This window comes from Cynocephalus volans, chromosome 3 (genome assembly GCF_027409185.1).
Source record: "Cynocephalus volans isolate mCynVol1 chromosome 3, mCynVol1.pri, whole genome shotgun sequence".
Taxonomy (NCBI): domain Eukaryota; kingdom Metazoa; phylum Chordata; class Mammalia; order Dermoptera; family Cynocephalidae; genus Cynocephalus; species Cynocephalus volans.
In genome coordinates this window covers 2837925-2898872 of record NC_084462.1, presented here as the reverse complement: position 1 = coordinate 2898872, position 60948 = coordinate 2837925, and the positions used below count along the sequence as shown (strand labels likewise).

Sequence of the window (60948 nt, the reverse complement as noted above, 5' to 3'; positions counted from 1 at the left end):
GGACCCAGGCGTCCATTTGCAGGGACTGCAGGAAGATTAGGGAGGCGGAATTATAATGTGGGGGCTCGTCACTACCCCCATCACCTCCCTCTCCCTGACCCCCCACCAAGATTTTGCAGAGAGAAATGGCTTTTGTACCAGGTCATTCTTTATAATTAAACTCACAGTATCCACCCCCTCGAGCTGGCCCCGCCTCCTTCCTGGGGAGGCAACGTCCCCTTTCCTGCGGGGTTCGGGTGGGTCGCCCGAGGCAGCCGGGCGGTGCGCAAGCGCAGCCGGGCCCGCCCCCCACGCGTCAGTCCTCCTCGGTCGACTCCGCCCCCAGAGCCTCGAGCATGCGCCGCCGGACCTGGGAGCGCCGCAGGTGCAGGCGGTAATCGCCCAGCAGCAGTTCGTCGTGCCGCACCAGCCGGTGCAGGAGCCCACGGGGGCGGATCCCGGAGCGCAGCAGGCGCGAGCGAGTCTGGAAGTCCGTCACCGTGATGAGCCACCTGCGAAGGGCGGAGCGGTAGGGATCTCGCTGATGGTCTCGGCCCCACCTTCGATTGCCGAAGGGTCGCTACCTCGTTCCTGTTTACCAACTACTGTCCTCCGTCCCTAAACTCCACTCCAGCCCTGCCCTTTCGCCGAGGTCAACCTGTACCCTGACCTTCACCGGGGGTCATTCTAGGCTCGGTCTTGACAGCCTTGTTATGCTTCCGAATCACAGTCCGGCGAGGCTCCATCGTCTCAAACCGCCTCTCCAAGGCCCGAACCTCACCTAGGCTCTCCAGGTCCCATCCACACCCGATTACTCCTGGCCCTGCCTCTACTGCGTGCTCAGTCCCCTCCGCCCCCTCATAGCTGCCTTTCCAGGCTCAGACCCCACACCTCGGTCTTGCGTATCAATGTCACCATCTGGCTCACTCCGAATCCGGTTCCCCATTCACTTCGAATCCCGCCTTCTCTTTAAGTTCAGCGGGCCCCGCCCCTTCTTACGATGCCGTCGTCCCGCCCCTCAGCGCTATTACACCAACCATATTCATATCTAGTGGCTCCAGGCCCCGCCCCCTCACTGCCCTAACTCCGACTCCGCCCCGAACCCACTCACCCTAGACCCCGCCCCCTCGCTGCCTTGACTCTAGGCTCCGCCCCTGCGCCGCGCTCGCCTGTCCCGGCGGCCCGCAGTCCCACAGATGACGTTCATGTTCTCAAAGCGGATGCTGCTCACGCGCCCGCTCTCCATGGCCCCGGGCAACTCTGCCTCCAGCGCCTCCAGCACCTCCAGGTGGGTAAAATCCTCCTCGGCCTGGGGGAGACGGAGAGAGAGCCTCAGCCCGTGACGCCTGGGTTCAGTCCAGGTTCAGAAGTCACCACCTGCGAGAGTCCCAGGTGGCATCTGAGGGGCAGAGATCACCCTCGACCCCAGGGTCTTGTCGCTCTTGACAAAGGGAAGACGACAGGTATCTCTCAGTGGAAAAGCATCTACTGTCATTCTAGGTTATTCTCCAAAAAATAAATTCTCACCAGGCCGATTTGCCAAAAGGTGATGAACAGTTGGCTTGAATGAGTCACCAATTTAGCCAGTTTTACCAATCTACCGAAAACTTTTCCAGCCATCTGCAATGGATGGTGCTAAAAGCTATTGAAGATTTCTGCAAGGATTTAAGTTATACACTTTTCCTTTTGTATTCATATCAGTATTTTAAGGAACGTTCAGTTGTCAAAAGGTAAGGGTCATAGGGGGTTTTGACGTCTTGTCAATCTATTAACATTCAGAAACATAGATTGATTACTAAACACATTTTCAGCACAAGATTATCATGTTGAAGGTGATATGCAGCATCTAAAATTGCTGAGGAATTAAAATGAAATCATGAAATTGGCCACCTCCAGAAAGGCAAGCCTTGGTTGAGGGGGGATGGGAGGCTGGAGGATCTCTTGCTCAAAGGCACAAAGGAGAGTGATGGGGTGGGGATTGGTCTCTAAAACAAAGCTGGCATAAAGTCACACAGATTAGCTAAGGGGGCTCCTCAGAGGCTTGTGCCCAGTATACAGTAAGCACCCTAGTAACGTCAGCTCTTCTCATATAATTATCGAGTGACTGGTCCCCTAATAGATACATCCTCTGATTGAGGGCAAGGATTGCCAAAGGATTCGTACACTGAATGACTAGTTTGCTGAATGTGTCAAAAACATGGGCTTCTTGAAATGAGTTTTTGTTATGTTTGTAAACTTTACAGAATTTCTTAGTGGATGGATTAGTAAGACTTTCTTTGTCCTCAGTCTCCCCATCTCTATTTCTCAGTCTCCCCTTCTCTCTGCGCCTCGGTCTTCCCTCTGGGATGAGTAGTGATAAATTTGATGACTACCCCTTTGACAAATTCACAGTCAGTTTTCAGCAAACTGTCCTGGTGGCCAGGTGGTCAACCACAGAGCCTGGATTTAAACCCTGGCCACCTGGTTTCTGAGCCTGTGTCCTTTCTACCACCCCACCCAAACTGTACAGAAACCAAGGGCCTGGGGTCACAGGAGCAGGGGGCCACTCACCGAGGACTCCATGCAGAGACAGAGGGGCTGGGCAGCAGGCGGTGTGGGGAACTTCCGGATGCACGGGAGCTCTCGGTCCAGGGCCTCATATTCTGCAATGACCTGCTGCAGGTACTGCTTCCTGGGGAGAGAGCGAGCAAGCAGAAACCCCAACGTCAGAGGTCGCTGCCATCACATTTGGGGAGCTGAGGTCAGAGGTCATGAGGCCAGAGGCCACTCACGAGGACTTGACAGGCCTGCCCAGGCTCCGAGCCTGCGTCTCCTCAGGGGTCTCCAGGTCCGCAAGGAGGGGTCCTAGGGAGGGAGAACCCAATGTCAGCTGCCCTGAGCCTTCCGCAGCTATGCTTCAGCTTAAATGAGCATCACTGTCCCTGCCAGCACTAGAATAGCTCCTACACCAGTGCTGAGCTGTTTACTGTCTCTCGGCTCCAAACTCCAGCCTTCTACACTGGCTCTGTGATGCCTGGGCTGGGACGCTATAATCACCTTTCTGCTTCAACAGCTGGGTTCCTTTAAGCTCAGCTTAAAGGGGGCTCCAGAGGAGACTGCAAAGCAGGAGGAAGCTGAACAAACTTACTCCTTTTTGCTTCTTCCAATCACCCCAGCCACGCTTCTTCACAGCAGCCGCGTCACTTCATTCCACTCATAACATTCGAATCCAGTTTGCAGTTCTTCCAACACTCTCAGAACTAGCCTCTTGATGGGAACTTGACAGATAACAGTTCTCAAATCTGGCCCCTTGTCAACCCCACTATCAGCTAACTGGTCTCTCTCTTATGGCTGACTGCTAGTTATACTATGTAATCCATTTTCCCCTCCCTGTACAACCCTAGAGTCTTATGCAGCACATGGCTACCCAGCTAGAGACAACAGTTCCAAACCTCCCTTGCAGCTAGATGTGGTCACATGACCAAGTTCTCACCAATGGAGTGTTGTGTTAGTGGGAGTGAAGGGTGCAATTTAGGAGTCATTTGCTTAAAAGAAAATTGCTTGTCTTAGGCTTTTCACCCCTTCCCTTGGACTGGAATGTGGATGTAGCAATAACCCAGCTTCAGCCAAGCTAGTATATGGTGAACAACAGTACAGGAATACAATGCTGCATCCCTGAATCATCTTGTGGAGCCAAGATGTCACACCAACCTGGACTACCTACCTCCCATTACACAGGAGAGAAATAAACTTCTGTCTTTTTTATGCTATTGTGTTTTGGGGTCTCTTTGTTACAGCAACTGAAAGAGAGAAAAGCAGCCCTGACAGCCAGGCCCTGGTGCTCTCCTGCTGGGAACAAACAATTTCCCAAAACACCAACATCAAGCAGGGGCACTGTGACCTTCATAGACTGAAACAAAAGCAAGGCCACTTCCAAATCATGTCTCAGCACAACAAAACACAAACATTGTCCAAACCACAAAAATGACCAGACACCTCTTCCTTGCTCAGAGTTGACAGCTGCTTAACTAACCATTGCATTTGCTCCATTTACTCCTCTTTCCTCTGGATAAGATAAAGACACCCAGACATGGACTTAGCCCTGCTTCCTGCCTGCATCCAATCCAGAGCAAAGCCCCACTTCTCTGAACCCTCCCTAAAGTCACCTGATGCAGTTGAACTCCTGCAGTAAGTCCTTGCTGACAACCTTGTACCGAGATGTTGTATGTGTGCAGTATTCCTCATTACAAGTCAATAACGTCACCTTTGTTTAACTATAGGCAGTGGTGTGCTGGCATATGTTTAACAACAGGCTCTCACTCTCTTGCTGTCTCACACACACACGTGCACACACAATTACACACTTGGAGCATTTGCCAATTTTTATGGTGTCTATACTCTCACTATGGCCAATTTCTTGCTATCAACAGTTTCAACGACTAACTTGCAAAATTCAAGAATCAGTTCATGAGGCTGACTCTAGCACACCACTGCCACAGGTATGCTCCTGGTGGTTTTTGACTTCAGGATGTCAACACAGCTTAGTCTCTACCATAGTTAAGTACATCTCTCTGTTCCCTGATCTCCTGCCTCCCATCAGTTTCCCCAGGGCAGCTGGGGTGAGCTCTTCACTTCAGTACCCGATGCTTACAAGCCACCAGAAGCTTCCACTCGCCTTCAGGATAAAGTCCTTACTGTGGTGGACACTGGCTCTTCAATGTACGATCTGGGGACATTTGTCTGAAGTGCAGCATTTCAGAGCTCACCCTAGACCTACAGAATTAGAATCTGCATATTAACAAAATCCCCTTTGAGAAGCATCTACTCTGCCTGTGGTTACCCCTGTTAACCCCAGTTCACCCCTAATTATTTTCTTCCAGCCATACTGGCCTCCTATCCCTCAAACCCTGTAGTCTCTTTCTCAAATATGTCTACTTAATAATAACAACAATTACGTGCTATGCTACGGTCCCTTCTTTGTGCCAAGTACTTTTAAAAGTACTCTTCATTGCATCCTCACCACAACCTTCTGAGGTAGTCATTTAAAAAACGTTGAAACAGAAGCACAGAGAGGTTAAGTGACTTGCCTGAGGTCACACAGCCCAAATTGATAGAATCCGTATAAAAATCTAAGCATCTGATCCAGAGGGCATGTTCTCAGTCTTTCCTAGCTGCTTCCTCTCACCCCACTCTTGTCTAGACAGCAGCCTCCTGACTCCTCTCCCTGTTCAGTTACCCCATTATGGTAGCATTTTGCAATGTAGATCTGATTGTATGGCCCCTTTCCTCAAAACCCTTCCAGGACTTCTGATTGTTCTTGGGATAAGTGAAGTCCAAAGTCCTCCCTGTGGCCCACAAGACCTCACATGATCAGATCCTGCCGATGCCCTAAGCCTCATCAGGCACCATCGTCCTCCTTGTTACATTCCAGAAACACTGTTTTTCTGTGACTTGAACTATATATGATCTCTCCTATCACAGGACCTTGGCACATGCTGTAGCTCCATGTGGAACTCTCTTCCTCCTCACTTAGCTAATCGAGTCTCCCTGAGTGTCTACTGAAGAGTTCCCTGTTATGGACATGATCATAGCACCATGTATTTCCTCTCATCACGGTTGCAACTTTACCTTTATTTACATGATTCCTCAATTACAATCCCTCTCCGCCCCATCTTGTGAGCAGGATGAGGGCAGGGGCTTCTCTTTTTGCCCTAGCATCTAGCAAAGCTTTAGGCACATAGCTGGTCTGTAGTATTTATTGAATAAACCCTGCAGGGAAATAGCTATCAAATGCAATGTGTAAACCTTGTTTGGGTCCTAATTCAAACAAAGCAACTGTGAAAAATAAATTTTTGAGATAATGTAAATATGTACTAGGTATGAAGCAATATTCAAGAATAATTGTTAATTGTTAGGGATAATTATGGCACAGTAGTGTGTATTTTTTTTAAATCCCCAGCAATTAGAGAGATGATACTGAGGTAGAAGTGCAATTGTGTCTACAAATTTCTTTTTTTTTTTTTTTCTGACCGGTAAGGGGATCGCAACCCTCAACATGGTGTGGTCCGCACCACGCTCAGCCAGTGAGTGCACTGGCCATCCCTATATAGGATCCGAACCCGCGGCCTCGGCGCTCCCAGCGCCGCACTCTCCCGAGTGAGCCATGGAGCCAGCCCTACAAATTTCTTTAAAACAAATTTTTCCTATAGAATGTTCCCTCCAAAAGTCGGGGAAGTAAGGGGGGGAGGTAGGCACTACCCTCCCCCCCACAAACTATCAATAGTTATTGAAACTAGGCATTGTGACACGTGGGTTCATTACACCATTGTCTCTATTTTTGTGTATGTTTGAAAATTTCAATTAAAAAAATCCTTTACATTTCTATCACAAATAACTTAGAAATAAAAATTTATACCCTGGAAAAGTGTGTTAAATGACTCAAAAAGTGACTCTAGCAACATTGTCAAAGATGCATGTGAAAAAATGTGAATACAACAGTTTCTCTTGAAATATGACATTAGAAATAACATTTCTAAATTAAAACAATGAGGGCCAGCCCGTGGCTCACTCAAGGGTTAAGATTTCCTTACCGGTCATCTTATCTAAATAATTGATTGATTAATTAATTAATTAAAACAATTATTTTAATTGTTTAAATGTATATGTGAAACTGCTAATAAAAGTATAAATTTAAAATTAAGTACTTATTGAATAATTGAGTAAACACAACACAACAATTTCAAACTTTAACAGGCATCTTGGAGTCCTCCTGTGTTCCTTGGAGGAAGCTGGGGTTGGAGAGATGAATGAGACTCAGCCCTGCCCTTCAAGAACTCCCACTCTGGTGTGACAGGCAGTCATTGTAAAAGGCAATATGTGCTTCAGTGGAGGAGTAACAAAGTAGAAGGAAAGCCCAGTCTGGGGGCAATCAGGGAAGGCTCTCTAGAGGATGTGTTGTCCACAGTGAGACCTAAGGGGTAAGAACGAGTTTGACATATAAAGAGATCGCAGGGAGACAGATGTTTTATGCAGAAGGGCCAGCATGAGCCAAGGCCTCTAAGCAAAAGAGAACAAGGTTATCTGCAGGAACTTCCCAGAATTCTCCTCTGCCTGACGACTAAGGAGTGTTTATTGCAACTATAGATTATTAATTATTTGTGGGATGGCATGTTTTTTGTCTGCCCTCCCTGCATGAGAACAGGCTGGGTCATTTCATCCATTAGGCACTACAGGCAAAATGCTTGGGACCCATGGGCTTTCTAATGGCCTATGCTCAAGTTTGCAACCTTATAAACTAAAATGGTATTGGTTCCAAAACACCACAAAGAAAACAGCAAAATCAAAATGAACAAATGTTGGTCTACAAACCAGACAACTGGTGGACTCAATTCCACTCAAATTTCTGGAGGGCTGGCTTGTAAACCCACTTTTCTGGAGATATACATAAATTATATTTATCATGTGGGTAACTCAGCCTAGGTGAGAGATGGTATGGGGTGGGGGTTACCAAAGGAAAGATGCCTTCAAAGACACCAAAAGAGACCTGATGGCAGAGAAACAATGCCTGTTTTGCCACCAGGGAATTTGCTTTAACTTGCATAGCACCTGGCACAAAGCAAGTGCTTATAGCAGACACCCAGAGAGAAGACCCCCGTACCCAGTCCCATCCTTCTTCCCCTATTTGGGGAAGGTCCATTCCTCACCTACGTGACTCAGGGGAGGCTGACTCATCCCCTGTTCCCTCAGGTATACCCATCCAGTTTAATGCCTCCCAACTCTTGCTGTTCAGCAGAACCACCTGGCAAGTATTCAAAAAATACAGATGCGAGGGTCCCAATCCCAGAGTCTTGTTAAATGGGATCTGAGGTGGAATTAGGTATGGGTTGTTTTGTTTGTTTGTTTGTTTGTTTGTTTGTTTACTTTAAACGCTTCCACCTGATGTGCAGCCAGAGTTGAGGACACCTGACTAAAATAATCATGACAATTCCATTCCTCTTGCCAGGTAGAGGTGGGCAGATGACAGTGCTGGTCAATAAGATGTGAGGAGAGGTCACTTGGTGGGGGGCAGGGGAGGGTCTAAGAATGAAGACCTCTGGAAGTGATGCCTGGAATTGCGGCAGCCACCTTGTGACCATGAGGCAAGCAGCTGGTGTACGAAGGTAACATATTGCAGACCAAAAAGCTGGGAGATACAAACTGGGTACTCAATGACATCTACCTACTCAATGACTACTGTCTCAACCAAACCCACCATCCCACCCCCACACTTCTGGGTTACTTTTGGTGTGAAATAATGACATTCCTATTCTTTACACTACACCAAGTCCAGTTTTCTATTACCTGCAGCCACGTGCATCCTCACTGAGATATTTCTCAACAAACAGTGAATGAGTGAATGAATGAATGCATGAACTGTACTAAAGCACAGAGAGCAAGCAGGGACTCCTGGTATAGGAGCCTGAAGTCAGCAAGAGGCAGACCACACAGGGTCTAGAAAGCCAGGCTGAGGTGCTGGGACTATACTGGGGGTGATGGGAAGTCAGGGAGGCTGTGAGCGACGGTCAGCCAAGGTCAGCACCAGATGTCAGAAAGACCCCTCTGGAGCCATGTGGGGGATGGACTGGGTGGGAGAAAGTGGAGACCAAGGAGGAAGTGAGAAGAGGGTTCACGTGGAAGAGAACAGGACCTAAGCCCGGGCTGTGGGGATAGAGAGGAAAGGGCCGGGCAGAGAGAGTGAGAGAGTCAAAGGGCAGGAAGATGGGGACTAGTGGGCCATGGGAATGAATGGGGTGTGTGGGAAGAGATGGCACCGAGTGTCTAGCCCAGTGGCTGGGTTGATGGTGCGGCCATTTGAAAATGGAACTGGGGAGGGAAAAAGCAGCTTTAGGGGAAGATGCTCAGTTCAGTGTGGGAGACCAGGAGAGCAAGGGTGTCTAAGTGATAATGGCCACAGAGGAGTTAGGGCCCCAGAGGTACATGGGAAAAGTAGTTCTGGGTCAGAGTATTGGCCAGGGAACTGCAGAGGCTCGTGGGAAGTGTAGTTTGTGGTCCAAAGGATCACTCTCCAGGAATCTGGTGAATCTGAGAGTCTGGGGTGGCTCTCACTTTAGAGTGCCAGAGACTCACTTAAGGTCACACTGCAAGCCAGGGCTACCACACAATGCCTGGAGGAAGGAAATCCGTGCCCCGACCCCCACCGAAACACACGCACACACAACAGCTCAGTACCTGCCTCCTTGTGCAAGGGGTTGCCCATGGTCGGGGAGCACAGGGGCTCCACCTCTTGCTGCATCCTGGGAAGGCAGGTGGGGGACGTCTCAGGAGGGTGGCAAGAAAGGTTCTGACTGGGCCACCCACCCCAGCCCCTTCTCCCGGCTGCTGCCTCCTCCTCCTCTTTGAAGCGCCCGGAAAAAAATACAGAACTGGAAGGCTGAGACCACATGGTGATCCGGGTTCCCCTAATCTCAGGGGCTCCCTGTGGGCCCCAGTTAGTTTTGTCCCCTTTCCCTGTTTCTCCCCTGATCTCTCGCTGTCTCCTTGAGTTTCTTGCCCCACACCTCTCTCTCCCTCTCCCTTCCTCATTCTCTCCCCATCTCTCTGCCCCTCTCCCTCCCTCCCTCTCTCCCCATCTCTCCTCCACGCTTTCTCTTGGTTTCTCTGCCCTTTTCTTCCCCGCTTCTCTCCTCCCTCGCACTGTCTCCTCAGTCTCCTCCATCAGTTTCCCCAGCATCTCCCCAGCCCCCCTTCCCTCCCTCTCTTCCTAGTTTTCTGCCTCTCTCTAACCCTATCACCCTCTCTCAGTTTCCCTACCTCTCTCCCCATCCCTCCCCAGTCTTCTTTCTCCATCTCTCTCCTCTCATAGCTGCCTCTGCTGCCCTCCTGGGCTCCTGTCCCTTCTGTCATCCCCTGTCTGTTCCCACTTGCCCTCCGCTCATCCCTATCTCACATAGGAACTGGTTAGATACAGGCAAGATTCAAACAGAAACCGGATTCTCTATGGGGGAGGGGAAGGTGGGCAGGGGGCCTGGTTGCCATGGTACTTCCAGAGGGAGGGGGAGGGACTGGGGGCCTGGAGTCCTGGGTCTGGGGGCTTCTGGATCTCAAGTGCTAGAGGGAAGGGGTCTGGCCACATAGGTGTCCATTAGACCTCCCTTTCTCTGTGTCTGCAGAGCTCTCAGCAGGAACTGTGGAGAGGAGGCTGGTCTTCTCCTTAGTTTTTCCATCTGTCCTCCTAGTCTCTGTCTCTGCTACTTGTATCTCTGTTTCACTCCCTTTCTCTTTACTTCCGGATGGTCTCTGCCTCGACTATCTATTGTTCCCGTTTGCTAAGCATCAGTTTCCTGCTTTCTAGGTAGTAGCACCTTGATTTCCTCAGTAATTTGTTCAGGGACAAGCTTAAGAGTCCATCTAGGCTACAGAGTCAACCCTCGAACTTTTACTGTTAGAAAAGAGGATCTTTCTCTTTCCACTGAGGTTGCTAGGCTGGCCAGAGCTGAGCCATGGTTGGAGCTGCTGGGGGACACCATGTCACCAGGCAGAGAGAGAGCTTCCCTAAGAGCAATGACCCCAAAAAACAGAACCCCCAAAACACAGTCAGATTCCTGGTGATGATGGGACACCCAGACGTAGATGTACCTGTAGCCTCATCCATCCACCCAATAAATTCCTTCTTATGCTTCAGTCAATTCTATTTGAGTTTCTGTTACTGGCAATTAAAACAGTCCAGCCTTGCATAGTCTCACGCAGTTCTGTGGCCCTGACTCTCTTTAGGCATCTTCACATCTCTTTCTCTCCCAACAATCTGTCCTTCTCCTCTTTGAGTTGCCAATTCCATCTCTGCAGGATGGGAGACATCTTTGATTCCCATGACCTCAGTCACACCTAACCCTCACAGCCCATCAGTCCCCAAGCTCTATCCTTTCTGCCTCTCACTTCTTTCTTCTCCTTCCTCTTCATGCCCATATCCCTGGCACACACTCAGGCTTCATCCTCTCCTGCCTGGACCCTTGTCCCAGCCTCCGTCTTGTCCTCTCATCCTCCAGTCTCTTCCCCTCATTCCTTTCCCACAGGCAAGGCTCCGGAGGGGCCTTTCTGCACCCAGAGCTGACTCTGTCTCTTCCCTGCTTGCAGCCCTCCCATGGCTCCCCAGTGCTCTTGGACAATGTTTTAGCCCCTTAGCTGGGCATTTAAGATCTGCCTGATCTAGTTCCACCTCACCCCTTCAAACATTCTCCAGCCACTCTTTATTATTTTATTTAATTAATCCCTCCCACATATCTCACCACATTCCTACCTCCACTCTTTCCACACACTGCCCCTTCTGCCTGGAATGCTCTTCCAACCACCCCTTTTCCCCATGCCCCAGATGCCCTCATCCTTTAATAAGAAGCTAAAATGCCCCCTTCTAGGGCTGGCCCGTGGCTCACTTGGGAGAGTGCGGTGCTGACAACACCAAGGCCACGGGTTCGGATCCCTATATAGGGACGGCCAGTTAGTTCACTGAGTGAGCGTGGTGTTGACAACACCAAGTCAAGGGTTAAGATCCCCTCACCGGTCATCTTTTAAAAAAATAAAATGCCCCCTTGTCCAGGAAGTCTTCTCTGACTCCTCCTCCTACCCCTTGTGCTTTCTGTCTCCTCCCTCTGCCTATTCTTTATCTGCTCCTTTTCCAGGCCTCTGAGCACTGTCCCCATATCCATCTTGTTCAGGGATTTGCTTCTTGACTCATCTCTCCAGCATTGCTCCACACAGGGCCAGGCCTCAGGGAAGGTCAGGACATGTGAGTTAAATGAATAAAGGAGTGACTGTTTCCTTCTATCTCTGTGACCCACACTCAGAAGCCACCAACCCTCAGTGCCCTGTTCATCCTGGTCCTCATGAGGCAGCATAGGGTGAAGAAGAGCTTTGGAGTGAAACAGACCAGCCTCAAATGCCATGCCCAGACTGCGACCTGAGGTAAATGTCTTTCCCTCTCTGAGCCTCAGTTTCCTCATCTCTTACCAATAATGTTATCTTCAAGGGCTGCTGGTGCTTAAATGAGCATCTTTCTAAGTCTCCATCTCTCACCCTCTGCGTCTCTATACCTTTCTGTGTGTCTCTGTATCTTCATCTCCCTCTTCCTCTCCCTCTCTTTCTCTCTCGTGCCTGTCCCACTTCCTGGCCTGGCACCCAACCTGGGACACAAATCCCTGACTCAGCATTTTCCTCCAATTCCAGAAATGATGTCAGTGCTGCAGTGGGAGTAGGGCCGGTTGCAGCCCTGGTTGGAGGGTTTGCATTCCCCCGTCCCTGTCCACACAGCCCCTGCCAGCTTGACCTACTTCAGTGTTTTCTCTCTCCAGGGAGAGCAGTAGAAGAGGTGAATCTGTGTTTGCACACGTGTGCATGTCCCTGGCTGTGTGTGTCTGCATCTATTTTCTGGCACATTTGTGTGTGAATCTGCAGGTATTTGTGCAAACTCATTTATTCACTCATCCATCCGTCTATCCCTTTATCTATTTCTCCAGCATCCATCCATTCATCCAACCATCCACTCATTCAGCCATCCATCCCCTCATTGGTCTCTCCAGCATCTACCCATCCATCCATCCCTTCATCTATTCTTCCAACATCCATCCATCCATCTATCCATCCATCATCCAACTTCCGTTGACTCATCCAGCAATACATCCATACCTTCCTGCACTTATCCATCCGCTTGTTCATTCATTCAACCAACAAATATTTATTGAATACCTACTCTGTGCCAAGCACTGTGTCAGGCAGCAAGAACACAGCAGTGAACAAAACAAAGTGTTACCCCCATGGAGCTTGTATACTCAGCAGTTCTCAATGTACCAAAATCCCCCCTGCCCTCAGGCCTTATACAGGCTGTTCCTTTTCCCTGGAGCATTCCCCCCTCTTCATCTGGCCTATGCCTACACACCTTTCTCAGCTCAGCTCAGAGGTCACTTACTCAGAGAAGAAGCCTTCCCTGACCTCTTTCTCAAATGCACAGAACCCTGGACTTTCCTTCATAGCATTAATCCTAGTATGAGGATACCAGTGTGCATCGTTATTTTATTATTATCTGTCTCCTCGAGTAGACCATGAGCTTTCTCAAGGCTGGAATTTTTGTCTTTTCTTTTTTTCCCCCCACCAGCTGAATTCCTGGTGCCTAGCAAAATGCCCCCCACACAGTAGGTGCTCAAATAGTATTTATCAAATGACTGCATGAATTAAGTTCAATGAATGTGGAGGACTTCCTCTGTCTCTGTTCCCTGTCCAGTACTCTTGACACCATTGTACACTCCCAGTGACAATGACATGCAAGGTCCTCAAACACCCTAAAAGCAAATAACATAGTGGCTAAAGACAAGGGCTCTAGATTCAGATCCGCATGGTTTTTAATCTCAACTCTGACACTTCCCTGTTTGACCTTGGACAGGTCACTTCTCTCCAAGCCTCAATCTCTTCTCTTGTCAAATGCAGTTAATGATTAAAGGAGCCAATGCACGTAATTACTAGTTATAACACTAAACACTACCCATTTTTTCTAAGCACCTCTTCTAAGCCCCAAAATAACTCAATGAAATAGAATCAAAATTTTTAAATTATTATTATCCTCATTTACACAGATGGAAACTGAGGCATAGAGAATGTAAGTAATCCATCCAAGGTTGCAGTGAGAGAGAGCAGAGCTGGGATTTGAACCCAGGTGTTCTGCCTGCAAAGCCGCACAGACAACCATTGCACTACAGCCACCTCTCAATGTGTGGGCAGCCTCAGAATCTGAGCAATCTCTTTGGAAAAGTGTCATGGGAGTCTGGCAAGCCCATCTGTGTACTCCTTTCTGAACGTGGCAATCACTGCATGTCTTTCCCTGTGGGACGGGGCTGCCTGTGGATCCTCGGCAGGCCACTGCTGGGTGTCACACTGTGAGAGTGGGCATCGGGACCTGCATGCACCAGTGGTAGGTGTACACCCATGCAAGCTTCCCTGGGTGAAAATGCAGATGCATCAGGGAGAATGCAAGAAGCCATGAGGATGGGTCTGTGGATGAGCCTGGGAGGCATTTCTGGGAGATTCTGTGACTACAAAATGTATACATATGTAGCAATTGGAGGTGGGGGGAGGAGGGAGGGTAATCTAGTTAGAGGGAAGGCTTAGGAGACTTGTATTAAGTAGCATTTGCAGAAGAAGCAAGAGAATTTTCACTCCGAGATTATATTTATTTGGGTGTCAGCTCTGAGGGACATTGGGAGGCTTCCAAGCCACATCTCTGGGCTTCAGCTGTGACTATGTAGATCTGGGCCTTACCCGATGGATTTAACCTCCAGGGGTCTAGGTTGTCTCGTCTGTGAAATAGGAATAACATAATTGCACCCATCTCACAGGCCCAAACTGAAGATTAAATGAGAAAACGCTTTCCAAGCACTTAGCACATTGCCACTTATGGAAGCAAGTGGCAATTATCATTAACTGCTATTAATATACCAGAAACTGTTACTTGCTGCTATTGAGAAAAATTCATTAAGCACCTACCTGGTGGGTCTTTCAAACTCTAGATCTTTTAGGAATAAGTTTACTGTCTATATTGCTGATGAGTAAATGGGTTCAGAGCAAGGAGCCTAGGATCGCAGGCAGGAGGCAGCCCAGGCAGGATTCAAACGTAGGTCTCTGCCTGGTATCTCTTCTTCCTGGCTGTGACTCTCTGTGCCTGTGACTCTGAATCTCGGCCTCGCCTCCCGCCACCAGCCCTCAGAACTGCTGAGGTTGGAGGACCTGAAGTCCTGGGTACTGGTAAAGAGGGGGCTGGGATTCCGACTTCTGTGTCTGAGAGACAAGGGGTGGAGGACCGAGCGGGCCCCCTGGACCCTTGGGGAGCAGCAGGTCACGCTCGCAGATCTCTGGATACCCAATGTGGAAGCGCACTTGGTCTCTGACGCCTTGGTCTCGGGAAATCTCTCTCCTTCCCAGCTGCAGCCTCGCGATTTCGGGTTTCGGGCCGCAGGTTCGAAGGGGAGGAAGGAGGGGGTGTAGGGGAGGAGCCGCGGACCTGCGACAGGGGAGCGGGGAGGAGCGGAGCGGGCACCGCGGCTGGCGCGCGGAGCTGCTGCGGCGGCGGCACCGGCGGCTCCGGGTGAGTCCGCTCCTCCCCCCTGCCCCTGCCACAGCCCCCGCCCCAGACCGATCCCGAGGGTCGGCCCCGCGCATGGGGGCGGGGGTGTGTGCAGAGGCGCGTGGGTCTCGGGTAGGGGAGTGGGAGTGCTGCGGCGCTTGCTGCCTGCCCCGGGGGAGGGGCACGTGGCCTGAAAGGGAGGGTCCCGAAACATCTGGGTGTACCCCCCCTCGCCCACCGATCCCCAGGGCGAGTGGATCATATACCCATTCGATGGCCCCTACGGACTTAAAACTCCGCGACCTCTCCAGGTGTGGACAGGGTTCCCCTACCCTGCAGCGTCTTGGGACCCTGGCATCTTAACAAACCCCCACACCTCCAAAAAAAAAAAACACCCTATCCTCTCTGCAGCCGGGAGAGGCATTAAGGACTTCAACTCCCAGCAGCCCCTGCAGCGCCGGGTCTATGAAGCCGCAGCACCGCGGGCGCAATGCCTGCCGGGAATTGTAGTCTCTAGGCCCTTAACGGGAGCTGAGGCGTTCTGGAGGCGGGAGGGGGTGGCTGAACCCCCCGGGAGTCTCCTGGGGTAGGACAGCTGGCCCGAGTAGGGCGAAAAGTGAGGCTTGGACTGAGCTTTTTCTCCCTGCCTCGGCCCCCAGACTAGGCACTCTCTTTTACCACAGGGCGCGTGGGGACTGCTCCACAGTCCCTTGTCCGCCCTACAACCCCCATGGGCTGCCGCCCGCCACCGCCTCCTCGGCTGCCACCCAGGCCACGGCAGAGATAAAAGCAGGTGAGTCTGACCATGGCTGTCTCGGAGTCTCGGCCTTCCGCAGCACCTCCACGACACCTGTCCATCTGTGAGCCCTGATTGGTTTGTCCTTAATTTCCCCTGCATCCCCCTTTCAACCCATCTCTGATGTCTGGCTTCAAGCCGTGTGTCCTAATTCCCCCACTCCCCACATCCACCTGTCTCTCCTGGCCCCCTCTCATTTATGCCCCCCACCCCCCCACCCTCAATCCAACCTTCCCTTCTGGACCCATGTCTGTCTGTCTGCCCAGCCTTCCTCTCTGTCCTTTTGTCTGACTGTGATCTCCAGCCATTATCTGTCCATCTGTCCTTTATTTCTGCACCACATCTATCTTCCTGTCCCACTCTTTCTCCCTCAAAGATATTTCTGCTCACACTCCTGCCTGTTCCTCATCACTGCCCCTCTGTCCACCCATCTCTTGAGTTCCCGTGAATTACACACCAGCTTATTCTTCATTGCTGTCCATCTCAAATCTCAGTCTTTGACTTCCCTTTCTACTGTCTGTCTATCTCTTCCTCTCTTACGGGCCCCTTCTCTCGCCTCATCTCTTCCACCCTCAACTTGGTCCCCATCTCTGCATCGCCATCCCTCCCAGCTACCACTACACATGTCAACCTCTTATCTCTCTACCTGCATCCATTCCTCTCTCCTGGTCCTCTACTCCAGTCTGGCCTCCTTCTCATTCTTTGGACCTTCTAAGTGCTTTCCCACCCTAAGCCTCTGCTTATGCTGTTCCTGCCGCCTAAAATGCCTTTCTCCACCCCAGCCTCACTGCCCACTGCCCATGGCTGGCTCTATCTTGTTTTTAAGGTCCCAGAGAAGCCTCCCTGGCTGCCCTCCTCCCAGTTCCTTTGTGGCACTTCCTCCAGCTATTTCTCTCTGAGCATGTGAGAGTGTCTCGTTTGTTTATGTGTGTTTGTTCACTTGTTTACTCTTTGTCTCCTCTCATTGGACTGTGACACCAGTGAGTCAGGGAACCCCAGTACTTTGTTCTCTGCTGGATCTGCAGCAGCCAGCACAGTACCTGGTGTGTAGTTGGTGTTCAGTGAATATTCGTTGAATAAATGAATGAATGATGAATGGCTGTCACCTTGTCTGTCCATCTCAAAATTCTGTTACTTCATCTGTGCACCCCTAATCTTTGTCTCCTTGTCTGTCCATCCCTTTATTGTGCATCCTGACTCTGTGCCCCTTGACTGGCCTTCCTAGTCTCTTCCTCCTTGTCCGTTTGTCCCTTTTCTCTTTTCTCTGGTCCATTCACTCCAATCTGTGTCTCCTTGGTTTGTCCAACTTCTATTACTGTCTTCCTGCCTGTCCACCCAGAATTTCTGTCCTCTTGTCTATCTGCTCCTAATTTTTTTTCCTCATTCATCCCTCCCTAATATCTGTCCCTTTGTCCTTCTTCCTCTAATCTCCATCCCTAAACCATCTGCTCCTAATCTCTGTCCCCTTTGCCTATCCTTCCTTCTCTCTCCTTCTCTTTCTACTCCTATCTCTGCACCCCCACCCACTCTTCTCCCCCATTCTGTTCCCCATCTGCACCCTTGCCCTACCTCTTCTGCACACAGGACCAGAAAACCACCATGTCAGGAGACTATGAGGATGACCTCTGCCGGCGGGCACTCATCCTGGTCTCAGACCTCTGTGCACGGGTCCGAGATGCTGACACCAGTGACAGGTGCCAGGAATTCAACGACCTGCGGATCCGAGGCTATCCCCGGGGTCCAGATGCAGGTCAGCACCCCCAGCTGTCTTGGCCAGCCCTCTGCCTTCACTATAGCCAGGAAATCCAGAGCAGGCTCACTCAGCTTTCTGTTCTCTGTGGGGCCAGTCCTTCTTAGTGTCTTGCCTCCATCCTGCCTGCTGCTGTCCCCCCTCCCCAAGACTCTGATCTAAGGAGAAGGAGCTGTGTGAGCCACTTGACCCCTGATCTTTTGAGTTTTGTGCTGTGGGCCTCCCGCCAACTACCACCACCAAATATCCCCTTTAAATATCTTTGTGCATCTTGCATAGTGGTTAAAACCTTAGCGTCTTGAGTGAAACAGTCTGATTTGTTTGGCTTCAAATCCCACCTCCCCAACTTACTAACTGGATGGCTTTATGTAAGAGACTCTTCTGTGCCTCAGTTTCCTCATCTGGAAAATGGGGATAATAAAAGCGACTACCTCATAGGGCAGATAAGAGACTCTAATTATGTAGTACACGTGAAGTGTTTAGAACAATGCTGGGCACATGTTGGTCATTCAATAAATGTTGACATACACCTAGTGAGTACCAGCTGTGGTCCAGGCAGTTTGCAAGGTCTTTTGCATATTTCACTGACTACTGACAGTGACCCTTTGTGGTATATATAATCCACATTTCCAATGAGGGAAACCGAGGCTCAAAAGGGTGAAGTGACTTACTTGTCCAAGGTCATATGCTAGGAAGCAGCAGGGTTCTGAGAACTAGGAAATATTATGAGTGTCATTGTCCGCATGAGGAAACATTAACCAGAGGAAGCGTGTGCTAGGAGATCACAACAGTCATACTTGCTGAGCGCCAGGACAGGGCTTGGCACCTCCTATGCAGGATGTCCAGGTGATGATGATAAGGAATAAGACCAAGAGAGCTGCAGTCACTTGCTCAGAGTCTCACAGCCTGTAGGTAGCAGAGCCAGAATTTTATCCTAAATAGTCTAGGATGGAAATGCAGTTTGGAGGTCCCCAAGACCATCCTCAGGTTCGATGATTTGCTAGAAGAACTCACAGAGCTCAGAAAAGTTGTTGTGCTCATGGTTATAGTTTATTACAGTGAAAGGATACAGACTAAAATCATCAAAGGGGAGAGGTGCGTAGGGCAGAGTCCAGGAGACCAGGCACAACCTTCCAGCTGTCCTTTCCCAGTGGAATCATATGGACAGCCCTTAATTCTCCCAGCAATGGTATGTGACAACACACACAGAGTAGTGCCAACCAGGGGATCCCACCTGAGCCTTGATGTCCAGGGTTTTTATTGGGAGTCAATCATATAGACCTGGCTGATTGTCCATGTGGCTGACCTTAGTCTCTGGCCCCTCCAGAGGTCGAGCTGATGGCCCAAGGCCCCCAGCATAAATCACATTGTTAACATAGACTATCTAGTATATGTCAAAGCCCCAGGTAAGCCAACACACTCTTATCAGGCAGAACCTTCCAAGGTTGTAGAGGTTCCCTCCCAGAAGCTGATCAAGGGTCAACCTTTTGGGGGACAAGGTGAATCTTTTGCTGCATGACTACACTGCTTCTCCAAGCCTAAACCTGCACAGACAGTAATGGGGAATCTGTCAGGGCTTGGAGGATTCATGCTTTGACTTGGACAGGGTCTGTGTCAGGTCGGCAGTTGGGGAGAATGTCTGCTCAATTTTTCTCCAAAACAATCCCCTTTCCTCAATTCTTCCCACATTCAGGAGGCTGGTAAATTTCTTGCCTCTGGTTTGTAACAAGCTCACAGAACTCTCAGCAGGTATTGATCACTTAGAAAGGAACATCCTAAAGTGTGGGGCAGGAGAAGAGAGGAAACTCAGGGTTTTTTTGCCAGTGCCTGGTGTATGGCCCTGCAATGTCACTTCCTCTCACTTAGAGCCTCAATTTTCTCATCTAAGTTATCCCTTGGTTACACGGTATCATGAGGATTAATGTCACACACTGCTGTAGCTTCACTGGGCCTACTTCAGCATAGGACCAGAAGGCATTCCCTTCCTGCCATGTGTCTCCTGATGTAACAGGACACAGCCATTCCACTTGGCTGTCTTTGCTGCCAATGGCTTAGCTACCTGTTACCCCACCATAATCCATTGTCTGGATGAAGCAGGGATTTTCCCTGTCTTTTACCTCCCTGAAACTCAGGAATCGATTCCAAAACAAATTCACATTTCCTTGAAGGTCATTTCTGGAAAACCCCACTCCTGGTTCCAATTACGGAATAAGCCAAAATGTTTAGTTGCAAGAATGGGGCTATACTTAGGTTTCTCTGCAGGGTGTATCAGGGTATAGTGGGCATTCAGAAAATGTTAGCTATGCTGTTGGTTGTGTTGGATGCACATGGTAGCAGCAAAAGGATCTATTATTCTAATAAAAATTCACATTTGAACTACCATTTATTAAGAAGTATTAGGGTTTGATAGCATAATGGTGAAAACCATGGGCTCTGGAGCCAGGCATCCCAGGCTCAAATTCTGACCCTACCACCTACCAGCTGTGGGACTTTGAGCAGGTGACTTTGTGCCTATTGACCTCAGTTTCCTTTTGTGGAAAATGGAGGTAAATAATGTTGCCAACCTCATGTGGTACCTGTCACACTTAAATTAGCTAGTGCCTATAAAGCACTGAGGTGCCTGACATGAAGTCACCCCTCAAATGTTTGTTATTGTATTCTACTATTTACCTTCTGCATCCCTTCAACCACTATAAATAGGACTAATTTTTCTTATTTGGCAAATGGGGAATGTAAAGTTCCTAGTGGTTAAGATATGTTCCCAGGGCCACATGGCAAGCTGTGATTTGAACCCTGACCTGCCTAACTGTGCTGTGCAGTGTCCACTCTTCCTTGATCATTTCTGAGCATTTTGGAGGACTGTGGTTCTACCTCAGATGTTGTGTACTCTTATAGAGAGGCAGCATGGCCTAGTGATTAAGAGAATAAAGTCTGGAGACAGACGGCTGGATTCAAATTACAGATCTATCATTTACTACCTATGAGCCTACAGAAATCATTCAACCTCTCCGTGTCTCAGTTTCCTCATCTTTAAAATGGTTGTATAAAAATGTGTACCTCATAAGGTTATAGAGTTTGAATTAAGTAATACATGTAAAGTACTTAAAGACAATGCATGGCAAACACTAAGGGTAGCTCTTCTGGGACAGCAGTGGGAAGATGCACTCTGACCCCACCCTGACCCCTGATCTCTGTCCTCACTCTCTCCAGACATCTCCGTGAGCCTGCTGTCGGTCATCGTGACGTTCTGTGGAATTGTCCTTCTGGGCGTCTCCCTCTTTGTGTCCTGGAAGTTGTGCTGGGTGCCCTGGCGGGACAAGGGAGGCTCAGCTGTGGGCGGTGGTCCCCTGCGCAAAGACCTAGGCCCTGGGGTTGGGTTGGCAGGCTTGGTAGGCAGTGGTGGGCACCACCTGGGGACTGGTCTCGGTGGCCATCCTCTGCTGGGTGGCCCACACCACCATGCCCACACTGCCCACCATCCGCCCTTTGCTGAGCTGCTGGAGCCAGGCAGCCTTGGGGGCTCTGAACCTCCTGAACCCTCCTACTTGGACATGGACTCATATCCAGAGGCTGCAGCAGCAGCAGCAGTGGCTGCTGGGGTCAAACCAAGCCAGACATCCCCTGAGCTGCCCTCTGAGGTCGCGGCAGGCTCTGGGCTGCTCCTGCTGCCCCCTAGTGGTGGTGGCTTGCCCAGTGCCCAGTCACATCAGCAGGTCACAAGCCTGGCACCCACTACCAGGTGAGAAGCTATTAGGCTGGAGGTCCACTCTGAACAACTTTTTCTCCTCTGTGTCTCATTCCCATCTATGGTTTTTCTGAGTTCCAAGGCAGGAGGGAGATTGGGATATTGACTCCTGGATTCTGGTGAAAGAGGAGGCTGGGGCCCCAGACTCCAGGATCTGAGGGAGGATAAAGGTGGGGGCCTAGACTCATTGCACCTGAAGGAGGAGGGGGCTAGGGACCCGGATACCTCGGTCCAGAGGTAGGAGGAGGCTGAGGGAAGGACTCCAGGGTCAAGAAAGTGGAGGAGAATGGGAACTGGATCCTCAAGTCCTGAGGCACAAGGCAATGCATCCCTTTCACTCTACTCCAGGATTAATAGTGGGACCGAGTTCATCCATTCATTATTCCTTTTCCTGCACGTCTGCTGAGCATCTAAAATGAACTTGGCCTGAGCTAGGTATTGGGAAAACATTGGACTCTGCCCTCATGTCACTCACAGTCCAGGGGAGAGGGACCTCCAAATTGGCTGTCCCATGGCAGCCCAGCTAGTGAGGCAGTAAAGCAACTCAGAGGACTATAGCTAGGAGCGTCCCAAAGAGGCCCTGATCCCAATCTGAGAGGAAACTGGGGGCTTTGTGGAGGTGTCTCAGCTGAGACCTGCAGGATGAGGATGTGACCTGGGCATTCCAGACCGAGGAAACAGCCTTTGCAAAGACAAGAGGGGAAAGAGATTGGAATGCATTGTGGGAACACCCAGTAGTCACTATAGCATGAGAATAAGTTTGAACAAACAAAAGTTGGGGGATGTGGCTGTGGACATCAGACCACCCAGGGCCTCAAGTGCCAGGCTGAGAAGCTAGGGCTTTGTCCTGACTGCACTAAGGGGCCATGGGAGGGCTGTGAGCAGGGGAGGAATGGGCAAGGTCAGTTCTGGGTATAGAAGGACCCCTCTGAGGACATATGGGGGTGGACTGGAGGGAGAGACTGGAGGCTGACAGTCCAGGCAGGAGAGGATAAGCCTTGAGCTGGGACCAGGGCAGTGGGGATAGAGACGAGGGGATGGGTTTAGAGAAGGGAAGAAGAGGGTTCAAAGAGGGTCTGGGCTGTGTAGGTCCCTGGGGTCCATGAAGAAGTTATTTTGGGTCACCAGCTTGAGGTCCAGAGGAGGTTTCTGGAAGCTGCTGCATCTGCAGGTCTGGGCTGGAGCTAGTTTAGAAATGGGCATAACCCCTCCCCCCGACCCAATACAGATGGGGAAACCGAGGCTCACACAGTGAGCAAAAGAGGGCATTTGTGACCACCTGGCTGGGGGGCTGAGGAAGAAGCAGGAAGGGGTCTCCCAGGTCTTTGGATGCAAACATCGGAGACACTGACCTCACCTTGGTCTCCCCCAATCACCCCCTACAGGTACCCAGCCCTGCCCCGACCCCTCACCCAACAGACTCTGACTCCCCAACCGGACTCGAGCAGTGAGGAGCGGCCTCCTGCCCTACCCTTACCCCTGCCAGGCGGTGAGGAAAAAGCCAAACTCATTGGGCAGATCAAGCCAGAGCTATACCAGGGAACCGGACCTGGCGGCCGGCGGGGTGGTGGGGCCCCAGGCTCCGGAGAGGCAGGTGTAGGGGCCCCCTGTGGCCGCATCAGCTTCGCCCTGCGGTACCTTTATGGCTCTGACCAACTGGTGGTGAGGATCCTGCAGGCCTTGGACCTCCCCGCCAAGGACTCCAATGGCTTCTCAGACCCCTACGTCAAGATCTACCTGCTGCCTGACCGCAAGAAAAAGTTTCAGACCAAGGTCCGAGCAGCAGGCTGGACGTCAGGACCCCACAGCAGAGGGAGCTGGGAGTTTGACCCTCTGGGTCTGAGGGAGGAGGAGTTGGGGGTCTCGTGGAAGAAATGACTGGGGTCCAGACTCCTGGGTCTGGGGAGGAGGGGCTGGCGGGCATGGTGTCTGTCTCCATCTCTCACCCACCACCTGCCAGGTGCACAGGAAGACCCTGAACCCCATCTTCAATGAGACGTTTCAATTCTCGGTACCCCTGGCTGAGCTGGCCCAGCGCAAACTGCACTTCAGCGTCTATGACTTTGACCGCTTCTCACGGCACGACCTCATCGGCCAGGTGGTGCTGGACAACCTCCTGGAGCTGGCTGAGCAGCCCCCCGACCGCCCGCTCTGGAAGGACATCGTGGAGGGCGGCTCGGTCAGTGGCTCCTGTTTCCTGCCTGACCTTCCCTTGACCTGCCCCTTCCCAGGCCCCTGAGACTCCTCAGTTTGCAACCTCCTTGCCCTCCAACTTCATAACCTCCTAACTTTTTGTCCCTGGATTTTTCTTTTAAAATGCATTGTATTGGAGAATGTTGCAAACATACAAGCAAGAACAGAGGATGATATAATGCACACCCTTGCCCTTCCCAGCTTTGTCAAATATTAGCATCATGCCCGGATCCCAGATTTCCCAACTTCTGACCTCCTTTACATCTGATGACTTCATGCCTCAACCCTATGACTTCAACCCTCTGACCCCATATTTCTGATCCTCCAATTTCCTGACTCCAGAGTTCTTGGGCTTTTGGTTTCCCAACCTCCTGACTTTCCAATTTCCAGACTTCCTGAAGCCCCAATCCCTCTCTAATCCCTGACCTTCAAACTCTTTCTTACCCTCTGTTTTTTTTTTATGGTCACCACCCAAATCTTGATGGTCTGAACCCCCAAGCCTTAGACATACTGGGATCCCTAATACCCTGACACTCCACAATTCTCCTAGCATCCAGACTGTAGGGTCTACAATCCCCCAATGGCCCCCTTCCTCATTTCTTATGATCCCTGCTATCTGGTTCTTCATTCTCTTGTGTGTCCAATCCCTCTCCCAGCCCTACTCTTAGGTCCTTGTCGGGTGTCCTGAACCCTTACTCCCCACCCTACCCCCACCAAATCTCAGCCCTGCAACTCCTCAGCCCTCCCAATTCCAATCTATGGATTACCCAACATTCTAATTCTCTGCCAATCTTGTGTAGCTATGTGTGTGTGTCGGGCAGGTGGTGAGTCCTGTCCTCATATCAGGAGAGGAAGAGCTCTGCCTACCCAATGGCCATCCTCAAGGTTCTTTCCTTCTCTGAGCCTCAGTTTCCCCATCTGTTCAATTAGATAGTTGAACCGGGTGCCTATAGGTCTTCCTATACTCCCCGTCATGAGGCTCTCCCCAGCCTGCTCGCTCGGTCCCCTAAGTCCAGCTTCTGGGGTCTAAGTACCTAGTTCTGGGGTCCCTGTCCCCAGGGCCCCCATCTGTCCCACCAAGCCCCTGGTCCCTGTCACCACCTGTGACCACCCCACAAAATGCCCTCTCTCTGCATCCATCTTTATCTCCTCTTTGTGCCTGTCCCTTCTTATTTTCTCTCCCTGTCATCATCACTTGAGCTCTTCACTTTTTCGTATATTCATTCATTCATTCAACACGGTTTTTTTCAGGGTCAGAATCTGGGAACCCCAAACAGTGCTCAAGAGCTCCAGGTCTAGGTTGTCACACAGTTGGTGGCAGGGACTAGTGCTATAGGGTAACACGGGAGGAGCATCTGCTCAGGGCTGTAAGGGATCTGGAAGCTTGTGGACGAGGTCATAATGAAACTGAGGCTTGAAGGCTGAGGAGGAGACAGGAGATGGGGAGCGAAACTTATTCTAAGCAGAGGGAACAGCCTGGGCAAAGGCCCTGAGGGGAGTGACTGCGTAGTCCAGGGACCTGGGTTGCTATAGTTCGGAGGCAAGGGGCTGAGACGAGGCCACAGGGCTGGACAGGGCAGGTCATGGCTCCTGGCTGGTTGTGGCCATGGCACCTGGCTGGCTGTGGCCACTGCTCCAAGTCTATCAGTGTGTGTCAGGATGGGAGGGAGCTGTCTCACTTGAAGCCTCATTCTGGGTCCTGGTGTATCTCCTGTCCTCTCTAAAGCTGACTTCTCTGTGTCTCTCTTCTCTGTCTTTGTCCCACTCTGTCTGGGTCAGACTCCTCTCTTTGTCTGTGTGTGTTTGGGTTGGAGGAGGGTAATCAGTCTGTGTTTCTCTCTCTCTCTCTCTCTCTCTCTCTCTCTCTCTCTCTCTCTCTGGTCTCTCTCTGGTCTTTGCCCCTCCACTTCTATTCTGGGTCTCTGTCACTCTAGGTCTCTATACTCTCCTTCAAGTCTCTATCCCCCTCTCTCTTTGGATCTCTAGTCCTGCCCCTTGGGGACTCTGATTCCCCACCCCAGGATCCTGTCTCCTTCCCCCCCCCCAAGATCTCTGCCCACTCCCAGATCTCTGTACTCCGCTATCTTTGGAGTCCTGTCCCTCTCTGTCTGGGTCTCTGTCCCCCTGTCTCTGGGCCTCTGTCACTGTCACTTTAGAACTCCGTCTGTGGATCTGTCTTTCTCACTGTATCTCTCCAAGTTTTGACCTCTGTCTCTGTCTATTTCTCACTGTATTCTTCTCTCCCCCCACCCCACCCGACTCATGCCTCTTCCCATCTTCTCTGCAGAACAAACAGGCTTTGACGGTTGTGGGCAGCTGTGGCCAGGGAGTTCCCAGGCCTTGGCCCAGAGTCAGATTGTTAAGTGGATCAGAAACTCAAGCCCTAGATGTCAGGGAGAAGAGCTGGAGGCTTGAGATGGGAGAGAAAATCAGGAAAAGATGGGGGAGACTAGGGCATCACTGAACCCCTTTCCCCAACTGCAGGAGAAGGCAGATCTTGGGGAGCTCAACTTCTCACTCTGCTACCTCCCCACGGCTGGGCGCCTCACCGTGACCATCATCAAAGCCTCTAACCTCAAAGCGATGGACCTCACCGGCTTCTCAGGTAGGTCCCAGGGAGGGGTTGGGGGCCCAGACTCCTGGGTCTGAGGGACGAGGGGCTGGGGGCCCGGACTCCTGGGTCTGAGGGACGGGGGGCTGGGGGCCCGGACTCAAGGGTCTGAGGGGGGAGGGGGCTGGGGGTCCGGACTCCTGGGTCTGGGGGAGAGAATCTCTGTTCAGTACTCTGCATTCCCTCCCCAGACCCCTACGTGAAGGCCTCTCTGATCAGCGAGGGGCGGCGTCTGAAGAAGCGGAAAACCTCCATCAAGAAGAACACGCTGAACCCCACGTATAACGAGGCCCTCGTGTTCGACGTGGCGCCCGAGAGCGTGGAAAGCGTGGGGCTGAGCATCGCGGTGGTGGACTATGATTGGTGAGGGGTGCGGCCGGGGGCCTGGGGGCGGGTGGGGGCGGGGTGGGGGGGCAGGTGGGGGCGGGGTGGGGGGGCAGGTGGGGGCGGGGTTGGGGGGCAGGTGGGGGCGGGGTGGGGGGGCAGGTGGGGGCGGGTGGGGGGCCGGGCACACCCGCCTTCCTCCCCTGGTGCTCACTGCCCCCAACCCCCAGCATCGGACACAACGAGGTGATCGGAGTGTGCCGCGTGGGTCCCGACGCCGCCGACCCCCACGGCCGCGAGCACTGGGCCGAGATGCTGGCCAACCCCCGCAAGCCGGTGGAGCACTGGCACCCGCTGGTGGAGGTGAGTGGGGCGGCCGCTCGCGGCGTCCAGCCCCTCCGTTCACCGGCTCACTTCCTCGCGGAGCATCCGGTCTCTCTGGGCTGCCGAGTCACAGGGCCGAGGTTCAAGTCCCTGCCCCACCAACTGGAGCTGTGTGTCTCACAGCAAGTTGCTTCAACTCCATGCCTCAGTTCCCTCAGCTGAGAAATGGGGCTGTTGATAGCATCTTACATTAAGTTAGATGTGAGGATTCAGGGATTTATGGGTTCAGTAATTGTCAGCTACTGTTGTTATTATTACCCATGATGCTAAGTCTAAAACAAAGGGGGGAAACTGGGTGATACGATGGACCGTGCTTTTTTTTTTAAAAAAAAAAAAAGAGCAGGCTGTGAAAATTAGTGGACTGTATACTGGGGGGGCCAACAATGTCTTATTAATGAATATGGAAATAATAAAGTCGAGATAGAACAGAACAGAAAAATTTCATAGTGTAGCCCCCATTGTAAAGATCACAGTGTCGATTTTTTTTTTTTTCCTGTGGGTTGTGATGCAAAAGGTTTGGAAGTCTGGGAGGTAGAGAGAATCTGGGGGGGCTGTCTTTTAGAGGATAGTGGGGGGTCCTGTTCGAAGATGTGACATTTGAGCAGAGTTCTGGAGCTTGATAAGGAGTGGGCTTAGGTGAAGGCTGAAGGAGAAGGGTTGCAGGGAGAGGGCACAGCCCAGGTAGAGCCGGGACGCAGGGAAAGGCGAGCATTTCTCAGAAGCAGCGGTGAAGCCTCCTTGACGCCTGGGGCAAAGCAGGAGGGAGGGGTAGGCAGATGACCATGGGGACTTGCAGCTCACGTGGCCGTGGCCGGTTCTTCAATGAAAAGTCAGGTAAGGTTACTTGGTCAAGAGAAAACATCAAACGTGGCCATCCTGCCAATAGAAAACAAGAAAAGCAAAGAAGATTTTGAAAATATTATTGATGAAATTGCTTTCATCAAAGCCAAGAAGGTAAAATTATACTAACTTCTCTTTAGGATATAAATAAAAGATTTAAACTTAAAGCAATGTTTTAAATTTCAATACGCTTACTCTTCAATTTTTGGTATTTTTTGCCTATTTTAACATTCCTAAAAAAAATTAACCGTTAAAAAATATATGAAAACATATATATAGGGGCACGTCCTTTTCCTTTGGAGTAGCAATCCTTGGCAGGTCAGTATAGCATGGGACTGGCCTTTATTTTAAACTTAGTATTTTGTTTATCATGGACTTTTCTTTTTTGGATTCATTTTGATTTTTTTTTTTTTAAATGTTGCATTAAGATATTCTTTATCTTGATTGCCCAGTTTGGGGCACACCCTTATATTTGGCACCTGGCATGAAAATTTCACCTCACCAAAGCCCTCCTTTGGATTTTTTTTCAGAGGTGATAAAGGAATTAACACAGAGTTCATATTTAAGGTTTGGAAAGACTGTGACTCTACTTAGGTGGATAGGATGGAGGCTATTCCCTCCTTCTGTCATTCACTCTACTCTTAATTCATTCACTCATTCATTCTACAAACTTCTTTGGAAGCTTCTGGTGATCCGGGGCCTGAGCTGAGCAATACAGAGAGAACCATGGCTGAGTCTTGGCCCTGCCCCTGAGTTTCAACCCGTGGTGCTATGTACGGCCTCAGAGGGTCTTTCTACACGCAGAGCTGCCCTGCCCCCTCCTGCCCACAGCTCTCCCAAAGTCTCTCCATGCCCTCAGGACAAAGTCTCAGCCCCTCTGAAGCCCTGTAGGGTCTGCCCCACTCACCCCTGTAGCCTCATCTCTCCTCACATTTGCAGGGGCTCCTCTTTTTTGTACCTCCGTTTCCTTATCTGTAGAATGGGATTGTAATACCATTTGCCCCATCGCTTCAGAGCCAAGTGAAAAAGAGCATTGTAAATATTGAAATAGGATTGATGTCTTTCCTGTTGATTATTAGTGGTGGTTTTGCTTTGTCCCCAACTCCTGAACCTTCTGGATTTCCTCTGTCAGGAAAAGACTTTGACCAGCTTCACCAAAGGCAGCAAAGGACTATCAGAGAAGGAGAACTCAGAGTGAGAGGTAAGGAGCCCAGACCGGAGGGTAAGTGCTGAGGGGCCTGGATATTGAGGGAGGAAGGGGCTGGGGACCTGGACTCCTCGGTCTGAAGGAGGAGGGGCTGGAGCCAGGATTTCTGGGTCCCTGGGGTGGCAACGGAGTTACAGCAGGTCCTGACCCTATACTCTGCCATCACTGACCTTTCCTCCCCTTCCCCATTGTGCAGGTCTGGCCTAGGCCCAGGATCGGACCAGGCCCCCTCAAGACCCCATCCCTTCCTGCCCGGACTGTGAATTCATCTCCTCGAAGCCATAACGTCCGAGCTGCTGGTGCGGGGCAGCCCTGGGCTTGCCCCTCCTACTCCTGGAGGCGTGGGGGTGGGAAGCAGGCGGGCCCAGCTCCTTGTTTCAGGGTGGGGGGCATTCAGCCTTCACTGTGTCTGTCTTCTCTTCCCTGGGGCTCCCCCTCAAGATGAGGGGCCATGCATGTCTGGGGGAATCCTACCCCCAAAACCTCCGTCTATTTGTCTCTGCTGTTTGTCCAAGACTTCACGTCCTGACCCTTGTTCTTGCCGTGAATGTTGTCGGACCAGTCCTCTGAGTCCCCCCAGACACACGCACACCTGTGTCCACCCCTTCTGTTTGCTGTACCCTGTGTCTGGCCGATCCCCCCACTGCTGCTGCTATCAACACCAGAATAAACACACTCTGTGGGTCTCACTCCACCTGGGGCTCCTGTCCTCTCTGGGACTGGGAAGCTGTATTGAACATGCTGACTCTGTGTTCAGATAATTGTGTGTTTCATTCACTAGCTGGACAACTTAATCTCTCTGAGCCTTAATTTCTAAGAATTATATTAGCCAGGACCACTGTGATTATAGAACATAAAATGCCACCCAAGGCCACAAACAGAATTAAAAGACATGGAGAATCTAAGAGTACAGAGGGGCTTCAGGCATGGCTGGATCCAGGTGTTCAAGTGACTCTTTTGCTTCTGCTTTCCTCTTTACTGAGTTCATTCTCAGGTAAGTCTTTGCAATGGTAATGACATGGCCACTTGAGCTCCAAGCTTATAATGCTGCATCTGTTATGATGCCTTCAGCTGCAAAAAACAGAATTCCCAACTGAAAGAGCTTAAATGATAGAGATTTCTTGTGCTCGTATAACAAATATCCCAAAGACAAACAGACCCAGGGTTAGTTCAGCTGCTCAACAATGTCGGTGACATCTCTGAGATTGGTTTTGCCTTCCCCTCATGAGTACAAACTGTCTGCAGCAACACCAAGCATCATGTTCTCACACAGTGGCACCTAAAGCAGGCGTGTGAACAGGAGCCTCCCCTTATGTGTTCCTCTTTTTTTCTCCCCAGAGAAATTCTCCTTATTTCTCTCTTGCCAGAACCAGATTCTGTGGTGACCACAAATTGCAAAGCACTCAGGAAAGTGAGCATCTGTCATTTCTAGTCTCTGTTGGGGTGTGCGGGCTTTGGGAGAGAGGAAGCGCAGGGAGGGGAATGATAGTTGAGTAGGAATTTAAAAGGACCTGCAGCAATTGCAAGAAATTAACAAGACCTGTTGTAATTGTCCTAAGAGCAAGTAACTCCAGAGGAAAAAAAATGAGGTTCCTCTCTCCCTCGGCCTCCATATCATTCAGGAAAAGGATTCTAATTGTTGCTACTCGGGCCTTGAATGGTCACCTTCAGGTCGATGATGTCCAGTTTGGCATACTTGCTCTTGGCCCCACCCCCTGCCATCGTTGACTCCTCCTCCCCTGGCCATCTTGCCCAGGATTGGCCCAGACCTGCTCAAGACCCCAACCCTTTTTTGCTGGAATGGTAAATTCATCTCCTTGAAGCCATAACATTCTTTAGTAGAGAATATAGTGAGTGATCCCTTGATTGACATTCCCAACAGACCCCGTGGCAGTGTGCAAGGGACAGTCCCTCAAAGTAGTCTACTACCTTCCACCGTTGGCTCCTTGGTGTTAATTCACACCTATGTTACCATACACACCATTTTAAAAAATTCTCCCACTATGAAAAATGGTATAACTGCTGAATTAGTTTGCTAGGGCTGCCGTAAAAAATTACCACAAACTGGCTGGCTGAAAATAACGGGTTTATTCTCTCACAGTTCAGGAGTCTGAAGTCAAGGTGTTGGCAAGGTTGGTGCCCTTTGAGGCTCTGAGGGAGAATCTGTTCCATGCCTGTCTCCCAGCTCCTGGGTGGCTACTGGCAATCCTTGGCATTCCTTGGCTTGTAGATGCCAAGGAATCTCTCCAATCTCTGCTTCTGTCTTTGCATCACCTTCTCCCTTGTGTGTCTGTGTCTTAAGTCCCCCTCTGCCTTTCTCTTAAAAGGATGCCTGTCATTGGATTTAGAGATCACTCCAAATCTAGGATAATCTCATTTGGAGATCCTTAACTTAATTACATTTGCAAACCGCAAAGGCCCTTTTTCCAAATAACATCACATTCACAGGTTCTGGATGTGGGGACATGGACATAGCTTTTGGAGGTTACCATTCAATCCACTACGACCACCTTGAGGGACAGTTTGTCAGTTTCTATAAAGTTAAACATAAACTTACCATGTGACTCAGCAATCCCACTTCTAAGCATTCACCCACGAGAAATAAAAACATGTTTGCACAAATATTCACAGCAACCTTATTCATAATAGCCCAGATCTGGAAAACTGAAAACAACCTAAATGACCATCCACAGGCGAATGGCTGAACAAATGCTGGTATGTCCGTAGGATGGAATACGACTCAGCAATAAAGAGAACCACTTACTGAGATGTCTAGCACCGTGGATAAATCTCAGAAACATTACATCTGTGAAAGAAGCCAGGCACAGAAGAGTAGGTGCTGTGTGACTCCATTCGTGTGAAATTGTAGAAAAGGAAACACTGATCTGTAGGGACAGAAAGCAGATCTTTCTGTAGGTGGTTGACTGGGGTCAGTGAGGGGGTGGGGTGGGCAAGTGGGGATGGGGAGCTTGATTACAAATGGGCACAAGGGAACCTTATGGGAGGATGAAACTGTTGTATATCTTGATTGTGGAGGTGGTCACATAACTGTATACATTTGTCAAAATTCATTGAAAAGTACGTTTTAAATTGGTGCATTAAAAAAGTTTAGTTGATGCAAAGTGCACATAACATAAAATTTAATACCTTAACCGTTTTTAAGTGTACAGGAGTATTAAGTACATTCACGTTGTTGTGGAACCATTACCCACCTCCAGAACTATTTTCATCTTGTAAAATTGAAACTGTGTACCCATTAAACAACAATTCCCCATTCCTCTTTCTTTCCAGCTCCTTGCAAACACCATTCCACTTTCTGGGAAATTCTCTACGATTTTGACTACTTTAGGTACATCATATACGTGGAATCATACAGTATTCGTCTTTTGTGACTGGACAGTTTCACTTACCATAATGTCCTCAAGGTTCACCTATGTTGTAGCATGTGTCCAAATTCCCTTCCTTTTGGGGGCTGAATAATATTTCATTATATGTATATACCACTTCTTTGTTTATCAGTTCATCCATCAATAGATACTTTGATTGCTTCCTTCCACCTTTTGGCTATTTTGAATAATGCTGCTATGAACATGGGTTGCAAATATCTCTTTAAAACTTTGGTACATTTTCTTGTACACAAATTAGACTTCGATAATGTTCGTTTTAAAAAATACTGCTAACATAACACAACCATCTCAAGTGCAACTGCAGAATTCACCCCTCCCCCAAAGGGAGGTAACCCAAAGCTACATTCAGTCCCCACATCAGGATTTCTGGATATTGGATATTCCTTTTATCAAGGGCACATGGAGTCTCTCTTGAGCCACAAAATTAATGCTAAATAAAAATTGTAGCCACCCTCAGCAACTCACCCCAAGGTCTAACAGTGGAGGAAAAACAGGAAAGCTACCACAATTCTTATTTGAAAAAAGAGAGGAGAAACGAAATAGCGTAGTCATTTACTATATTTGTTAAAACTCCTCAACTTGCAAGCAACAGAAAGCTGGCCTTTAAAAAAAAATATTGAAATATAATATACACACAGAAAAATGCACAGTTATCCAGTATGCATTGCTCAGTTCCCAAGCTGAGCACACCCATGTAACCAGCCCAGAGGTCATGAAATAGAACATTGTCAACTCCCCCAAGCCCTTCAGGATGCCTGTCAGTCACTCCTTCATGTCAAAGGTAACTACTCTCCTGATTTCTGACGCCATAAGTCAGTTTTGCCTGGTTTTTAAACTTCATCTAAATGTAACCTTAGAGAGGGTAGACTTGTGTGTGTGGCTTCTTTCCATTCGGCATGTCTGTGAGGTGCATTCACGTGGTTGCTGTTTGCTGTAGGTTGTTCATTGTCATTGCTGTGTAACAGTGTGTTCTGGGAACAGATCATAATTTATTTATCCATCCTACTGTTCATAGACATTTTGGGTGGTTTATGGCCTGGCACTATCACTTACAGTACTGCTGTGAACATTGCATTTCGGTGAACATATGTAGGCATTTCCATTGTGTAGATATCAAGAATTGTAATTCCTGGGCCCCAGGATGTGTGTGTGTTCAGCTTTAGTTGACACTGCCAACCAGTTTTCCCAAGTAATTGTCTCCATATATGCAGGCACAAGCAGTCTCCGAGAGGTGCAGTTACTCACCAACATTTGGAATTGTCAGTCTGTTTAATTTTAGCAATTCTGGTGGGATGTATCTACATGTTATTAAGGTTTTAATATACCTTTCCCCAGTGACTAATGAAATTTAACACCTTTCCAAATACTTATTGGCCATTTGGCTATCCTCTTTTGTAAAGTGCCAATTCACATCGTTTGTCTGTTTTTATATTGAGTTTTCTGCCTTTTCTAATTGATCCGTAGTTCTTCATAGATTTTGCATATGAAACTTTTGTCAGAATATATATTCTTCTCCCACTCTGTGGCTTGTCTTTTCCATTCTCTTAATGGGATTTTTTGATGAACATAGGCTCCTATTTTAATATAGTCCAATTTATAAATATTTTCCTTTATAGTTAAGGCTTTTTGTTTGTTTCTTCTTTAAGAAATCTTTGCCTATCCTGAAGGTCCTCAAGATATTTTACAATGTTTTCTTCTAGAGGTTATATTGTTTAAGTTTTAACATTCAGATCTACAACTCATCTGGAATCAATTTTTAGTGTGAGGTGAGGGTCATATGGACATCTGTTGGCTCAGTCCTATTTATTTAAAAAGATCCTTTTTTCCCTAACTGCACTGCGGTATTACTTTTCTCATAAATCAAGTGACCATATATTTGTGAACATTTTCCTGGTTTTTAAATGTTGCTCCTTTGGTCTATTTGTCTTTCTTTGCAATAGCACAGTGCTTTGATTATTATCATAATGAGTCTTGCCATCTGGTAAGTCCTCTGGCTTTGTTTGTTTTTGACAAAGAAAATTGATTGGCTTATAGAACTGAGGTATATAACTAGTGTCAGGCATGGCTGAATCCAGGCACTAAAATGAATCTTCAGGAATACATCTCTTTTCCTGTCTGGGCTTTACTTTTCTGTATCTTAACTTCCCTCTCAGGTAGAGTCTCTCCCCTCAGAGCGGCAAGGAGAGCCTGAAGCAGCTGCAGGCTTCCATCCTGCTGTGTTAGCAACCTGGCTCAAAGGGGCCACCTCTTTCCTGAATACTGAAGTCCCAAGATTAGCTCCCATTGGAACAACTTGGGTCACATGTCCATTTCTATACCACTCGTTGTAGCCAGGGTGATGAAATACTCTGATTGACCAGGCCTGACTCTTGTTCCCGCACTTGGATCCCTGGCAGGGTCCACTCAAAGGATATGGATTTTTGCATGGGGAGAGATGACAGGAAAATCAGGGGTTTAACAGAATAAAAAGAAAAGCTGTAGATGGTGAGAAAATCTTTGCAAAACACGTATCAGATAAAAAACTGGTATCCAAAATATACAAAGAACTCTTAAAACTCAGCAATAAGATAACAACAAAAAAAATTTTTTTAATAAGCAAAAAATCTGAACAGACACCTCACCAAAAAAGATATACAGATGGCAAATAAGTATTTCAAAAGACGTTCAGCATCATATGTCATGGGAACTGCAAATTAAAACAACAAGGAGATACTACTACTGCCTATTAGAATGGCCAAAATCCAAAACACTGATGACACCAAATGCTGGTGAGGAAATGGGGCATCAGTAACTCATCCATTGCTGGCAGGAATGAAAAATTGTACAGCCACTTTGGGAGACAGTTTGGCAGTTTCTTACAAAACTTAACATACTTTTCCCATATGGTGCAGCAGTCATGCTCCTTGGTATTTACCCAAATGAGTTGAAAACTTAAGTCCTCACAAAAACCTGAACACAAGTGTTCATAGCAGCTCTATTTATTATTGCCAAAACTTGGAAGCAACCACAATGTCCTTCAGTAGGTGAACAAACTGTGGTACCTCCATAGAATGGAATATTATTCCACAATAAAAAGAAATGAGCTATCAAGCCATGAAAAGACATGGAGGTATATTAAGACTACCCATGTATCCCTAGACCTAGTTCTTTCGATAGGTCTGGTTTTGTAAATGCTCGTGATAAACCAGGTCTTAATAAATGTATTATATGTATATAAATTTATTATAAAAATAATTTATTTATTATATAAATAAATTATTATATAAATAAATTTATTATACTTTTTATACAATCATTTTGTGTGATCATACAATGGCTGTGGTTCTAGGTTATCTTATATCAACCTTAAGAAAAATGACAGTACAGCAAGTGTAATAATCTTTGCAAATAATCAGTGCTAATTTGCAGACGTTTGTCTAAAGAAGGTATAACCAAAGAAGGAACATTTTGTGACTACCAGTTGCCATTAAATGAATTGTAAAATTGCCGTATTTTTATTTTCTAGGGGGAAAGAAAAGGACATAGAGGAACGGAAAATACATATTGTTAAGTGAAAGAAGCCAGTCTGAAAAGTGTACACATGGTATGATTCCAACTATATGACATTCTGGAAAAGGCAAAACTGTTGAGACAATAAAAAAGATCATTGGTTGCCAGGGGTTTGGGAGGAGGGAAGGATGACTTGGCACAGCCCAGAGGATTTTTAGGACTGTGAAAATACTCTGTCTAATACTATAATGGTGGATACAAGTCATTATAAATTTGTCCAAAGCCATAGAATATACACCAAGAGTGAACCCTAATATAAACTGTGGACTTTGGGGGATGATGATGTGTCAGTGTCGGCTCAGCAATTGAAACAAATGTACACTCTAGCAAGGGATGTTGGTAATAGGGGAGTCAGTGCGTGTGTGGCGGCAGTGGGTATGTGGGAAATCTCTGTACCCTCTCCCAATTTTGCTGTGAACTTAAAACGACTCTACAAAATAAAGTCTATTTTTAAAAAACACCATAGGATGTACAACACCAAGAGAGAACTCTAATGTAAAGGATGGACTTTAGCTAACAATAATGTAGGAATATGGGCTTATTAATTATAACAAATGTACCACGGTAATGCAAGATGTTAATAATAGGAGAAATTGAGAGGGCGGTAGGGGAGTATACAGGAACTCTTTGTACTTTCACTCGTTTTTCTGTAAACGTAAAACTGCTCAAAAAAATCTATTAATGAAAAAGAAAATCAGAGATAACAGACGTCAGAAAGGCAAAAACAACATGTGTCCATCATACGGTTCCAAGCTGCAGTAGATGTCCACCCTAATAATAGTTTGCACATTTGGGCATAATTACGGAGATTAGAAGAGATCATTTGTTGTTATAACACCAAGGCCAAGGGTTCGGATCTCCAGGCCAGCAGCCCCCCAAGGAAAAAAAAAATAGATCATAAAGGCGAATGCCCTTTGCATAGTTAAGTATTTGAGAACACAGTCATAGTTCCTGGACACATAATTTCTTTCTTCCTGTGTGATACAGCTCTCAAGGCCTCCCGCCAAGACTTTACTATTGAAGGGCGAGATGGAGCCAATCACGAGTGGACCACTACTGACGTCACCAGTCACCAAGGCCTCCAAGGGCTCCGTGCTCTGTGGTGCCCTCTGGCGGGAGGAAAGGGAGCCTGGATCTGAGAGCCAATCTAGTCAGCTGGTTCCGGCAGTTTCCCTGCCTTGTCCAACATCCTTCACGCCCCCTGGCGACTCTAGTCACTTTCCATCTCCACAAACCCAGCTGAGAGAAATGCTGAAAGGAAGAGAAAATACTAATTCTCTGGCATCCAGTCAGATACAGGGATTAACTCGACAGGCATCCAATCAGATTAGCGGATGCAACGAACTAGCGCAGGTATCCAGTTAGGTAGAGCAGAGTTGCCTTGACGACAGGAGTCTCCATAGGGTTTCCAGGGTCCGTAAATTCAAGCGCTTAGTGCCACCTGGCGCTTGGCAACGTTGGCCACCTACTCCAAAGTGCGTGCTGGTTGAAGGCCGCCTATACGGCAGGGCCGAGCCTCCAAGCCTCCGTGAGGCACCTTGTTGCAGAGCCGGCCGGAGCTTGTGAGCTCACGCGAGCCCGCGGGCAGGCTAGGGTGTCAGTTGATGCGCATGCGCGCATATTTCTCTCTTCCCCCTCCCCCGCCCCCAAAGAATAAAGGGCGGGAAAGGGCATGAGGCAAAGCATGAGGCTGGAGGCTAGATGAGGATGCGGGGATGGCCAGACTGACTGACGGACTGACTGGTGGACCCCTCTGTTTCTGGATCCCTCTGTCCCAGAAAAAGGCCTGGAAGAGGATGTGGCCCCTTAAAATCTCGTTGAGAGACAGAGCCCCCTAGAGAGGGACATCCAGACACAGACTGGGAGAAACAGAACTTCAGAGGGACAGAGACCCCCACACACATGCACAAGTCACAGAAACAGAAGACGATTCAGAGACAGAAGGAAAGCCACAGCCAAGGAGAAGCAGGACATGACAGGAAGATAATGACAAGACAAGAGGAAGGGCCCAGGGGGGAAAGAGACAGTGACTGTGATCGGGAACGATGCAGGGAGGTTGTTATAGAGATGGAGGGGACAGAAATAGAGTCCACGGTCACAGATGAAGGGCCCGAAGGCAGAGGGGACTGAGGCAGGGGTAGTGGAGACAGCAGCAAGACAGAGTGGGAGACGACAACAGAGAGGACAGTGTCAGAAGTGGAATCAACAGTGACGAAGAGGACAGAGTCAGAGGCAAAGGGGAAAGTAATAGAGAAGAGATGGGGGGGAAGTTGAGATAGAGACAGAGACTGGGGGGTCTGAGACAAAGACCCCAAGGGCATAGACAGAGATCGAGAGGTCTAAGAAACATGGGAGAGAGAGAGAGAGAGAGAGAGAGAAAGAAAGAAAGAAAGAAAGAGAGAGAGAGAGAAACAAAGAAAGAAAGAAAGAGAGAGAGAGAGAGAGAGAAACAAAGAAAGAAAGAAAGAGAGAGAGAGAGAAAGATGGGAGAGAGATCAAGGAACTGTAATAGAGACAGAGAGGACCGCGTCATAGAGAGAGATAGAGAGGACAGTGACAGAAGGGACAGAGACCAAGGGGATCGTGATAGAGGGGAAAGAGATAAGGGAAACAGTGGCAGATATAGAGAAGAAGGTGACAGTCATAGAGACAGAGAAGACAGAGACTCCAAGGCTATATAAAAGTACAGAGGACAGTGACAGAGAGAAAACAGAGATAACAGAAGTAATACAGGGGAATGTGACAAAAATAGAGAAGATGCCAGAGACAAATTTGGAGGCAACAGTGACTGAGGCAAAGAGAACAAATTTAGACAGAGGGGGCAGAGATAAAGGTACCAATGTTAGAGTTTCAGAAAACAATGTTAGATAAGAAGTGGACTAATACATAGAGGGGACACAGAGAGGCTGGAAAATGGCAGAGAGAGAGAGAGATGGAGGGAACAGAAGTAGAGGGGACAGAGACAGAGATAGGAGGTTCAAAGGCAGAGAGAAAGGGCCATGATGGAAAAGGAGGAAACAGAGTCAGGAACAGTGATGGAGGACTGAGAGTGAGAGGAGACAGAGTCAGAGGGAACAGCAACAGAAGGCACAACTCAGAGTGGAGAGCAGTGGTGGTGACAGCACCAGGGAGAGAGTAAGAGCATGTTCAATGACACAGAGAGAGATGAAGAAATAAAGGCAGAGAGGATGGTGACAGAAGGGATGACGAGAAAGGCGATGGAGACAGAAACAGAAAAGGCATAGAGACAAGATGGGGGACAGGCAGAGACAGGGGTTGGCTTGGGAGACATCCTGGGGATAAGGCTAGAGAGTAGGGGTGTGGGCAGAGTCAGAAACAGTTGGAATTTACCTTACAGAGGACATAGATGGGGGAGAACATGACCAAGATAGACCAGAGAAAGATAAGAACACAAAAACAGAGACCAGGTCATGGAGGTGAATAGAGAGAGGAGAGCAAAGAGAAAGGAAAGGAGTCAGAGTCGTCTGAGACTCAGTGAGAGGTGTGGACGACAGACAAAAGTAAAGGTGCATGGAGAAGTAAACAAAGACCCAGAGAGAGTAAGAGGGACACCCAAACCCGTGGATAGCAACTGAGATCCGCCGCTCAGCCTGATACACGATCCTAGGAAGGACTAAAAACCAGGAAGCCTTGAGGTTCTTCTTTATGCCACTTGGGTAAGTTGTGACTTTGATTTGGAATTGTGTTTTGAAAGGTCTCTATACAGGTTCTAGATTTGTGACCATGTTTCTGAATCTCCCAGTCCTCTTTCTTTGGCCCACTGTAGCCACAGCATAAAGAGGTATGCACAATCACTCTTTTTTTTGTTCATTCGTTTGTTCAACAAATATTGAGTATTCACTATGTGCCAGACATTATTCTGGGTGCTGGGGAGACAGCAGTGAACAAAACAAGGTACACGCACTCACGCAGCTTTCAATCTAGTTGGTGGACAAATAAATATACAATGTTGAGCAGCGTATGTGCTAAGAAGAAGATTTAAGCAAAGCTGAGATGACAGAGTAATTGAGGTCGCCGGTAATGGCAGGCTAGGTTATTCAGATCAACATTACCACTGAAACAACTAAAAATGCTGGATGAATTTTTTTTAATCTTAAAAGCATTGATGGTCTCACAAGATTTATCAGGCTGTAACTGGAGGGAAATTGAGAGCTCAGACAAATAATCAGAGTATTTCTACCCTGAGGGAATTTTACAATTCTAGTAAATTTGAACTTTTATTTTGATGGCATCTTAGATGAGGGAAATAAAAATAAAAGCTCATGGCCTACCCAAGGTGGAAGGTTCATGTTAAACTGGGAAAGCAATGGCTGTACCTTCAGGGTAAGGGGAACTAGAAGTAAATTGGCCCTTGTTTGTGAATTTATAGCCTATTACTTGGGTGGTCCAAAAGACCTCAATTGTGAGTTAGTTTAAAGTTCCATACTGGAAGTGTTTTTAAGCTCTTGCCAAAGCACACACACAAAATATCTTTGGTGAAAACAACCTCAAATTATTAAAATTAAAGGCCTCAAATTATTCCTGTAAAGATTTTTTTTTGAAGGAAAGAGAGTTGCCCCAGTCAGATGTAACCAAGAACACAAAGTACAAGGAGCAAGATAGCAGAAATAAAAGACACTAAAAATAGACCCATTAATACTTGTAATATTGGAATTATTAGACAACCATAAAACAATATGCTTTGTTTATATAAAATATGATTGCCATTTTTTGCCGGGACAATGAAACTACAAAAAACTATCTAGATGCTTTTCAAATGTCAAAATTTTGAGAAATTAAAAACTTAGTGAATAAGATTAAAAATAAAAGCAGCAGCTGACTACAGAAATAATGAACTGAAACATATGTAAAAATAAATTACTCCCAATTCATCATGAAGAGACAAGGCAGAAAATATATAAAAGAAGTTAAGTGACATGAAGAATAGAGTGAGAGGGTCTTATCTATATTAATAAATATTAGAATTTATTTATAAGAAACTTAGTCCCCAAAAGAGGGGAGAATGAGAATGTGGCAAAAAGAATATTTAAAGACATAGTGATGGATTTTTCAAATTGTTAAAAATTGATGAGAGATCCTAATCCAAAGATTCAGAAGCCCAATGAGTCACAAGTAAGATAAATATAAAGAAATTCACACTTAAAAACATCATTGCATGTTTGTAGAACACCAAAGGCAAAGAGAAGAGCTCAACAGCAGCCAGAGAAAAAAGAGAGATGTCCTTAAAAGGATGAATAGTGTGAATAACAACTGTCTTTTCAACAGTAAAATTGGAAGCCACAATAAGATCAATGTGCTGATAGAAAATAACTGCCAAGTTTTTACCCCCTGAAAAATATATTTCAAGAACAATTGAACATAATTGGCCATAAGCAAGGATCAACAAATTTGATATGTTTGAAATCATACAGAATACAGTTTTTCTTACCACAGTAAGATTAACTTGTAAGTTAATAATAAAAATATAACTTTAAAAATCCTCACAAATTAAGAAATGCTCTTTTAAATAATTTCTGGGTCGATGAAGAAATTGTAATGGAAATTAGAAAACATTTTAAATTGAATGATAACAGAAATACAAGGGGTCTTCAAAAAGTTCATGGACAGATTCATACTACCTTTTAATTTGATTATTCCATGAACTTTTTGAAGTACCCTTGTACAATACATTAAAGTATGTGGGATGCAGTAAAGCAGTACTTCAAAGGAAGTTCATAACACTAAATGCATCCATGTCAAGGAATTAGAAAAACAGCAAAATGATTTTTTTTAAAAAAAGGAAAAAATCAAATAAAAAACAAAAATATAATCGGGATGGTCAACTACACCAAAAGTGGATTCCTTTAAAAGTCTAGTAAAATTGTCAAACCCCCAGTGATATTGATTAAAGATAAAAAGAGAAAAGGTGCAAATAGCCAATATCAGGAAGTAAAAAGGGAACATTACTACAGGTGCTCCAGATATTAACACAGAAAAAATTATATATTACAGACAACTTTATGATAATAAATTTTAAGATATAGATAAAATGAACAAATTCCTAGAAAACGATAACTTATCGAAAATAACTGGAGAAGAAATATAGCATTAAATTAGTTCTAAAATCATTTTTAAAAACGGAATTGGTAATTAAAAGAAAAATTAACCGCAAAGAAAATTCCTGGTCCAGATGGTGTCACTGGCAAGTTCTGCTAAACATTGAAGAAAGAAATAATTCCAATCTCATCCAAACTCTTCCAGAGTCTAGAAAAAGAGTGATCACTCTCCAGCTCATTTTATGAGGCTAGCCTAAATTTGATACCAAAATTTGACAGAGTATGAGAAAAAAAATTATCGGCCAGAAGTCATTTGTTTTAAAAATGCTAAAATAATAAAATTAATGTAAGGGAACCCATGTTCTGTTTTCCCATGATGACTTTTTTGCAATATTAATTTCTTTCTTTTTTTCCGTATATAAAGACCAGTAAAGGGATCTTAACCCTTGACTTGGTGTTGTCGGCACCACACTCTCCCAAGTGAGCTAACCGGCCATCCCTGTATAGGGATCCGAACCCGTGGCCTTGGTGTTGTCAGCACCGCACTCTCCCAAATGAGCCGCAGTCTGGCCCAATTTTTTTCAAAAAACGTTTTTGAGAGAACACTTTTTGCTGGTTCCTTGACCATGTACCTCGTCTGCCTCTTGGGTTAATCAGTATTGGTTCCAGGCAGAAGGAAGTACAGGGCAAAGAAGCATGTTTGGCAAGTTTGAGGGACAGAAAGAAGCCTAAGCGCTTGAGGGAGCATAAAGAATGAGGGGGAGAGGGGCCCAAAATGAGGGCATAGAAATAGGGACCAAATCATATAGGGTCTGTTGGCCATAGTGAGATTTTTTTTTTATTCTGAGAGGAAAGGAAAGCCATTGAAGGACTCTATATGTAAAAGATCTAAGTAGGCTAGAATTCAAAACCCACCTCACACGTTTGCTATGTATCTTGGGCATTTCACTGTGTCTCTCTGATCTTTAGTTCTCCCAAGTGTAGGAAGAGAGAAAAGAGATGTAACCCAGGAAGGAGACTCAAGAGATGCTGAAATTTCCCCTACTTTATTCAGCCTCCCCAGTAGATTACAAAAGTGGGGCTGAGGGATTCTCTCAAAGAAGCGAAGAGTGAAGTGATCTCAAAGAGCTTTTACAACTTCCCACCGGGAGCTCCCACCCTGAATTCCTTGATCCCGTGGTTTGTTATGACCCACGTCCAAGTTCCTCTTCAGGGATGGAGGGAGGGGCTGTCCATCCTGAACTCCCTGAAGATATTCTGTCAGTCTGTCCTCTTTGATGCCCTGCTGGCAATCCAGTTTGTAACAGAGCAGGCCTTCATAACCCGGGGGCTGACTTCAGTTTCCCTGAAATTGTCTATAAAACTGAGTCTGCATGTGTTTTTCTCTACGGAAAGAATTTATAGCTTTTATCAGATTCTCAAAGGATTATTTCACTAGCAAAGGACAGAACCCTAATTTAAGTTGGCTAAAGAAAAAAAAAGGGGGGGTGGAATTTATTGCCTCATGTAACTGAAAAGTCATGGCTAGCCCAGAACTTCAGGCATGGCTAAATCCAGGCATTCAAACAATGTCATCAGAAATGTGCCTCTTGTATCTCTGAACCCTGACTTCCTCTGACTGGCTTTATTGTCACACAGCCTCTCCCCTCATGGTGGAAATACCACCGTGAGCATCGCTGGGCTCATGTCCAACCCGCTTAGCAACCCCTGCTAAATTCTGGGTTTTGGCCTGATTCTGTTCACACTCCCATCCCTGAACCAATCAGTGTGGCCAGAGATATTAAGTTCTTTGATTGACCAAGCCTGGGTCACATGCCTGTTTCTCAGGGGAGAAGTGGTCCCATCCAAATGACATGGACTACTTGGAGGGAAGAGTAGTTCTGCAAACAAAAGTGGAGATGCCTTTGTAGGAATCAGGGTGATGCACAGTTTTCTGTTGCTGACATAACAAATCGCCACAACACAAATTTATTATCTCACAGTTCTGTAGCTGAGAAGTCCGAGATGGGTCTCACTGGACTAAAATCAAGATGTTGGCAGGGTTGCATTTCTTTCTTGAGACGCTAGGGGAGAATCTGTTTCCATTGCCCTTTCTAGCTTCCAGAGGCTGCCTGCATTCTGAGGCTAATGGCCCCTGCTTACATCCTCAAAGACAGCAGTGTAGCATCTCTCTAACCCGGCCTCCATCGTCACATATCTTTCTCTGATTCTCTTCTTCTGGCCTCCCTCTTCCACTTTTAAGGACCCTGTAATTGCACTGGGCCCACCTGGGTAACCCAGGATACTCTCCCTATCTTAAAGTTAGTTTATTAACAACCTTAAATCTATCAGCAACCTTAATTCCCCTTTGCCATGTAACCAAACGTATTCACAGGTTCTGGGGATTAGGACATCTTAGGGGAGCCATTATTCTGCCTACCACAGGGAGGATTAACGCTGGGAAGACACCTACAAAACAATCACCCCAGCTGAACATGGATTAGAAGCAAGGTTAGGGTTAGCAGGGGCTGGGAAAGGGAAGGGAAGGGAATTAATATTTAATTGAACACATACTAGCTGTCAGACACTTCTTGGGACTTTACATACATTATAATTTAATTTTTATGACAACTCTATTAAATATAAACGAGTATCCCCCATTTTATGTATGAGAAAACAGGTTCAGAAAGATGTAAGAAGTGTAGTGACACAGCTGGTGGCAGAGGCAGGATTTGAATTTGGGTCTGTCTGCCTCTAAAGGACATTCAAAATAGAGTCCTACGTTCATATTCATAGTACACATGTATATGTTCCTATATATTTCTTTTAGAGAATTATTTTTTTAATTATGCAAGTAACATATAGATAGATTGTCCTTGCTTCTTAAAAAAAATGTGTTACACATAAAGCTAAAGTTCCCTTTGGCCACCTCTCTCCAATCTAGATCTTTTCCCTGGAAATAACCACTGTTATCAGTTATGGTGGCTCCTTTCAGATCTCTGTCTAAAAGTGTGTGTGTGTGTGTGTGTGTGTGTGTGTGTGTGTGTACAAGAGTACTTCAAAAATTTCATAGAAAAATAGAATTGAAAGATAATGCGAATTTGCCATGAACTTTTTAAAGTACCTTTTATATATATATATGTATATGTGTGGATATATATTATATATATATATATGTATTACATAGTACTGTGTAGTAGATGAGTAGTATTGTTTTGAGCAAGCATGTGAGTGTGTTTTAACATAAATGGGATCATACTATACATATTGTTCTGCAACTTGCTATTTTAACTCAACAATATGTCTTGGAAATCCGTCCAGGTTTATTTAAAAAACTCAGTCCCATTCCTTTTAAGAGCTGCAGTGGTGTTCCAGAAAACTCATGGTTTCTTTGTCCATTCTCTTATTTCTGGACATTTGGGTTATTCTTAGTTTCTTTGCTTTTATAAACAATGTTACTGTGAATGTCTTTGTACAGGTGTCTGTGAGAGGAGAGGTTGAATTATCAGGTCATGTAGGTATGGTCATTTTAATTCTAATGAAGACTTCCGGTAACTGTCTACTATTGCTATATGAATATAACCAACTCCAAAAACTCAGCAACTTCAAACAGTAATCATGTCTTATTTATCTAGCCTGGCTTGTCTAGGGCTGCTCTGCTCTAGGCTGCAGGTCTGCTGTCTCAGGTCTGCTCCAAGTATCTCATTCTGGGGCCCACGCTGAAGGAGAGTCAGCTACAGGGGAGAGCTTTGTGTGGTGATAGCAGGGACACAAGAGGACTACAGGCCTCTTAAGACTTAGGCTCAGAATTGACACTGTTGTTTCCATCCTCATGCCATTAACCAAAGCAAATCATGTGACCCTGAGCAGAGTTAAGGGCCAGGGAGATGTCCTGCACACATGATGAAGCTATGGCAAGGGTGTGGAGGCATTGGTAGGCATACCAATTTTCACTTCTGCCAGCGATGGGATAGAGGAACTCTCCCGCACGTCCTCATCAACACTTAATATGTGAGTCAACTTAGTTTTTATCAATCCTGTGGGGGAAATATATATTGGTTTTTTTTCCCAAAGTGCTCTTATGGCTACTTTCAGCTGAGAGGCAGCAAAATGTAGAGGAAAAAGCACGAGGTGGAAATCAGAAGAGCCTGCTAGTAATTACTCCTGTGGCCACTCCCTATGATTTTAAGGTTGCTTCCTCTATACAGATCTTAGTTTCCCAATCTCTAAATGAAACAGGATTTAGAGCTATATAGCCCAAGGTTGGAATCTAGCGGCTCTGTGTTCTTATTTTATGTGACTTTGGACAAATGACTTAATCTATCCCAATTGCCATTATCTAAATTGTAGGATGTTATCAATAAACTGTGCCTTCCCTACTTCATGTAGCAATATTCCTCTAAAATCATGTACATACAGTCAGCATGGAAATATGCATCACTGCTGATTCAACCCTTTCATTTTGGAGTTAAGTACTGACACCCATAGAGGGGAGATGAGAGTGTGCTGAGCAGTATGAGAAGACAGAAAGAGATGGCAGGCAGTCTCTGACAGTATCAGTTACTTCTGTTGCACTTGCAAGTAACAGAACCCTAGTGCAAACTGGTTTAAGGAAAACAAAAGAAGGAGTGCATATTTCTTGGCTCAGGTAATGGAGAAGTATCATCATCAGGAACGGCTGGATCTGAGTGCCTACTCGGATGTTGCTGTCAGGAACACGTCTCTGCATTTCTCCCCTCTGCTTTCTTCTGTGTTCCCTTCATTTTCAGGCAGCCTCTTCTGCATTATAGCAGGGTCACCAGGTGACTTATGGGCAAATTAAAAAAAAAAAAAAAAAAAGAGGCCCTGGTGTAGACTCATTATAAAAAGCCAGTAAACCTGGGTGGATAAACTTCAAAATGACATCCATTCCATCTGGCTCGTACAGTCTCGCATCCAGGATGTAAGGTTTAGAGCTGGCCAGTTAACTCAGTTGGTTAGAGCATGGTATTATAAAACCAAGGTCATGGGTTCAGATCCCCATACCGGATAGCTGCCAAAAAGAAAAAAAAAAACAAATCTCAGGACATAAGATTTGGAAAGAGGAGTACAGGCTGAATTTATGCAGAACACAAATTGCCCAAATGGGCAGCAGCCCTGTGTACAGCAAGAAGATCACTGGCAGCTCCAGGTTGCATTTCTACCAGCTAACCAACCACAGGATTAAGCCAACACCATTTTCCTGGTAACCCCAGAAAAAGGCCTCTGAAATTTGTTTTCATTGCCCAGGAGAATTCAGTGCCAGGCCTAAGCTATGCACTTTCCCCTAGTTAGTGCCCCCCCCCCCAATTACACAGAATGAAAGGAAAGCAGAGAGAGTTCCACAGAGGAAAATTACAGTACCATTACCAGAAAGAGGAAGAAATATGTGCTAGGCCAACAAGATATTCACTACAAGGAGATTTCAGTCCCTTAAGAGTCAGATTTGGAAGGGTACAAAAGATATCTATTGCAACTCCCCTATTTTAAAGATGAGAAAACTGAGGTGAAGATATACTTAATTGAGGTAGGTCCATCTACTAGACTGCATTGTAAACTTCCTGAGGACAATTTTCATATTCACCAGTGTTTTGTCCAGCAACCAGTACAGAGCTTAGTCCAAATATGAGATGACTGAGTGAATGAATAATAAATAGGGCAGGAGTGATTAGAAATGAAAACAACAGGTGATGGAGTTTGGATGTGTTGTCCCCTCCAAAACTCATGTGGAAATTTGACCTCCAATGTGGCAATGTTGGAAACTGATTGAGTCATGGGGGCGGATCCCTCATGAATGGATTAATGCTCTCCCTGGAGGAGGGGGGATTAATGAGTGAGTTCTCGCTCTATTAGTTCCCGTGAGAGCTCGTTGCTTAAAAAGACCCTGGCACCTTTTCTCTCTCTCGCTACCTCTCACCATGTGATCTGCTTGTACCTGCCAGCTACCTGCCACTTTTCCGCCATGAGTAGAAGCAGCCTGAGGCCCGTGCCAGACGCAGCTGCCCCAAAATCGTAAGCCAAATAAACCTCTTTCCTTTATAAATTACCCAGTCTCAGGTATTTCTATTATAGCAACACAAAACGGACTAAAACAACAGGATACAGGTAAAGCAACACCCCCAAGATCACACATACTCCATTAACTTTAACATTTAAGTTGATTTCAAATTTGGCTATTATAAGTGGTTCCATGATATAAATTTTTTAAAATATTCAAACTTTGTTGGACCTATGATATACATCTTTGTATATTTTTATCTACCTCTCTTATCATTTCCTTAATATAAGTTCCTATGAGTTAAATTACTGGGTCATTAACAAAACTTTTTGGCAAAAGCTAAAGTTAAACATTAACTGTTTCACTTAATTCCTTTTGATAAAGCCCAAAGGCATATCATTAAAACAACTCAGTGATTTTTTCTTCTTCCCATCAAATGAGCAATAAATGTTTTAAGGGTCTACTGAATGCTAGTGAGAGTACAGCAAATCAGACATTCGTGCTGATACACAGTTGTCAGAATGTAAATTGCTGCCACCCTTTTGGAAAGCAATTTGGCGGTAGGTGTCAAATACAGGAAAAATGTTTTATGCCTTTAAATGCAGTAGATTTCCATTCCTGGGAATCCACCTAAAAATCAAACATAAACTCATACAGTATACAAAGAGGTTCACCGTGTTATTTATAACAGTGTTTTTGAAAAATGAAATTACCAGTGTATCCAACTACAAGGGAATACTTAAATTAACTATGCCACATCCACTCAACAGAATATTACACAGCTATTTAAAACGACATTTTGAAGAATATATATTAGCATGAAAATGTTGGTGAGGTAATGTTCAGTGAACAAAAGAAGAATGCAAACATTTTATATGAAGTATGAATCTAACTATGCTTTTAAAAACTGAGTGGAAATGCACCAGACTGTTAAAGAGCGATTGTATTTGGGAAGTGAGAGTATGCAGATTTTTTTTTTTTTACCTTTCTCTGTTTTTCTCCTGTTCTTTCATGATCACTGTGGCAGATAGAATAAAGATGGCCATGTCCTGATCCCTGGTACCTGTAAATATGTTAACTTACATGACAAAAGGGACTTTGCAGATGTGACTAAATTCAGGATTATCCCAGATTGTCCAGGTGGACCCAATGTAATCACAAGGGTCCTTAGAAGAGGGAGGCAGGAGGGCCAGAGTCAGAGAAAGCAGTGTGACCATGCGGGGCTACAAGCCAAGGAATGTGGGCAGCCTCTAGAAGCTGAAAAAGGCAGGGGAATGGATACTCCCCTAACGCCTTCAGAAGGAATCCACCTTGATTTTAGTCCAGTGAGACTGATTTTGGACTTCTGATCTCCAGAACTATAAGGTCATAAATCTGTGTTGTTTTAAGCCACTGAGTTTATGCTAATTTCTTATAGCAGCTATAGAAAACTAATTCAATCATGAATTGCTTCACTTTAAAAAACTAAATCCTTTAAAAATATAATATGTACAAAGAAAAATACACAAATTATAAGCGTCCAGTTAAGTAAACTTTTATGAAGTGAATTCGTCCATGTAATCGGCAGCCAGATTAAGAAATAAAACATTCCCAGACTCCCAGAAACCCTTTCATGCTCCACTCCAGACACCATTCTCCCTCGAAGGAGAATGTACTTACCATGCTAACTTCAAACCCTGTAGATTAGTTTTGCCTCTTGTGATTGACTTCTTTCACTCAATATGCTTGTGAGAGCCATCCATGCTCTTGCATGTGGTCATAGATGATTCATTCTCATGGCTGCGTGGTATGCCATTTTGTGGATATGCAATAATTTACTCATCCGTTCTATTGCTGATGTACATTTGTATTTCAGGATTTTTAGGTTTTGGCTATTACAAACTATGCCACTATGAAAGTCCTTGGGTGAACACATGTATGCATTTCTGGTGGGTATGATTCTGTTTGTATAAAGTTCAAGAAAAGGTAAAATTCTTGATCAAAAGGCACCATTAAGAAAGTATGAAAAGGCACAGATATTAAGGTTACAATTCAGTGAGTTTTGACAATCTGTACACACAGGTAACCAACACCCCAATCAAGATAACAGAAAGGCAGAAAGTTGCATTGTGCCCTCTTCCAATTACTCCTCACCCCCATAGGCAACAACCACTATTTTGATTTCTTTTTGTTGGTATTGAGGGGCAGCTGGCCAGTACAGGGATCCCCACTATTCTGATTTTTATTACCAAAGATTAATTTTGCATTTTCTTGAACTTTATATGAATAGAATCATAGAGTATGAACTCTTTGTGTCTGCCTTTTCCTTGTTCAACATCACGTCTGTGAAATCCATCCAAGTCGTTTAATGCATTGATAGTTTATTCTTTTTTGTTGCCAAATAGTATTACATTTTATGAATACAGTACAATTGGTTTATCTATTCTCTCGATGATGAACTTTGGGGTTGTTTCCAATTTTGTGCTATTATTAATAAAGATGCTTCAAATATTCTTATCTAAATCTTTGTGTGAACTGTGTGGATACATGCTTTCATTTCTGTTGGGTAAATACCTAGGAGTAAAATTACTGGGTCATAGCATAGATTATATTTAACTTTACCAGAAACTGCCAGCCCTTTTCCAAAGTGGTCATACCATTTTATATTCCCACTAGCAATGTATGAGAGGTCCAGTTTCTCCACATCCACATCAACATTTGATGTTATCGCCTTAATTTTAGCCATTCTGGTTGGTATGGATTGCTATCCCACTGTGGTTTTAATTTGCATTTCCTAGAGATTAATGATGCTGAATGCCTTTTCATGTGCTTGTTGACTGTTCATGTATCTTTTTTGTGAAGTGTCTATTCAAATCTTTTGCCCATTTTTAACAGGTTGTCTCTTCTGTTGTCATTGATCTATAGATCTTATTTTTTGCATTTGATTTCTTTGTCAGATAAACGTAATGTGAATTTTTTCACAATCTGTTGCTTGTATTTTTATTTTCTTAATAACGTCTGTGATATCCGTCAATGTTGTTGCATGTGTCAGTAGTTTGTTCCTTTTATTGCTTTTATTGTGTTCTCTTGTTTAATACACCACAGTTTGCCCATCCTTCTATTGATGTCTCCAAGTTTTGGTTATTATGAATAAGAATGCTATGGACATTCTTGCACTACTCTTTTGTGGCTATATATATATGGGTGATTTTTGGGGGGAGGCAGAGGTGGTAAAAGAAACCATCAAACTGTTTTCCAGAGTGGCTGTATCATTTTATGATACCGGCCACCAGCAATATATGGGCATTCTGGTTGCTCCATTCTCACCAATATTTGGAGTGGTTAATCTTTTTAATTTTAGCCATTTTAGTTCATGTAAAATGGCATTTTATTATGCTACTTCATTTGCATTTCTCTGATGACTAAAGATGTTGAATATTTTTTCATGTGCTTATTGGCCAATTGTGTATTTTCCTTTGAAAAGTGTATGTTCTAGTATTTTGCCCTTGTTTTTATTGGTTTGCTCATCTTTTATTTACTTTTAGAAGTTCTTTATATATTCTGGATTTATTTCTTAATCAGATATATGTATTATAAATATTATCTCTGTGTCTGTGGCTTGCCTTTTCATTTACTTAATAGTGTTTTTTGATAAGTATAAGTTTTAAATTTAATTAAAGCTAATTTATCAAATTTTTGTGGTTATTACTTTTTGTGTTCTGTGTGAGAAATCATTGTCTCTCCCAAGGTTGCAAAACTATTCTATATTTTCTTCCTGGGGCTGTATAGTTTTAGCTTTTGTATTTAGATCCATGATCCATTTTGAATTATTTTTTGTTTACAGTATGAGGTAAAGGTAGTTAATTATTTTCCAAACATTTATCTATTTGTTACAGGCTTTTCTTCCCTCCCCCACTCCCCGATGAATCTCTTTGACTCCTTTGTTGAAAATCATTTGATTATAAATATGGGTTGTCTGCTGCTATAGCAGAATACCACAGACTGGGTAATTTGTAATGAACAGAAATTTATTTGGCTCATGGTTCTGGAGGCTGGAAAGTCCAAGATCAAGGGGCCACATGATATTATCTCCTTAATTTTAGCCATTCTAGTTGGTATGGTTTGCTATCTCACTGTGGTTTTAATTTGCATTTCCTAAAGATTAATGGTGTTGAATGCCTTTTCATGTGCTTGTTGACTGTTCATATATCTTTTTTGTGAAGACATTCAAATCTTTTGCCTATTCTTGGACCTTCTTGCTGCATCAAAACATGGCAGAAGGCATCACATGTGTGAGAAAGGGGGTTGAACTCATCCTTTATATGGACTCCATGCATTGTTCCTTTCATGAGGGCAGAGTCCTGATGACCTAATCACCTCTTAAAGGTCCCACTTCTCAACACATTTGCATTGGGGATTGGGGATTCTAACACATGGACTATGGAGAACACATTCAAACCATAAGATGGGTCTATATAAGGACTCTCTGTTCTGTTCTTACCTATTCTTATACCAAAGCCACACTGTCTTGATTACCGCAGCCTTATGGTAAGTTTGAAATCAGATAGTTTGAGTCCTCCAGCTTTGTTTTTCTTTTTCAAGATTGTTTTGCCTATTCAAGATCCTTTACATTTCCACATAAATTTTAGATTTAATTTGTTAATTTTTACAAAAACACTGTTGGAATTCTCATTGGCATTGCATTGAATCTATAGGTCAATTTGGGGAGAAATGACATCTTAACAATATTGAGTCTTTCAACTCGTGAATATCATATATCTTCTTATTTATCTTTCATCAAAGTTGTATAATATTCAGTGAAGAAGTTCTGCACATCTTTTGTTAAAGTTATTCCTGTGCATTTTATATGTTTGATGCTACTATGGGAATTTTAAATTTTTATTTTGCTCTAGCATATAAAAATATAATTTAAAAATTTTTATATTGACTTTTTATCTTGCAATATAGCTAAATTCACATATTAATTCTAGAAGTTATTTTTTTTAATTCCTTAGGGTTTTTCTACATACATGATGTTGTCTGTGAATAAAGACAGTTTTACTATTTTTTTCTGCACTTATGGAGATACAAGTAATCATACGACTTTTTCCCTTTATTGTGTTATGTGCTGAATTAAATTCGCTCTTTTTTGAATGTTAAAAAAATCTTGCTTTCCTGTTCTAAATCCCACCTGCTTATGATGTATCAACCTTTTCATATATTACCATTTTGATTTTCTAATATTTTATTAAGGACTTTTTCATCTGTGTTCATGAGGGATATTGGTCTGTAATTTTCTTTTCTTGTAATGTCAGGTTTTGGTATCAGGATTATGCTACCCTGTAAAATGATTTTGGAAGTGTTTCTTCCTCCTCTATTTTCTGAAAGTTTGTATAAGGTCTAGAATTTCCCTTTTTTTTTTTTTTTTTTTTTTATAGTTTCTACATCTCTACTGAGATTTTCCATCTTTCACATACTGTGCCATCTTTTCCTTCAAGTCCTTAAACATATTTAAAGCAATGATTACTCATAATCGCTGCTTTAAAGTTCTTGCCTTGATTCTAACATCTGGGTCATCTCAAGGTCAGTTTCTATTGAATATATTTTTGGTCTTCGTTTTGAGACACATTTTCCTGTTTCTTTGCAAGTTTAGTATTTTTTTCTTTTTCTTTTCTCTTCTTTTCTTTTCTTTTCTCTTATTTTTTCTTCTCTGTCAGAATTAAGTTTTGGTGCAAGTTTAATATTTTTCAACTCTGTGTTGGACATTGTGTATGGCACACAGTATGGAGCCTGGATTATGCTATCTTCCTTTAAAAAGTTATTGAGTTTTGTTGTGAGAGGCAGTTAGTGGAAGATATTTTTGTATCTTAACAGGCTTAATTTTTACTCATTGTTAGTATGGTACTATTTCAGCTCTGTTCTTAGTCCTGGAGGTTGGCCCTTACTCTAGGGAATAGCCCTTACTCCTAAAGTGTGGCCTTTCTGAGTTTTCAGCTGAATTCCTGGGGTCTCAGTAAGGCCTTTCCACCCTGGCTAGGCTGGAATCTCAACATCCATCTTCTAGCACTGCATGATATATTTTTATTTCTGTTCAGTTCTTATCCCTGTAGCAGCTGCTCTCTACTAGGCCTCATGGAGTCTTGCCCTCTGTAGACATAGTCCAGTTCTTAGCCAAGGACCTGTGGTGAACCCCTACACAGACTTTTGGGTGTCTTCCTCGTTGCAGCTCCCTCTTCCCCACTACCCTGTCCCACAAATTCCAGCCACTTCAGCAACCTCCAAAACTCTCTGTCTGCCTTCTCAGCTCAGCAAGACTGCTCTGCTTTAGCTTTACCTCCTGCACTGTGGTAGGGACAGTGCCCCCAGTCAGAAGCGTAGGTGAATGTAGGGGCACACCCTTGGCATTTTTATTTTCTCAAGGATCACAGTTCTCTTCCTATTGTTCAATGCCTGAAAACATTGGCCTCATATATTTTGTCCCATTTTATAGTTGTTTATCATAGGAGGGCAAGTCCAGTGCTAGTTACTCCACTGTGGTCATAAGCAGGATTTCCCAATGTGTTACATTTATAATAATAACTTTTTTAAAATTTTATTTTATTTTGTCAATATACAATATGGTTGATTATTGTGGCCCATTACCGAAACCTCCCTTCTTCCTCCTCCCCCCCCCCTCCCAACAATCTCCTTTCTGTTCGCTTGTCGTATCAACTTCAAGGAATTGTAATTGTTGTGTCTTCTTCCCTCCCCTCCCCCACAGGTTATTTGTGTATTTATTTATTTATTTTTAGCTCCCACAAATAAGTGAGAACATGTGATATTTCTCTTTCTGTGCCTGACTTGTTTCACTTAATATAATTCTCTCTAGGTCCATCCATGTCATTGCAACTGGTAGTATTTCATTCTTTCTTATAGCAGAGTAGTATTCCATTGTGTAGATATACCACATTTTCCATATCCACTCATCCAATGATGGATATTTGGGCTGGTTCCAACTCTTGGCTATTGTAAAGAGTGCTGTGATGAACATTGGAGAACAGGTATACCTTCGACTTGATGATTTCCATTCCTCTGGGTATATTCCCAGCAGTGGGATAGCTGGGTCATATGGTAGATCTATGTGCAATTGTTTGAGGAACCTCCATAATAAATTTTTTAAAAAGCTTGTGATTCAATTTTGTCCCACACAGTATGACAGAGTAGAAAGAGCATGTGCTTTGGAGTCAAATAGAGCATGTTTGGAACCCAAAGTCTAACACTTCCTTACTGTGTGGTCTTGTGTAAGTACTTCACCTCTTTGAATTTGAGTCTTCTCTGTACAATGGGAAGGATAATAGCACATTCCTCACAGGATCGTTGGTAAGGTTAGAGATAACTCAAGTGCTTATCTAATGCATAGGAGACTCAACAAAAACAATTAATGTTTTGTTATGCTGAGGGATGATTCTTTATCAAGAAGCATATTTAAAGTATATAGAACACTGGATGGATTGTGTATTATATTCAACAAATTTAATGAAAATATACAATTTGCCTGGCATTTTCTAGGCACTGGAAATGTAGCAAGCACTGAGAGTAGACCAGCTCTTCGTTCTCATGGAGTTTGCCTTCTAGTGAGGGAAAACTGTCAATGAGTAATAAACAAATAAGAAAATTTCAGTTATCAATGAGTGCTATGAAGAAAATAGAACACAATAGTGTTATACTAGTGACCAGGAATAGCTAGGATGGTGTCTCTAAATAAGTAGGACAAGGAAGGCCCCTTTGAGGAGGTGACGTTTGAACTGAGACTAGAAAAAAAAAAAAGGAGCCAGCCATGTGAAGATCTAAGAGAAGAGCGTTCCAGGCAGAGAGAGTAGCTAGTGCAAAGGCCCAGACGTGGGAGTGAGTTCACTATGGTGGAAGAAGCTGGAATGCAGTAAATGAAGGGGAGAGTGACAGGAGATGAGGTTGGAGTAGCATCAGGATCCAGACCACGTAGAGCCTTAGAAGCCATGGTAAAGAGTGTGACTTTAACTCGGAAGTATAGTGGGAAGTCCTCAAAGAGGTTTAAGCTGGGGGCTAATTTGATCTGACTTACTTATTGAGAAGTTCACTCTGGCTGCTGTATGGAGAGTGTATTGTAGGGAGGCAAGAGCAAAAGCAATAAGACCAGTGAGGAGGCTTCAGTTGAGCACAGGAGAGAGGATGGCAGCTTTTGCTACTGTGGTGGCAGAAGGGACATCTGAAATATATTTTAGAGGTGGAGCTACTGGACTGGATGATGGGTTGGATATAAGGGGTGTAGAGCAATTTCTACATTCTTTCCTAAACAACTGAATGGATGGCAATAGTTTACTGAGATAAGGAAGACTAGAAGCAAAACAGATATGTGTGGGCAGTGGGGTGGGAGTCGGAGAGCTCTGTTCCGGCTGTGTTACATTTGAGAAGTGAAGATATCAAGTGGCCATCTGTATACATGTAGAGCTCAGTGCAGAGGGCAGGGATGGAGACCTACATTGGGGAGTCATCAGCTAAGTGGGTTTAAAGCCACAGAACTGGGTGCGATCATCAAGGGAGGGAGAATAGAGCACAAAGAGGGTTTAGGCTCTCTCCTCCCACATTTAGGGGCCAAGAGAAGGAGAAAAAATTGGCAAGAGTCTGAGAACACCCAGCTAGGTGAGGGAGGAGGAAATCAAGGAGGCTTTGGAGTCACTGAAGTCAAGAGAAGAAATGGATTCAAGGAGGTACTGTGTTAAGTGCTGCTAGGAGGATAAATGGGATGAAGGTGGAGAAGTGGCCGCTGGATTTGCAATATGGAGGTCATTGGTGGCCTTGACAAGGGCAGCCTAGTGGAGGGTGAGGAGGCAGAAGCCTAGCTGGTGTTGGAGCCGAGAATAGTGCATGAAGAATGGGAAACAGTGGGTCTCTCAGAAGTTTTGCTGAAAAGAACAAGCGACTGGGATGGTAGCTGCAGGGAGATGGGGGGAGATACTTGGGCAATCTTAAAGGTGTAGAGAGGGGGAAATGTTTGGGGAGGGGTAATTTTTAAGTGACAACGTGCCCTAAGTGTTATTTCTCTCAGCTGAATCCCCCCAAATTTTTATGAAAAATGTCAAATATACAGAAAGCTGAAAAAAATTTAGTGAGCATCTATATACCTACCATTTAGATTCATTCATTGTTAATATTTCAAATGCTGAATTATTTGAAAGTAAGTTGCAGATGTAAATGCTTCAGTATGAATCTCATAAGAACAAGAAAATTCCCTTACATAACCACAGTGTCATATTATATCACACCTAAGAAAACAAACATTACTTCTCTAAAGCTTCTAAGGTCAAGTACAAGTTTACATTGTCCCTATTGTCCAGAGACTGTCATTTAGGACTTTTAAAAAATGTTTTAAATCAGAATCTAAGTAAGGTTTATGCATTGCATATGATCATGTCTCCTTAATCTCTTTTAAACCAGTGTAACTACACCAACCTTTTTTTCTTCCCCGTGATACTGACTTTTTGAAGAGACCAGGCTGGCTGCCTTCTAGAATGCTCCACATTCTGGATTTGCCTGATTGTTTCTTCATGGTGTCTTTTAACTTGTTTCTCTATCCTGTTTCCCATAAAATGCATATTAGGTCTGGTGCAGAGGTTCCTCAAAGTTCTCAGTTCACAGTGCCTCAGTAATTTTTTCATGGTGTCCCTAGGCCATAAAGAAATACTTAATTGTTACATTTACTAAGTAGCTAGGTCCATACAATTTAAGAAGTATTTATGTCCTGACAATTTAGCACAAACTGAAATAATAATGCGCACATATTGAAAGGAAAAGTGTATTTTATTTAATTCTCAAATGACACTTACTGCTTACTAATGGGGTTTGTGCAACCTGTTGGGTCCCATACAACCTCTCAAACTTTGGAATCAGATTGGATACCACCACCATCATTCCTGTTCCACAAACGGGTGGTGCTTTCTTTTAATCACAGGACTGCCAAAAACCCAGCTTCACAAAGATAATGTCATCCCCAAAATGTAGCAAAATCTAGTGTTAGAACTGTGAACTATCCTGAGCCAGTAGGCCATGTGATGTCAGATATATATCAAGTATCACTGTGTTTCACTTGGCAAATTTAAATATCCTGAACCAACTATGTGCTAGAGCCACAGAAATGGCTCTCCAAGAAGGAAGAAGGAATCTTTTCTCAACTGAACATTGATGTTGAGCATTCAGCAACAACTTTTTTCGCAGAGAACTGATTGCTAACATTTACCAGCACAGCACTGTTGTGGCCCACTGTGAATTTACTGTGGTTCCCCCAGTATGTCTCGGCACACAGTTTGGGAACCATGGGTATTGAGGCTTAATTAGATTCTATGTAAACATTCTCAGCAAGAAAACTTTACAAGTGATGCTTCATATTGCATCATATCAGGAGGCATATAATGTCAGGTTGACCCAAAATTAATGATGCTAAGTTTCATGATTTTGTTAGGATGGTGACCACTTTATCTCTCCATTAAAAAAAAGGTATATTTTCCCCTTATGATTAGTGAGTAATCTATAGGGTAAGACTTTAGCAACATGTGAATAACTCGGTGATCCTTGCAGGAATGAATTTGGGGGTTCCAAATGGTGATTATCTATCATTCTATTACATATATATCATCATATCTATCACATTTATATATCGATGTATATATGTATACATACACATACACACACATACATACATGTGTGTTTTACATGCACACATTACAATTTCATTAGTCATTCCTTTTGATTTTCAAATTGTCCCATTTTTTGCCAGTGGAAGCCCTTCCAGTCTGGTTTGTGTATCCTTTTGACATGACCCCATTCGTCTTTGAGTACTTCCTTGCGTTTTTGGCACAAAAGTTGTCTCAGCCTTACTTTGTATTTGCCCTACCCCAGACACAGCCATGTTTCCAAGGAGTCTGGTTCCTTTTAGTGCAGAATAACATCTAGAAACCAAGACCAGCGTTGTACACATGCTTAATTCAGCCAAACTTTCAACCACTGATGAAAGCAGATGATTTGAGGCTCTCTTATCTGGTAAAGAACGAGAATGCTAGTGTTGTGTTGCTGACTGTTGCGGTTATCTATTGCTATGTAACAAATCACCCCCCAATACTTAGTGGCTTAAAACAACAAAATCATTTTTATTGTCTCTTAAGGTTTCTGTGAGTCAAGAATTTGAGGAGGGCTCAGCTGGGCAGTTCCCCAAAGTAGATGCAGTGAGACAGTGGCTAGAATTGTGAAAGAAGAACAACTAAAGCAGCTGCATGCTGTCCAGGCACTGCTTTCATCATGTAGTCTCAGGGTCTGTCTATGTGGTCTCTCCACATGGGTCAGTCTGAGCTTCCTTCCAGCATGACAGCTTCAGGGCAGTCAGTTGGTTCATACAGCTGCAAAGGCTCAAGAACAAATATTCCAGAGAGTAAGGAAGAAACTGCCTCTCCTTTATGACCTAATCTTGGAAGCCATAGGCCATTGGTTGAAAAAAAAATCACAAAAGTCCTCCCAGTTTCAAAGGAAGTACATGGGGAGGGGGTGTCAGAGTCTCACTGTAAGAAGAGCATGTGGAATGGGGGATATTGTTGCAGCCATCTTCAGGAGGTATAGTCTGCTGCAGTGACTCAGGACAAATACAGATGTTTTGGGAATCGGACATGCAGGCAACAGCGAAGTTACCCTGCTGTGAAAATTGCATCTAACTCTGTGTTCCTTTTTTAGTGATCACCCATCTCTCCTAACAGGATTAGGGTTTGGATTAGAGGCATAGTGCCTTAGTCTAGTTGGACTGCTATATCAAAATACCTTAGACTGGGTAACTCATAAACAGTACAAATTTATTTCTCAGTTCTGGAGGCTGGAAAGTCCAAGATCCAGGCACCAGCAGATTCAGTGTTTGGTAAAGGCCTGTTCTTCATAGATGGCGACTTCTTGGCACATCCTCACATGGGGGAAGAGGTGAACCACTCCCTTGCACCTCTTTTATAAGGTTACTAATCCAGTCATGACTTATCACCTCATGACTTAATCACCTCCTAATGGCTCCGTGTGTGTGTGTGTGTGCGTGCGTGCGTGCGTGCGTGCGTGCGTGCGTGTGTGTGTGTGTAGCGCCTCTGCACTCCCAGCGCTGCACTCTCCCGAGTGCACCACAGGGTCGGCCCATGGCTCCACCTCTTAATACTATCACATTGGCAATTAAGTTTCAACATATGAATTTTGGGGGGACACAATCAGATCATAGCACATAGTGAAAGTCAGAATTGAGGGTAAGTTCTAGGACCTAGTTTAGCACCCATTGTGATGTTTCCCACTTTTCTAGAACTTTCTGCCATCTGTGACCATCTTGTCTACTTACCAGCACAGGCAAAGGCACACAGTATTCCTTCAATGTAAGTATATTGAACAAAATACACGAACACCTGGGTGGGTGATGATTCATTTAGCCATTGTCCCCCACGAGTCCCACTTTGAGAGCTTTTTCTGAGTAAACAGAACTACATTAAGTGAAAATTTCATTTATTTTTCCCTATTTTATTTATCAAAGATATACCCAACTGCCAATTGGAACTTCTGATCAGTGTGAGACAAGCATTGAACACACTGAGTGGATAATTCTTTAACATCTTGAAGCAGAGAAATTTGATGTTTGGGTTAACCTCTGAAACCCCACCCCAAAGAAAATGTACCAGTCCCATTTGGTTTTTTGAAATAGTGAAAATACCACTGAGCCTTCATTGCTATGGAGGGTCACTGCCACCATCTCTTACTTAATACAGTTTCTGGTACATCATTGGCCCCAATCAGTGCTGAAAAGGTGAATGAAAAATGGGTTCAGGTTGCTCAGGACTGCTGCTTGAGTTGAAGCAGAATTAAGCTTTAGGGTGAAGGGGACAGAGGGTAGCATCGAGATTTGGTTTTGTGTTTGAGCTGAACGTGGGACTCTGTCCTTATCTTTTTCTGTCCTCCTTGTCTCTTGTTATCTTCCGCCACATCTGTCTTTCTCCCATCTTTCAAACCAGCCCAGCTTGCCGCATCTCAGGGC

At 45.3% G+C, this 60948-nt stretch overlaps 2 protein-coding genes and 1 non-coding gene across 3 annotated transcripts; 2 read left to right on the top strand and 1 right to left on the bottom strand.

Annotated features, from left to right (window-relative positions):
* Window positions 1–295: 295 nt before the first annotated feature.
* On the bottom strand, window positions 296–9250 carry C3H19orf81 (chromosome 3 C19orf81 homolog). Its single transcript, XM_063092252.1, has 5 exons — window positions 9187–9250; window positions 2751–2823; window positions 2530–2650; window positions 1149–1282; window positions 296–491 (listed from the first exon to the last, which is right to left on the bottom strand). The coding sequence occupies exons 1-5, from the start codon at window positions 9248–9250 to the stop codon at window positions 296–298; spliced, it is 588 nt and encodes a 195-aa protein (XP_062948322.1).
* Window positions 9251–17453: 8203 nt separating this feature from the next.
* SYT3 (synaptotagmin 3) lies at window positions 17454–28899 on the top strand. Its single transcript, XM_063092221.1, has 8 exons — window positions 17454–17604; window positions 20815–21343; window positions 22735–23122; window positions 23310–23528; window positions 26027–26147; window positions 26345–26516; window positions 26708–26840; window positions 28834–28899. The coding sequence occupies exons 1-8, from the start codon at window positions 17454–17456 to the stop codon at window positions 28897–28899; spliced, it is 1779 nt and encodes a 592-aa protein (XP_062948291.1).
* A 6477-nt stretch (window positions 28900–35376) lies between these two features.
* On the top strand, window positions 35377–35500 carry LOC134374352 (small nucleolar RNA SNORA72). The gene has a single exon (XR_010023210.1). It is a non-coding gene; the product is annotated as a small nucleolar RNA SNORA72 (small nucleolar RNA).
* Window positions 35501–60948: the final 25448 nt, after the last annotated feature.

Bases quoted from the DNA above. Each gene is read 5' to 3' on its own strand.
- SYT3 (XM_063092221.1), top strand. From the start codon at position 17,454: ATGTCAGGAGACTATGAGGATGACCTCTGCCGGCGGGCACTCATCCTG. The intron at 17,605-20,814 runs GTCAGCACCCCC...CACTCTCTCCAG, and splicing joins TCCCCGGGGTCCAGATGCAG to ACATCTCCGTGAGCCTGCTG. The intron at 26,841-28,833 runs GTGAGTGGGGCG...TTCCTCTGTCAG, and splicing joins ACTGGCACCCGCTGGTGGAG to GAAAAGACTTTGACCAGCTT.
- C3H19orf81 (XM_063092252.1), bottom strand. From the start codon at position 9,250: ATGCAGCAAGAGGTGGAGCCCCTGTGCTCCCCGACCATGGGCAACCCC. The intron at 2,824-9,186 runs GTACTGAGCTGT...CTCCCTCCCTAG, and splicing joins CCCCTTGCACAAGGAGGCAG to GACCCCTCCTTGCGGACCTG. The intron at 1,283-2,529 runs GTGAGTGGCCCC...CCCCAGGCCGAG, and splicing joins GTCTCTGCATGGAGTCCTCG to GAGGATTTTACCCACCTGGA.